Genomic DNA, 67,804 nt, shown 5'->3' on the forward strand with positions numbered 1-67,804 from the left:
GATAATTATCAATTGTTCGTATGATCCCATTATATTTTACACAAGACCCCGGTGAGCTTCTAGTCTGGCTTCGCCCCTGTTTCAAGGGATCCCCCATCAACCTTGCTACAAGTTTCTTTTCCTTGGGTCGCACCTTAGGCACAATTTCCTCCCTTTCTTCCTGAACTTCTTCACTGCCAGCACTCAATTAGGTTGATGATAAAATTGCAGGGGCTACCTATCTCGTCATCATCTTCTTTAAGATCAATAATCAATATTTGTCCTAGCTGCAAGCCTGCTGCTCACTCGCCGTGGAGGAGGAGATGCCGCTCCCCTCTTCCTCCGTCGCCGTTGCTGCCTGAGCTCTCGCTTCCCTCGCCGTCGCCACCGTTAGACATACCTCCCCATCCCCGGTGAATAAAGCTAGAGCCATGGAGGCTTTCGCCGTGCTATTCGGCCCCCTCTACTGCCCCGAGGAGCACCTCGACCTGTACCACGAGGAACCCGGCGAGGACGCAAAGGAGCAGTGTCCAGCAGTGCTCGACGACGAGCTGCTGCCGCTGTTGGAGGTGCACAGGGCCAAGGAGGGACCGGTGCTCGCGGCCGAGGGGATTTCGCTCGGGCGCGTGTGGGAAAATCGCGGCAGGAGCACGGGATCGAAGCTGCCGTTGTCTTCTCGCATCGGCTGCCTACAACACGGAGCGAGCCGTCTACATTCGCTCGGGACACAGGCCGCTGCCGCGGGGTCATCGCGGGAAAAACCAGAGTTAATGAGCCTCGATAATCGTAATTAACCAGGTAAAGACGACTCATTTATGGGCGTTGTACATGCCCTGAAAAGGTACACACTTTTATTCTGACCCGATGGAAAGGTCGTTCTCACATTTGCACCCCACTCATCATTCTCATATGCAAGATCACTTGTACCTGCCACTACAACCAATCAAACATCTTCATAAGAATTACTGCATCCGCTCATCCAATCACCCAAACACCTTCATTTTCAGTCACTATGAAACCCCATACGAGCAACCAAACACACCCTAACACAATAGTATAAGAAAAAAATAATTTCAAGGAAAGAAAATAGTAATAATATACCGAGGAAAAGCCATGGCTCTCCCTCTTTGCTTGGAGAAATCAAATTATTTGAATTTATCTCACTCAGCCAGGCCTGACGGGGCAGGCCCGACGGGGAAAGGTGTTTATCATGGAGCGGAGAGGAGAGGACTCACCTCAGGAACCTCATCCGGCCATCCCCATTCGGCCCCACTCCAGCCATCGCTTCTCCTCTCCTTGGCTGGCTCCCAAGCGAATGCTCCCTGTGGTGACGCTTCTCCAGCGCGAAGTAGGCACACGCTATGGCCTGCCTATGATATGCACGCCGTTGCTGTGGCGATCTCATCTAGTCATCTAGCTAGCCCGTGTTCGCATTTGTGGGTATGTGTAAGTATTCTCCTTCTCGCTCTCCTCCTTGAATCTTCTTCTCCACGCCAACTAACTGAACCATCCATAATGTGTTCGATGAAATGCCTAAGTGGTGCTCCCTTTTCCCTATTGTATCGCGGTATCATTTCATATCATAAGGTAGCTAGTTTAATCGTAACCACCTCTGATGCTACTGTAGGCATATCCACAGAAGGTGTTCAATGATAATTTTCTGCTATGATCATAGCAAAAACTGTAACTTCTTGCATTAATAGGTTTTACAACTTGGTTCAGGGGATTACTCCTGAGGTCTCTTATTAATTGTACATGTTGTGAGTTTGGTATGAATGGTTTGCCTGCATTCACCTGGTAATTCGTACTTTCAGTGTTTATTTGATAAGAGACACTCCCCCCCCCCCTAAGTTCATAACCTTGGTTTGAAATCCCACATGCTGCATCTGTCAAGATATAGAACCTAAAGCACGGAGCCATTATCATAACACCCTCCAACTGTGTCTAGTGGTAGCGAATCTTCACCATGCTCACTCCTGCTATAATGCTTCTTGCCTACTCCCTCCGTTTCAAATTATAAGTCATTCTAAGAATCTTGGAGAGTCAAAAATTTTCAAGTTTGACCAAATTTATATGACAAGATAATAACATTTATGATACCAATTAAGTATCATTAGATTCTTTGTTAGCTATATTTTTATATTGCACCTATTCGATATCATAAATCTTTATATTTCTCTCTATAATTTTGATCAAACTTTGAGATGGTTTGACTCTCCAAGATTTTGGGAATGACTTATAATTTGGAACGGAGGGAGTACCATCTTTCAAGATGGGGGATATGGTCATTTGTCACTGCATTAACTTGTAAGGTCGTCGTTGTATTTAACCTGGGGCTAAACCTTTTTCACTTAGTTTTCTTTATTTTGTTACCCTGTTATCAAAGCAGTTTGTGTTGCATACTTACGTTTATTACAACAAATGAACATGTACGTAAGGTTGGCCTTGATGTTTCTGAACTTGGCCAAGGTAGGGTGAAAGTCCATATTACAACTGTTGTCAGGGCCGTACCGTAGTATTTGGGTTCCCTGATCAAAATTGAAATGGGGCCCTAAACATCAATAGAAAAAAATACTTATCCATGTTCAAATATAACTAGCCTACCTGTTTATATTAAAAACACGCTCGTTCCATTGCTCAAATATAGCTAACATGTCCCGCTTAAATATAGCTAGGATGAATCACCTCATCCTAGATGGAGTGGTCTATCATTGGTTCATCCTATGAATTTCCGTGGGGATAATGCCATCCCTCATGTTTATACTAGTCGTGTGCACATGAGGCATGAGGATGAGGTGGTGCTTAATCAACACATCCCATTCTTCAAATTAAACGAAACACAAACGTGGCAGAGGGTGTCAGATCACCCCATTCTTCAATCAAACCAAAACACTCCATAATCTATTCCATCTACTGCATACCCCCATAAAAATGAAGTGGAAGTTCCCTCGCAAACCCTTTTCTAGATCTTAGTTGGCAACTCTTGCTGTCACTTTTCCAGTTTGTGCCTTGCTTGGAACAGCCGTAGCATGCTGAAGGTTTATGGCCGGTGAAACAAGGATGAGCCTCCGACCAAAGAGGTCCCCAACAGTTCCCTGCAATTACTGGCTGTACAACTGCTGATGATTTTTCAAAAAAAAAAAACTGCTGATGATGTTTGATAACTGCTAGATTTGAGGGACATCAATAGTTGGAGCATAACAAATCTGGACCGTGTTTTCCGTTCTTTCAATTTCTGATGCACGGTATTTTCAAATAACAGATTGGTGCATCATATAGTGATTTCGAAAGAGCTCTTAAATGCACCCAAAATGATCCATGAATATCTTCATATAAAATTCAAAGAGTCCAAATATTCAGCCTTCTGTAGAGTGCAGACTCTTGTTGTTCAAAGAATCTTTTCTTTCAAATTCGTTGACTTGGTTTGTTTTGGTTTATTAGTGCTCTCTGTGTAGGGATGGTCGTTCTCAGATGTCATGCTAGTGACAACGCAAATGCTATCTCTATCAAGTGGCCAAGGAATGGTGATGCTGGTCCTCTGCCTGACAAACTCGGTACTCAGTGTTTCCTCTTCCTTGTTTGGCCAGTCTCCACTCCACAACCAAATCAATTATCGCTACTGTGAGAATTTTAGCAATAACTTGCACTGCAGCAAGCAAGATGGCAATATGGCATTATGCAGCGGGGATATCTTCTAGGAGTTGTGATCTGTGAATGGAAAGAAAGCAGGATTCTTGCCAAACTGTAAGCCAATTGACACCACATTCAGGTTCAATTACTTTGCTTTTCTGTTTCTAGGGAATTTCTCTCTCAACTATATAATGCATTGCCAAGCAGATAGCAACACTCAACCGAATGTCGCTTTAGGGAAACAATGGCACATGAGTAGTATCTTGCTCCATAAATGTTTAAATAAATATGGCACTCTATTACAATGACAGCACCAAGCTATATGTTGTACAAATGAACACATGTAGTGTGGACTGTGGAGTAACTTACAGTTGCTCTTGGTATCAACCACCCACCCCAAACTGTTCGTACAAAAAAAGAATTAACTGTGTGATCAATGGCAAATAGTACTAACTTTTGGATCCTATACGGAGGTTTACTCTTATTTATCTTAACTTTGAACATTCTTGTACATCAGAGTGTTCATGTTTCATGTGTACCGGATGGTGAAGCGCCTTTGCCTAGGTGGCTGAGATCACAGCACATTTGAGCCGTATACCATCGAGGGGATCAACATAGCACCCATCCGGGTTAAGAATTCTTTCTTTTTATACTTGGATCAAGCAATTCCCTCTCACTGCTTTCCTGCCCAAAGCTTCTTCTGGCAGATTAGGATCTTGTCCTTGTCATCCTTGTTTTCAGGGTTACGCCTCTCACAGCTCCATCTCATTCCTTTGGCAATGGCTGCTACAGAATCCAGGAAGTAGGTGCTCTCCCTGATTATCGCATAACCGGTGGGGCGAAGGATGCGGTCCATCTCAAGAAGTACAAACTTCATCTCGCACCTGCAATTAGTGATGTTATCAAGTACTCCCTCCGTACCTATAAAACTTGACGTTTTGGATAAGGTTTGGGTCAAACATTGGGAATATAAATCATCAATAACTTTTAAGTTGTTGAGTTTGCAAATGTGAAAATTATATGAATAGATTTGTCTTGAAAAATACTTTCATAAAAGTATACATATACGACTTTTTCATAAATATTTTTATAATAACAAGTGGTCAAAATTGTATTTTGAAGACCGTGTCGTTGTCCTAAACGTCAAGTTTTATGGGTACGGAGGGAGTAGTAAGTTTATCTTGCATTGCACCTCTATTGATTAAGAAAAGTGGTATCTTTTTTTTGAATAATGGTAGTATCTTTTTCTTTTTGTTTTCTTTTTGAAATCTGAATTCATGTCAGACCAATAAAAGGACAACTACCATTGACAGAGTTGATTTGAGACTGCTTGCTTACCTGTGAGACTCTGCAGTGAACAGGCCATCAAGATGCAAAAGATCATAGGTGCGTGGGTATGTCGAGAATGCCTCACACCTGCAGAATATGAATTATATACAGTCTGATCAGTCAAAAAGGAAAGTTAAAAAGGAAGGAAAGGTAAAGGCTAAGTGCTTATCGTAGTTATTAATTTACCAGTCGTGGTTGACGCCGATGAGGCCTCTGTCGTAGACGACGCCGAGCGAGTTGGGCCCGTAGGAGGAGACGACGTTCATGACCCAGACGGGGTCCTTGATGATGCTGGCCGCGAATCCCCCATAGACCGTGTTCATGTCCATGACGTTCCTGATCTTGTCGGTCCCGAGCGCCGGCAGCAGCGTCTTGTAGTGCTTGGCCCTGAGCTTCCACCTGGCGTCGTCCTGCTTGAAGGTGCCGGCGCTGCTGCCGGGGACGACGTTGATGCGCTCCGGCGCGACGGCGAGCCGCTGCGGCCACTTGGGCGTGGCGTTGAGCCCCAGCTTCTTGTACCTGGCGCTGGGGGCGGTGACGCAGGGCCGCATGGGCACGTACCAGGCGGCGTCCGGGTCGACGCTGTCGTCGCACTTGGGCGGCGTGGTGATGGGCGTGAGCTTGTCGTAGCAGGCGGCGGCGTCGGGCGACTTCTGCCAGACGGCGATGTCGCCCTTGATGTTGTAGAGCTTGAAGCACATGGCGGCGAGCATCTTCTTGAGGCGGTCGAGGTCGGCCTTCTGCGCCTGCGCGGTGGTGTTCCAGCCGTGCCAGCGGTTCTCGTAGTTGATGGGCGGGCCGGAGAGCACCCAGAAGCCGCCGGGGCGGAGGAGGCGGTGGATCTCGAGGAGGTAGAGGCCGCCGAACTCGGTCCAGGGGATGAGGCAGCGCGAACAGTGCGCCATGTCGAAGGCTGCCGAGGGGAAGGGGAGGCGCTGCGTGGAGATGATGCCGAGGATGGCCGGGATGCCGCGCTCTAGAGCGAACTGCACCTGCGCCTCGTGGTTGTCCCGCGGCGCGAGGGAGACGGCGAGGATGCCGCGGGCGAGGAGGTCGCCGCCCCAGCTGGCGACGCCGCAGCCGGTGTCGAGCGCGGTGCGGACGGTGCCGTCGCGCATCCCCGGGATGAGCGCGCGCATGGCGTCGACGTAGACGCCGACGCCGTTGGGGAACATGGTGCCGCCGCCGGGGAAGCGGAAGCGGTCGCCGTCCTTGGCGAGCCAGTGCTGGTTGGACTTCTGGCTGTTGATCCAGTCGTAGGGGACGTTGCGGTACCAGCACTGGTCCTTGCTCTTGGGCCAGCGGATGGGCGGCTTGTACCCCTTGGGCGGCGGGACGAGGCACTGCTGGCGCTCCGGCGGCGGCGGGCAGTGGCGCTCCATGAAGCTGAGGCGGTAGTTGCCGTAGCGCCGCCAGCGCCGGGGGTCGGTGCAGGGGGTGTAGTCCTGGAAGTCGGCGGGGCACTCGGGGAACGACACGGCGGCAGCGGCGGTGGACGGCGCTGGCAGGGCCAGGGCTGAGGATTGCTGGGCGGCGGTGGTGCCGAGGGCGAGGAGAGTCGGCGCCGGCTGGATGGAATCCAGCAGGCTGCGGCCCGTGCTGTAGACGCCGCCGAGGTAGAAGGAGAAGGCGCAGAGCACGATGACGAGGAGCGCCACCGGCACCGCCCTGCCCCCCGCGCCGGCGCCGCCCGCCGCCCGCTCGGGCTTGTCCTCCTTGCTGTACTTCATGCTGGCGGCGCCTCCCTGGCGAGTGTCCAAGGAACCCAACCGACCTATAACAACAAGAGGAGGAGGAAGCGGAGGAGCCGCGTCAGCCGCCGGGCACCGCAACGGGGGTGGAGAAAAAAGCAGGGAACTTCCGGCGGCGCACTAGCTACGAGATCCAATCCGATCCAACAAGCAGAAGCTGCGCGCAAAGCAATCTTAAATTCCGTGAGACCAGGGATCCGGCCGTGCCGACGACCGTGGTCGCTTTGCTTACCTTGGAGCGCGCGGTCGAGTGGAGTGGGAGTGAGCTGGTAGCTGGAGGAGGGTCAGGTCCGTGGATGGGCACCGACGCGCACGCGGCAGGGAGCCGGGGGATCTGGCGGTATATATTAGCTAGCCCACTGGTAGCAGCAGCCAGCGGGTGGATGTCGGCCGGCGCCGCCGTACCCCCCAGATCTTGTCGTTCGCGCTTTGTTTCCGTTCGCCAAGGAGGAAGGGACGACGACGGGTGCCGCGCCGCGCTGGCAGCGCGCGATGCGATGGAATAAACCTGACGCAGTGGCGCCACGACGGTGCGAGCGGAGGGACAGGGCGGCGCGTCGAGGTCAGGGCAGGGCGGCGGCGGAGGGAACGGGAGAGCAGCCACAAACCTAGCGAAAACACGGGGAGGGAGGGAGGGAGGGTAACTGATGATGGCGGGATTCGGCGGGGAGCGGAGAGAGGTTTTAAAGCGGAAGATATAACACGTCGTCGACGACCGGGCGCAGTGGTGGCCACCGGCCCGACTGGACCGGACGCGTCGCTTCGCTTCGCTTCCTGATTGGCTGGCTGGCTGGTTCGGCGCGCGCGCACTCCGGACTCCTCCCCGCGAATGCGAGTGCCCCCGCCCGAAATGAATGTCGCGACGCCCACCACCCACGTTCCCTAGTTGAAAAAAAAAAGTGCGGCTCGGCCGACGCCCCGCGTCCGTCCAGATCGGGTTCAGGGCCCGGGCGCCCCCTCCCCCGGTGGAACGGGTTCATCGTACGGTGAAGATCGAGGGGCGTTGGGCGCGTTTCGGTGCCGGACCCCCTCTCCCCGGACCGAGTTACTACTCGTTGCTGTTGGCCACCAAACCTGCCTCCCTCGGCCGGCCTGATTCCTGGACCAGGTCACGGGGGCATTCACTCGCTCGCTGGGCGGCCGAGCCCATCCCCCATTCCCCCCGGTGACATCGAGCGATCGAGACGTCCTCTTCCTCTTCCTCTCGCTCGCCTCCAACGCCGCCACGCCACTACCGATTTGTTATTGTCCTGCCCCCTCCTCTTTCCGGTTTCCTTCCTCCCTTCCCCAAATGCGCTTCTGCTAGCTAGGAGTAGACCGCTACTCCGTTGCTGTCCGTGACACCTACTGCGGCTCCTACTACCAGTTGGGTGCCGGACTGCCAGCCAGTACGCGCGCCGGCGCTGGATCAGTGCGAGGTGCCTGCCGTGGGTTCGGCCGGGCCACACTACGCCGGAGACTGTGGACCGGTCACTTTCCGGCACCATCTAGCGGGGGGCCGGGGATGCGTCGAGCATCATGAATGATTGAACGGAACGGGGGCCAGCAGCCGCCAGCCAGTGCGGCAGCAACCGACCGACGACGCGGCGACTTGCTTTGACTTTTGTTTCGATTGACGGCCGGGCACGCACATGCATGAGTACTGATCACCGAGTATAGTTAAAAAGAGAGAGAGAGAGAGAGTAAAACTCGTAGGGAAACAAAATACTGCGAGACTTGCAGTTGAAGATATCCTTACTGGCCTGTACTACGTGCTAGCGCCGGCAGAGATCGAGCCGGACCCTAGCTGGCTACTAGGTTCCATTCCATGACTTGACACGACACGATTAATTAGTGGCTTGTCCAAGCGCATGCATAGTAGACGGTAGACACGCCGGTCGAGGGTCCAATCCATCGGGCTGGCGGCCTGTGTCTGTGTGTCTCACGCCGTGCTGTACGTATGCGTACGTGACACCAACCGATGTTCAACTCACCAATTGATAACGCCCTTGTTATTGCTTCGCTCGCTCGCTTGCTTGTGTGGATGCAAAGACACGGCGCATGCACGCGGATACGGAGAGAAGGCGTCTCTTGCTTGGCCCGTGGACCGTGGTTTTAATTTCCTCTTTTCATTCGTAGTATAGTATAGTATATCCGGCCGAGATCGTGACTGGGGGCGCACTCGATCGGTCCGTATGTTTCGTAACGCCTGCCGGGTGCTTTTGGATCGTCGATTCTATATATTTCTTCCTCCCCGAATCAAACGGTTGGTGGCGACCGCGCTGGCGCTAGCTATCTGTGACGCCAAGTGCGTTCCACGGGAAACGGGGGAAGAAGAAGAAAACAACAGAGGAAAGCAGAGAGCTTGTGGAGATCGACATGCATGGACGACGTGCATGCATGCGTGGGACAATGGACGCCCCGGTCGAGGTCGTGGTCACCGTCCGCGGGATGGAAGACCACGCATGCAGTACAGTTTGATCATCTCTCGGGCGTGCAAGGGGCCGGGAGTGAGGTAGCGATTGTCTGCAAAGGGGCTGGGAAGGGCGGAGGAGAGTGAGCGCGACGGGGCAGGGGGGCACCGGCCGGCAAGGCAACCATCACGCCACGCAGGCACGCACCGCCGCGCCGAGCCGAAGAACGCGTCCCCCCCCCCCCCCCCCCCCCCGACCTTCGCCTGGAGGGAGGGGATAGAATAGATCATAGCTAGATGCGGCCATCATGGCCTGGCTTGTCGGGCAATGCGGCGTGCGATCGGAGCGGAGCGCTGCTGACCTGCTCTGCTGTGTAGTGTGTGTGCGCGCGCTCCTGGATTTGGATGATGCGGAACCGATCGGGCGATCTGTCCGTGGCCCGGCCGGCCTCGAGATCTGATCGGCGCGAGCCGCGCTCATGAGATCGAGCTGGCTATAGCGTTGCTCGCTAGGTGGGCTGTCGCCCTCCCTGCTAGCTATCGCGGTCGGATCTGCCCCCTGTCCACGTAACGCCGCCGCCCTAGCCTTTCGGTGTTTGTTCACGTAGTGTATTATTGAGGCCCTAGCTCGTAGGGTACTGCGCGCGTCGCGGGTAATCACAACTGTACGCCCTAGCTAGCACGAGAGTGAATGTAGGAGTATGTGTGATCTTGGATGCCTGCCTAATAACCATGTAATCCCTCCGTCATCTCAAAAACTTAATCGCGATCGTTGATGTCTCATACCCCCCAAAAAAGTCGATGGTACCATATATGAAATAATGGAAGTGTCTAATTCGGCCAAATCCAACGAGACGTCAAATTTGTATGGTTTAATGTATAAATCATTAGATTATTTATAATGGCCAAGGATTGAAATGTTAGAATTTTGGGTTACGCAGTGCGCACGCACATTGCATTTTGAAAATAAATGGATCCAGGGTTACGCGAAGAAACTGATCCAATCATCCAACGACGGAACGATACGTATCAAAACGACCGGCACGCATGCACCCAACGTAACTGCATGCTTTGGGTGACCGGGCCTCCAAGACCAAGCCCAGCCCACATACGGCAGGCCAAGCTTGGGCCTAATAGCTAGTTTAGATTCCAAATAATCCAACAAACACAAAATTCGCAGAGATTGTGACCGTTTTTTTTTCTGGGGGGTCAGCAAAATTAGCCTGAAACCCTGTATGTTTTAAGATTATGCACAAAATTATCAGGTTACACACACGAACGAGGCACGAGGTACTTGTAAAAATATTTATGGACTGAGTTGGATTTTGACTCAGTGTTAGTCTCGTTCCATTACCACCCAAAATGCAATGTGATCATTGGGTTTCAAAATAGGAAAAAGTCCACATCCCCCCACCCCCAACTCTGCCGAAAGTCTAAAACTCAATCCTGAATTTTAAAATTGGCTAAATTTTTGTACACTTATTAAACAAGTTAGCTAGTTTTACTATGTAAGTATTTTGTTTCAAAGAAATAAAAAAAGTAACAGATTTACTCATCATCAATCGGTTGAAAACTCGCTTATCCATTAATCACTGAGAATTTGTGCTAGAAATTGATTTGGAGATGGAGATTGGGGGTTAGGGCTTTAGGGCTGAGGGATTTTAGGGGTTACTTGGTCAACTGCAGGCCTAGAGGAAGCTCCGGGCGAGCAGCGGGGGACCCGGTGGGCGGTGGAGGCAGCAGGGGGGGGGCACCTACATCCAACATGTTAATGCTGGGCAATGGAGGAGGGCGAAAGCGGAGGCGGCGAAGCTAGAGCCGGTGGGAGGTGGCTGTGGCGAGGGATTTGCATGTTAGGCGTCGCGAGGAAGACGGAGACACCGTGCGCTCGAGAAGATAGGTGGGGTTGCAGTTAAGATTGAAAGGGAAGATCTGGGCCACCGGATGATTAATCAACTGCTGGAATAGGTGGTTGATAGAAAAATTAAATATCAATTGACTTATGAGGAGACATATTTTTTTCTATATTACTCCCTCTGTTTTTATTTGTATGTCGTATTACGTTTGTCTTAAGTCAAACTTCACTAACTTTGACGAAGTCTATAGATAAATACTCCCTCCATACTCAAAATAATTGAGGTTTAAGACAACGACACGATCTCCAAAACACAACTTTGACTTCTTATTTCTCTAAAAATATTTATCAAAAAGTGATATATGTATACTTTCATAAAAGTATTTTTCAAGACAAATCTATTCATATAATTTTTGTATTTTCAAACTCAACAACTTGACAGATATTCATGATTTATATTCTCATGGTTTGACTCAAACCTTGTCCAAAATGTCAATTATTTTGGGTATGGAGGGAGTATAGCAACAACTATATTATCCAACCTATACATTATCAACACATATACTTCATGGTGGATTCAATAAAACAAATTTGGTATTGTAATTGTTATTATTTTTTTCTATAAATTTGGTCAAAGTTTGTTAAGTTCGACTTAGGACAAACCTAATACGATATGTAAATAAAAATAGAGGGAGTATGGATAAATGCACAGCTATTGCGATATAATTCAAGGGGCAATAAAAACGGTACGCACAATTATACTATAACATGTTACAAGTTACATATCTTGTGTAAATGCAACTAAATGACTAGAGATAAGGAGTGCAAAATGATAGCCATGAGCTGATGGTACATTGGTAGTCCTAGTTTTCCCTTACATTTAGAAAAGAAAATGACCTAGAAAGACTTTGAAAATTAATTTTGTTTTTGACGTTTAGCCACTCGTGCTCACATGGGCCAACCTAACACTCCCTAATGGACAGCACCTCCAACAACACACAGGCTGGTCCATATATTTTGGGTCTTTCTCTTTCCCAGCTCTCCTATCATACATACATACATACATACATACATACATACATACATACATACATACATACATACATACATACATACATACATACATACATACATACACATGGATAATCCAATCCAACAACGTCTATGCACCTTGCCATTCATTAAATAAATGGATATAAATCCCTAGCAGCATATATTTTTCATGTTGACCACCCTCTTTATTTTACCATGGTTTTCTCTATATTTTCGACAAATGCAGAACTAACGCAAAATAATTCTAGAGGAGCACTGGAGCAGTAAAGGGTGTGCACGCTTTGATGATAGCCACAAGCTGATTATGCGTTAGTCCTAATTCCCCCTTGTATACATGGAAAGAGACGAAAAAGACATGGAGGGACACCGGACTTTATATACTTTTTCACGTTTATTAGTCTTTGTTATCTTTTCTTGGGTTTTGTAGAGAAATAAAAAAAATCCTGCATTTTGAACGTGAGGCCCCTTGATGGTTTGATCTTCTTCTTCTTTTTTTAGCATCTTGATGGTTTGATCTTGTGAACGCCCGGAAGGACGGAAGAGTATAGCCGTCATGACACGTGCGGTGGCGGGGCGCGTGGAATGCGTGCTCGCCGAGCCGCAGCGAAGGCGGAGGCCGGGTCAGAGTCAAAGAACAACTGCTTCTCCACACGGCAGCCAGGGCCATGGAGGGGGACTGGGGGAGGCGACAAGGCAACGAGCCACCCACCCACCCCGCAACTACCTGCTCTCCCGGTCTCGGCCTCGGCTCTCCCGGTCTCGGCCTCGGCTCTTTTCCTCATCTGCGTGACCCCCCTCGCCTCGACCCCTCCTCTTCTCGCCCGCGCCTGTGCTCGCCACACGCGACGCAACCGCCCCCGCCCCCGCCCCCGCCCCCGCCCAGCAGCCCAAGCCGGAAAGGAGGAGAAGATCCCGCGCTCCGCAGCCTTCTCGTCTTCTCGAACCGGAGGTGACCCCTCTTTCTTCGCCTTGCTGGATTTCTCCGTCTTCTTCGCGGCCCTACGATCGGGATGTGCGCGGAGGACGGATCGCTTCCTTCCTTTCCTCTTCCGGGAGGGTTCGATTAAGGACGGATGCTTGCAATTGCCACTTGTGTAAGGTTAAGTCGATTGTTAGGACCCTTGATGAAAGGTTCGATCCGTTCCTACGAGTATTGAATTCCAATTGCAACTGCAAGACACATTTCCCACCAATTTTGTTGGCCCCCTTGTCGTCGTCGCTGACCTTAACTCCTCTCATCATCTGCATCTCAATACCAAACAATGGGCCTGGGGAGTAAATTTGGGTGCTTTTGCTCGACAGGTTAGGTCCGCATGTGACAACTGCTGTTAGGTATAGGTAGGCAGGTCAGCAATCAACGTGTGCTATATACAACTACTACTCAACTGATTCATTCACGTAATAGCACAAAACAAAAGGTTCTTGTGCTTTTAGGCTTGCCAGCTAACTTTGCCTGTGAAACAACTCGATGTTCGTGTTCTGAGTTCAGACCATCTTCGCATACCATTAATCTAGTCTTGGGTTGACTTTATGCGTGATGAGAGGACTATAGGAGACGAGTGGCAGTATGATATATTATGGTTTCAACTCATGTAGTCTCTTTGCTCAAATTGCTCTCTCAACAATTCTGCGCTTGCAGGTCTAGTTACCGGTGGTCTCCATATGGATTCAGCTTTTCGAAGAGCTCTCAATGAACCCTCGTGCTTGGAAGAAACTACCGTGCAACAAGGGATCGAAAGATGCCCGTTCTTGAGGAACATCAATGAGCCTACAAGCTTTTCCTTCTCGTCTGTCAACTTTCCTGTTCCCGTATGTTCTTTACTTTCCTCTCCTTCTTCCATTACTCTATCATCTAGTATGCCTGAAGATCACATATATCCTGGATGCAATTGCTGAAGTGTATTGTCTGCTTCTTGTGAAGGCAAGAGGAGCCAAGGGACCAATTTTTGAAGATGGACCTAACTTCGACACAGCATTTAGAGTTTTCCATGGTAGAGATGGGGTTGTCCCACTTTCAGAAGGATCATTTCCACAGATTGAGAAGCCATTGCCCAAGCCCAATCCTGAGTTCAACCCCCTGGCGGCCAAAGCAGCAACCATCAGTCTATCGGCATTTGGAGGCTTTTTCAGCTTTGGCGACTTCTCAAATAAGCGTAATAAGAAAAATTTCAACAAAAAGAACCCCAACAACCTCCCCCAGGTAATTTTGCTTTCTCTTAGATAAGATTTTTATTTACCCAATTACTATCCTTCTTAATCTTTCTTGTCTCATGCATCACAATGTTCCAGTATTGTGTAATGCAGTCCATCTCTTTCACCACCAAAGGAAGTTATTTATTGGCAGCAGTAGACACATTTTATCTGGTGTTTATGAACTGTCCTTTATAGCGCAAACACTAAAATGGGCATGAAATAAAAATGTTAACCTGATCTTCTGCAAAGGAGCATGCCATCCAAATATTCAAACTGATTTTGCTTCCCCTGGAATTTCAGAATAAAAGCCAGTCTAACAACCATGAAGCACTGAGCAACGAGTGGCTGGAAAATGGCCAATGTCCACTTGCAAAGTCATATAGGGCATTAAGTGGTGTCGTACCTCTTGTGGCAAAGATGATGACACCCCCAGCTGGTATGAAACTGAAGTGCCCGCCTGCGGTGGTTGCTGCCCGCGCAGCAATATCCCGCACAGCCTTTGCAAAGGGGCTTCGCCCTCAGCCCCTGCCAACAAAAATACTGGTGATTGCATTGCTTGGTATGGCAGCAAATGTTCCTCTCGGCATCTGGAGGGAGCACACACAGAAGTTTTCAGTGCAGTGGTTTGCTGCAGTGCATGCTGCGGTGCCTTTCATAGGGATGCTCAGGAAATCTGTGCTGATGCCAAAGAGTGCCATGACCCTTACTATTGCTGCCTCAATATTGGGTCAGACAATCGGGTCAAGAGCAGAACGTATCAGATTGAAGAGGGTGGCTGCGGCAAAATCAGCAAGAGAGGGCCATGATACTGCCAACTGCATCAAAGCACCGATGAGTCTGAAGACTGGAAACCGCAATATTGTGCAGTTCTGGGATCCGCTTGCCCTCAGAGTTGAGAGCACAGTGGGCACAGGTTCCCCAGCAGTTCTTGTCCCTGCCGTTGGTGGTTTCAATTGATGACTGATTGGGTTCATTTCGATCGGATCAGCATTGCTGATTGTTGTATTTTTTATTCTGCTTAAAACAAATTGATTGTTGTATTCATTACTGTACCTGTGAATTCAAGAAAGAGTTAGTGGTCACGTCAAATTTTTCACTCCATTGTGGAAGACACATTTCAGTGAATAATTTTGAGAACATTTTCAGAGTTGAGAACTGATTGCTCTCCTTCAAATCTTTCTAAAAATATGTATGTCCTAAGCCAACCAGGCTGAAGCATAGATACCATCATGGCATGTGATAATCAGGTATAATATGCAGTTATGTATTTTCTGTGTTTGGTTAGACTTATCTTCATAAAGGAAATGCTTGAAATAGAATGACGAAGCTTCATTTGAGTTCATTTATTGTTTGGTCAAAAATTCAAAGGGTTGGCTGGTCTCATTCAGCGCCCCATACCAAAAATGGTCAGAACTCAGAATCAGCCAGACCATTCCAATAACCCTCAATAACACCAGAAACATGCAATGCCAAAACACAACCAGCAGGACTAGCTGCGTGCTCAAAATCAACATTCAGTCAGTAACAGGCGCAAACCAGAACAACAAGCTACTGCTAGTGCTAGGATTTGTTTAACAGCTACAGGTAATCAAAAGCAACTGGTTGCTGAAGAACAAGTTCAGATTCGCGCAAAAACACAACTTTTAAACTACTAGTATATCTCATCATCTGGGACATCTGGCGTAAGAAACTTCTGCGGATCCTTATACAACTCTTCATAGTTGTACTTAGGCTTCACCCTCTCTGGGACAGGCTCAAGTGGGATGATACTGTCTCCATCGATCACACCATCGATGATTCCATAATCAACAGCCTCAAGAGGACCCATGTAATGGTCTCGGTCAATGTCTTTCTCAACCTGCTCGGGAGTGCGGCCTGTGAAGCCTGATACAAGCCGAATGACATTCCTCTTGTTAGCCAATATCTCCTTGGCTTGGACTTCTACATCTAAGGCTTGCCCACTTGCACCTCCCACAGGCTGATGGATCATAATCCTCGTGTTGGGCATGGCAAATCGCTTGCCCTTTGTGCCACCACCAAGGATTATAGAAGCTATTGATCCAGCTATGCCCAATCCAATAGTGGAGACATCTGCCCTCACAAGCTGCATTACATCATAGATGGCCATTGTTGCGCTGAAAGAATAACAAATAGTGAATCAGAAAACGATAGGATGTTATATCAACAGATCTATGATGAACAAATGTACAAAAAAATTGCATATGCTCTAGCTTATGATTCAGTTATCATGTTCCCAGTTTGACTGTGATAGAATAAACAGTCACCAGCAAGGCACGTTACAAATTCAAATAACTGTTTGATCAGACCAATCAGCACAGTGATCACAGACGCTGCAGATTTGAATTATCTGTTCCCTACAAGTTCTGTAATGATCATGGCTAGATTTTGGTAGTGTATGTGAAGTCTTAGATCGAGCCCCAGCCTCTGCACATTTGTGTGGGTAAGGCTTGGGGCTTAAAGACAACCCTTCCCCAGACCCCGCACAGTGCGGGAAGCCTACGGCACTCGGTACGCCCTTTTTTTTTATGTGAAGTCTTAGATCGATAGGCTTAGGATTTCAGTCAGTGCATTGCTGCTTCAGGAATTTTCGCAGGTTAGATGCAGCTGTGGACGAGATTTGCATCTATGCTTGGAGATATCAGCTGAAAAATAAAGTGAGCGAATAATCTTTGCAGGATGTGAAGAATTCTCCAAAACCTAACTGGTCCACAAGGAGTGAATCGACGGTCAGTGCTGCAAGGAAGCAGTGAAACATAGGCTTGGATTAATCAATTGACAACATGGATCATGAACAGTGTAGAACTGTAGCCAATATATCTTTTTACCTATCCTCGAACGCTCAAACATACCTGCTTTCATTAGCATAAATGGAAAAAACTGGGTCCTATGTGAAACCAAATACTATCTCCACCTATCAATTTAAGGCAAATTTTGGTATGTGAAAGTCTTCATGAGTATATCTTTTACCATTAACATCTCCAAGAGACTAGCAAAAATCCTAGCTAAATTTAAAGATTAAAGAGGCTAGCTAAAAAATAAAAAACTTTCTAAACTAAGGGGTAAACCAACAGACTCCCTAAAACTGGACTCTCCATATGTTACAGTACCAGTGGGCCCCACATGTCATGCTCCTTTCTTGTCTTCTTCCTTTCCCCACCTCCTATTGATCCTACCCAGCGCTCCTAGCCTGCATCTCCGGCGGCGCCATGGCCAAGCAGAACGGCCAACTCACCATCTTCTGAGCCTGATTCCAATTCAAGTTTTTTGCTTTTAGTCAGTCGCCGCCACCGTTGAATTGAACCCACCTCGCCGGGTTCAAGTTTGCCCCCAATTTTTTCTGCTAGGAGGCCGCGGCGACCATGGGCAACTGCTGCAACGTCGGCGACGCAGGAAGGCAGCAACCGTGGGAAGAAGCTGAAGGCGAACCCATACAATGTCGCGTACAACCGCGGGGTGGCGCCGCTGCCAGCGCGCCTGGTGCTGGTGGTGCCGCGGGACCCGTCGGGGCGGGACCTTGATGGGCAATACGAGCTCGGCGGCGAGCTGGGCCTCTCCACTAGCGGGGCCTCCTCTGTTGATGCCCGCCATGGCCACCCGCAGCTAGCAGCGCCCTGCCCCGCTCGGCTCTGCGGAACGAGCAACCAGCAAAGGCGTCTGATGTGTCGACGGCGGGGGTGGCGCGGCGCTCGACGGCGGGGGTGGCCTGGGACGACGGGGTCGCGACGGCAGGAGCAGCCTGGGCAGTGGGGGCGGCGCGGGGAGAGTGGGCTGCGGGACCTGCGCGGGAGGCCGGAAGAGGAGATGGCGAGCGGGACTGGCTTGTTTTTTTGCCTAGTGAGGTGGTGGTGGGGGCATACCGAGCAAGATAGCTAGGCGAGCAAAATACAAAATCTGTTGGATCCGACTTTAGATGAGGTTTCTCTTTTTTTAGCTAACTCATCAGGGATATGGAGTCTGTTGGAGTTGCTTATCAATTGCAAATCAAGATCATCTTAAATCACTTCGAATACAAATCTATTGATGTAAATATTGTGCATCAAACACAATATAATTTCAAAACCCACAAAGTTTGACATTTTCTAATCAATGTACATGTTACATTAACAACATAAGGAGTAGCTGAGATTGCTTTACATCTCTATTAGTCTATTGGTTCGATTAATAAAAGTTATCAATAGACTTTGACTAAAACCCATCCATAATATCAAAACAGACTTCAGCCCCTGCAAATGAATGTGATTCGAACTGTGACTAGCACCAAGGCGGAGGATGATTACAACCTGTCCATTTTCAGTTAAAAGAACAAAAAAGATCAGGTCCAATGGTCCATGGACTGGGATGGATAAATTTGAGTACAAGTTTGATAAATTTGAGGATTGAGTTAAATTGGCCGTCATGCATATTCTCTCATGCTCTTGTCATAGTGTTGTGAAGATGGTTGTCATGATAGTTTATGTTTAAGACTTTACTTAACATTAAGTTGATTCGAGTTTGCAATTATGAAGCAAGCATGGATGAGAGGGAATCGTGCACTTCATGTGGCTATGGGATCTCAGTCTATTGTGCAGCTAGGTCTTTTGATGGCCTTGCCAATGTTTATGGAGATTGGACTAGAAAGAGGTTTCAGAAGCGCCCCTGGGCATTTCATAATCATGAAGCTTCTGCTCTGTTAAGTGTTCTTCACTTTTTCCCTTGGGACCAAGTCACGTTATTTTGGCCGCACAATGCTCCGTGGTGATGCAAAATATAGAGCAAATGGCAGAGGTTTTGTGGTTCCCTGATGCAAGGTTTGCTGAGAAATTACAGAATGTACTCCAGAAGCCATTTAGTGAGAGGCCTCGAGGAGTTTGTATATTGCAAAAATTGTAACAAGTGTAGTCCTTGGGTGGGATTTATCAGGCATACAAATTAAGAGTAGCCGACGATGATGAGTGAACGAGTACATGAACGCAAGTGGAGGAGGGTTGAAATGGAAGCCTGGATGGGAAGGAGGCGAGGACCGTACCTGAGCGAGCCCCCAGGCGAGTTGACGAAGAGGCGGATGTCGGAGTCCGGGTCGAGGGCGTCGAGGAGGAGGAGCTGGCTGACGACGGCGTCCGCGAGGAAGTCCTCGATCTCGTTGCCGAGGAAGACGATGCGCTCCCGGAGGAGGAGGCCCATGACGTCGCCGGCGCCGGCCCCGCCGCCCGCGCCACCCGACTCCGCCCGCCACAGCGGGGCATGCGGCGCCACTGCGGCGCAGGGCCTCAGCCTGAGGAGGGACCCTTGTTGCGCCGGCTGCGAGGGGACCCAAGCGCGAGCGCCGCCGCACGGCCGCCCCACGCGCAGGGCCGCCGCCGCCGCCGCCGCGACGGAGAGCGACGCCGTGGCACTGGCACTCCCGGCCGCCATATCTAACCTAGCGGGATCGAGCTGAGCTGCTCTCGAGGCGCGGCCGGTGGCGGCGTTCCCCGCCGGAGGGAAGGGAGCACAGCAGAGAGAAGGGAAGAAATGGATAACACAGCACACTCCCATCAGGGGAGGGAGTGATGGATGAATTGGGAAGGGGAAGAAGGCCTTGCATGGGCCTCCATGGGCCTAGTCCTATATGGGCCGGGCCGTCTTTCTCTTTGGGCCCAACTGTATAATCTGGCTGGTCCACTTCGCCCACACACTCTGCCGGGCCGGAAATCCTATCCATTTTCCGGAAGATTTTTTCTTTCTCACCTTCTACTATTTGAGATTCGTGTAATCAATCATAGCTCTGGATTCACTCTAAACCCTACCATCCTCTCTCTCCCTCCCTCCCCTTCTCCTCTTCCTACAGTCGCCGCCGCCGGCAGCCGCATCGCGCCCCGCGAAGCCGCGCGTCTACTCCGCCGCGGCGCCGCCGCACGCCTGCTCCGCCGCGGTGGCCGCGCCGCGCGCTCCTGCCGTCTGCGGCGCCCCTGCTTTGCCGCACCCCTGCTTTGCCTGCTCCGCGCGCCGCACGGCTTGCTCCGTCGCCGTTGATGTTCAACATTGAAAAATACTATTTCAACATTTTCAAATTACTATTTCAACATTTTCGAAATAGTTGTTCAACATTTTTGAAAATCTGCTTCAACATTTTTTTAGTGAAATGTTGAACGGGCCATCAGCTGAGCTTTGGTGGGTTTGGTGGGCTTTAGAGATGAGTTACTCAGAACCCCTGCCGGGCGGGCAGATCTGTTAGCATTTGTCGCTGGTCCAACGAGTCAAGGAAAGCAGGGCCGAGCGCCACCGCGGCGTCGGAGGGGAGGACGACGGCGAGGAACCCCGGCGTCGGCGTCGGCGTCGGGATGGGGGACGGGCGGGCGGGCGGCGCCAACCGCCCGGCGTGGCTGCAGCAGTACGAGCTGGTGGGGAAGATCGGCGAGGGGACCTACGGCCTCGTCTTCCTCGCGCGCCTCAAGCCGGCCCACCCGGCGCCCGGCCGGCGCGGGCCCCCTATCGCCATCAAGAAGTTCAAGCAGTCCAAGGAGGGGGACGGGGTATCGCCCACCGCGATCAGGGAGATTATGGTGCGAGCTTCCTTTTGCCTTTCTTCTTCCGCTGCGCTTTCTATCCCTCTCCCCTTCCCCGGGGCTGGGGCGCCAAACCCTAGCTTAACCTACCTGGTTGCTTCCCAGCTCCTGCGCGAGATCAACCACGAGAATGTCGTCAAGCTCGTCAACGTCCACATCAACCACGCCGACATGTCCCTCTACCTCGCATTCGATTACGCGGAGCATGACCTCTATGTCTGTGACTTTGCATTCAATCCAGTTCCATTAAGCAGAGCATGACCGCTTTATCTTATTATAATTGATTAACCAAAACAACCAACCATACCGCAGGAGATTATCAGGCATCACAGGGAGAAGCTAAACGCCTCCATTAACACCTACACTGTAAAATCCTTGCTGTGGCAACTGCTCAACGGCCTCAACTATCTTCACAGGTAACCAGAGTATATGCTGCTGCTTTCTCTGGAAGGTCCTATCGAAATCTCTGTGGCTAACCTCCACAATCTCTGCCTACCCTCCTGCAGCAATTGGATTATCCATCGAGATCTCAAGCCTTCTAACATATTGGTATGGTCCCCATTGGAGATAGACAAATTTAACTGCACAATTTGCGCAGCCTTTTCCTCTTGCTGATAGCGCTTCCATATGTGCCGCAACAGGTCATGGGAGAAGGAGAAGAACATGGAGTTATAAAGATTGCTGATTTTGGGCTTGCTAGGATATATCAAGCTCCGCTGAAAGCATTGTGTGACAATGGGGTGAGTACCTTCACCTGCATGCCTATTTGCTAGCACGCGTGCTGCTTTCCTCTGTTCCTCTTTCCAGGAATACAAGTAGTGGAAAACATGCTGCCAAGGAATAAGTCTACTTTATCTCATTAATATTACTGTACTCTACCACAGAACCATAATTGTGCAGACCGCACTTGTGTTTGGGAAAGAGTGAGGGACAGTGCCATATCAAGTTTCGTGTTGTGATCTACATTAGTGAAATAGCATTAAAAATCACAACTGGGTGAAGTATATAGTTGAGGGGTTATGTAGACGAAAATTAATAGTTTGGGAGAATAAACTTGCCATTGCCATGTCATTGTCCGCATGTAATGCCACGTAGGCGAAAAACCACCAAGGGGGGTATTTAGACGTTTTTGGATAGTTCGGGGTGTAGAATATTCGGTTTTATACTTTTATAGTTAAGGAGGTTAACTAGACTTATTCCAAGGAATAATTGGCCACTTCCCAAATTGTTGCCTCTTCTGATAGATTTGAGGCTTAGAAGATGCATACACCCATAAAACATCCCAGCCCTCTGCATAATTTTTAATCTATATTTTCTTTTTTTTTTCTCTTAGCATGTGCTTTGTTATCAAGATCCACTATGTATATATATGTCTGACCAAATATTTTCAGGTCGTTGTAACTATCTGGTATCGTGCTCCTGAGCTATTACTTGGGGCTAAACACTACACAAGCGCTGTTGGTATCCTTGCCAGGAGAACAAAATCATATTTCCTTTACCTTTTATTTCTCTGCATTCGATTCAATTCAGTTGTTTCCTTAAATTATTTCTAGATATGTGGGCAGTTGGTTGCATTTTTGCTGAATTGCTGACCCTGAAACCACTGTTCCAAGGTGTCGAAGCCAAAAATACCCCAAACCCATTCCAAGTATGGGCACTCTCACTCAAGTAATTATTGTTGTTACCTTGTTTCCAGATTAGTCAGAGACCAAACTGCCACATTAACATGCCAAGTAAAATATCAGTCTTGTGTGGTGGAACCCTTCTTCTAAGAAAATCAGGCAGCATATACTTGTGTATTGTTGTCTTGTATGTTCTGCTGCATTACAGCAATTAGAAGTTTTCTTCTGTGTGTGCCATTCATATGCAACTTATTTATCTCACAGTTAATTTGCGCATGCCTTGTAGCTTGATCAACTGGACAAGATTTTTAAGGTCTTAGGTATGGATGACCCCTTCCTCTTCCATATTGTTCGTTCTGCTTTGTACTCTTGTATTTGTGATAATCCAATCCTTCTGCAGGCCACCCTACACTTGAAAAATGGCCTACCCTTGCCAATCTTCCATGGTGGCAAAATGACCAGCAACACATTCAGGGCCATAAATAGTATGTTCGACATTTTTTAGCTGCTCTAAGCTACCTAAAGTATTGTTTTACATCAATAATCAGTTGTTAAGGTAATCATTCTCACTTGCAGTGAGAACCCAGTTCTCCATAACATTGTTCACTTGCCACAGAAGAGTCCTGCATTTGATCTTCTCTCAAAAATGCTTGAGTATGTTGCTCATTGCTCTCTAGCTGTTAACAATTCAATATAACGAGTATTTTGATGCTTTCGGCCTTTCTTGTTGTTTTATTTATCACCATGATATTCTCCTGTTCTAGGTATGATCCTCGAAAGCGTATAACAGCTGCACAAGCTCTGGAGCATGAGTAAGTAACTAAGTACTTTCACATTTTCATTGCTCTTTATTTTCCTTGTGGCCTGGCTGTACATTTTGGTCAATTCCAACATGCGTATAATTAGCCTTTTATTGCCTGAATCTACCTAGCAACCTTGCAAAAGACATAGCATTTAACACACTGGAACCATATTGTGCACCGTTATAACCAGTTCTTGTCAAAATCTGAATCATGCGTTAGCCTTTTGTACCATAGACTTTAAGTAGTCACTACACAATGACTTGGCTATACTTTGTTCTGATATATTGGCTGCCATTATTTCCATTTTGGATTATGGTTTTATTACTTTGATTTCATTAATTTAGATGTTACAATAGTTTTCTTTCTCGAACACGCAGGAGAGCTGCTTATCTTTGTATTATAGAGTGAAAGAAAGAAATGTTCCCTTACCTCACCTAGGAAATATGATGAGGTTGCTGTACAAACTATGAGTTAATCGTCTAAAAACGACCGTACTTGGACTGTTTAAGCTAGCCCCTCAGCATGACCTAAACCCAACTCATCAAGTTTTTGGGCCCCAGCTAGGCACCATAAACTCATCTCCTCTTTGAAGAAATGCTGGACGTTCAGGAGGGGGGAGGGGCAGGCACTATCAAAAACACACTTGTTCCATTGATTCCACAAGCTCCAAGCCCCCAGGCTCACAAAACTGTTAAAACCCTTCCTTCGAGTCTTGTCTATCTCCTTGCGCTTAGGAACAACGCGCTCGAGGCTGGTGGGGGCTAACAGGTTCAGATGCTACAATAGTAAAAACTAAAAAGTGAACATCTATATGAAATAGATTGCAATATCTTTTTTAACCTTTTGTTTCCTTTCCAAATCTTATTTATATTCTGTCATTAGTACTGATCTGTACCTTTTGAGACACAAAGCAACCATTACTGTTAGGATCGGAGGTTACTTGGACTAGTCAATACCCTTGTACATATTTGTGCCTCCTGAATCGCATAATCAACATGAGGATAATGGTTTCTGGGTTCTAACATCTGTTTTCTCAATGTTAGAAGTTTGATGATATATGTTTAGCTTAAACAAAGATTAACGTTGTTCCTGTTGCCAAGGAGCTCATGGCGCAGTGGCAAAGGCCACTGGCCGGGAGGCTCCCGCCTAGGGTTCGAACCCTGGGTGCGGCACCTTAAACTTCAGGGGTCTCCTTTGGGTATTTCTTTCAAAAAAAATGTTGTTCCTGTTCTGAAAAGTTGACACGCCTCTCAAGTACTAATGCAGTACTAATGCTGTGGTGTTGGTGGTTTCTTTTTATTACCTTTTTTGTTCTGAATATGCTCATTTCTTTGCTTAGGTACTTTCGGATGGACCCACTACCTGGAAGAAAGTAAGTTATGTGTGACCAGAGTCTTAACTCTTAATTGCCTATGTCAAAGAAATACCTGTTAGTTGATTGGCTACCTGCAGAATATCTCTAAGATGTTTTACCATAATATTTCATCTAGAAAGCGAAAGGATATTTCCCATACTCCTGACAGAAATTGTTTTCTGGTCAGCGCGCTTTTACCATCCCAGCCAGGGGAGAAAATTGTGCAATATCCTGTTCGTCCAGTAGACACTACAACAGATTTTGAAGGAACAACAAGCCTTCAACCAACTCAGCCGGTAACACAACTCTTCCTAAGCCCTTGTTTTCCAATATCTGATTAAGGAACCCAACTTCTTGTTAGTGGCAAATATTCACCTGCAGCATAGATGTGAAATCTTGATAAGTTGTCCGCATTATATTCACATGATGCATTTCTTCATTTCAGCCTTCCGGGAATGCGGCTCAAGGTCAATCTGTACCGAGATCAATGCCGCGACAAATGCCGCAGCAACCCATGGTTGGGATGCCAAGAGTAGCAGCTGGTACAAACATGGCTGCCTTCAATGCCGCATCGCAGGCTGGCATGGCTGGCCTTAATCCTGGTAACATCCCTATGCAGAGAGGCGCAGGTGGCCAGTCTCATCCGCACCAGGTAATGCCCATTCTCTTTTTCGTTGAAGAAGACGTGATTGTGGAAGAACTTACCGTTGATGTGTGCAACAAACAGTTGAGACGGAAGGCTGACCAAGGGATGATGCAAAACCCTGGGTATCCTCAGCAGAAGAGGCGGTTCTGACGCTGACAAGGGAGGGCCATCTACTGACTGATGTGTAACACTCTGTTGTTGTGTCATGTATATCACGTCGGCTGTGTAATCTTGTTGTAATTTGTTATCAGCATTTGTATGCAAATGCTGATACTTGTAAAACATGGAATCAATCGAGATACTAGCCGTTCTAGCGACCTAAGCTGCTTCAATCTGGCTGCTTTAGTTTACAATATAAAGATCCTGTTTGGTTTGTGACCCAGCGAGCCAGTCAAATTTAGGACACGTGGAAGCAGCACCCACCAGTACTCAAGACTCCTCTTGGCCTCCACGTCAGCATGATTGTGAATGCTATGTGTAGTATATATAGTTATGGTCGCAGTGAATGTGTTCAGAGTCTAACGACATTTAAATTAGTCACGGTCGTAGTGGACACGGTTGGAGTTCAACAACATTCCCCCGCATGAGGGAAGCACCCACTACACGTGGAGTTGAACTGGATAGAAAATTAAACTCAGTCAAAAGATAAATTGCGTAAAAGTGGACTTTACTATTTTTGAAAAAAAATTGAAATGTTATCTGACTTTGTCTTTTTTTTGCGTGTATCTGACTTTGTCATTTGGCATAGAATTTGACAAGGGTTGCAAACTTAGTGTTTGTACCGGAAATGTCGAACTTCTCGTGTACTCCCTCCATCTTGAAATGTATGTCATTTTAGAATTTTTCCAATAGATTATGGAGATGGAGAAAAGACTCTCCTACTCTTAATTATTAAGCATTGGAACTTTATTTGGGTAACTAAATATGTGCTAATTAAAGTAGCATGCCCTTTTCCATGTATCTTCTCCACATGCACCTTCTCCTATATAGCTGCATGCACGTCTTTCTATTGGGAAAGACCCAGAAACAGTGTACAATTGAAACGAGATTTGATCCACTTTCAATCTTTAATGCCGAGTGCAAAATTTGAACTCTAGAATGTTTTACATTTCATCGTTGGTGCTCATATTTGTAATCTTTTTTGAATTTATTATAGGAATTAACGGTGGTCGTGATACGACACATGTTCCTACTTAGAAGGGTTTGTGCGCATGTTTGTATGGGGGTGTTATTGTTCACGTGCGTGTATTTGTATTGAGAAAGAAAAAAAAGGGTGTGAAATTTGACTCGGGTTCCCTGAACTTAACCAACCTCGGATCGGTCTCCGCCCATGGCGCGTGCGGGGTTGCAAAGGTCAGGCCGGGCTGGGCTGGATTCGTCGGGCTTGAGCTGCAACAAGACGGCCCAACGCTGCCTAAAGCATGCTGTGTATTTGTATTGAAAAAGAAAAAAAAGGTGTGGAATTTGACTCGGGTTCCCTGAACTTAACCAACCCCAGATCGGTCTCTGTCCATGGCGCGTGCGGGGTTGCAAAGGCCGGGCCGGGCTGTGCTGGATTCGTCGGGCCTAATATGATTGCATGCAGTAGGTGTTCTGATGCATTAGATTATCCTGTTTCCTTATGATACCTATATGAACACAGGGCACATCTATGGAAGTTCAGGTAATCTCTCATAAGCAGGCTCCTAATTGCTTCAAATAATGGTGAGTTAGGTACGTGTACATTTGCAGTTACAAATAATTTTCACATTTTAGAGGTTACAATTGCAGGCCTTAGTTCTTTCAGCATGCCTTCAAGTTTGTGGATCAGGTTTAGAGCATTCCTAGTGGCTACTGGGTTGAAGATGAGGTGATCTTATACATGGTAACTAATGCACAAACTTGCTTGACATAGGCTCTGATCCTGATGCTAAATGTGATTTTTTGAACTAGACTAGAAACAAGAGCATCAGGTTAGGTTTCTGCATTAGAAAGAAGCTCAATACCTACATATCAGGTAATACATTATTTTAATTATCCATTTTGAGTGTTTGTCCCGCTGAATTTGAATGCAAAATTACAATAATCTCTTCATAGACTAAATATGTTCAACTAGAATATTTTTGAAATATGATTTAGTGCAAACTTATATGGTGTCACACTTGATATGAGAGAGTGATGGCGTATCTGAATTGTTTATCACAGAAACTGTGAAGGAAAAAATTGGTATTTCTGAAATGAGCTATGCTTGGGTGTTGATATTTTTAATTTCATTGGGAAAGAAGAGGACTTTTCTGTGCATTTTCATCCAAACTCAAATATCCCATTGTAATGTAAAAAAAAAAACAGAAGGTGTGTATATATGCCCCCAAGCACTATGTAATATATGCATTAATGTTAGTTGGATTTGTGTTTGCTATATCCTATATGACAGTTGAATGAACTAGACAGATACACTGAATGGTAACTCGGTAAGTGTTTGGTTTTTGTCAAACTAAGAAAACTCATGATTGAACTAACTCAAATTTTAAATTGCTAAAAACCAGCAACCATTCAAACAAGTCAGCAACCATTCAAACTCACATGTTTGCATATTCAAACAAGTGTACACAATTGTAGTGTGATAAGGTGGATTCGGTGATCTGTTAGAGCCGGACCATGTGATTCGAATCTCTAGAGGATTGGAGCTTCTGTTAGCCATTAGTCACTGTTGTAACTTGTAAGATTTTAAGTTGTAAGTCTAATATGGAGGAAGAAGAGTACTTGTGTATCTGTGTCTCACAATCAAGTTAGTTATATTTTATTGATTGAGTGTTCACATGTTTATTTCATTGGGAAATAAGGGATCTTTAATGTACATTCTCATCCAACCACAATTGAAAGAACTCTAATTTCTGTCTTATGCAAAACACTGAATTACTTTGGAACAATATTATTTATTATGTCTTTTAGTTGACTTGAATTACTTTGAATTCTAATAAATGTTTTTTTTCCACCCGTAGCTGCACTGCAATCAACACCCGTAGCAACGCACGGGCATTCAACTAGTTGAGAAAGAAAAAAAAAGGGTGTGGAATTTGACTCGAGTTCCCTGAACTTAACCAACCCTAGATCGGTCTCCGCCCATGGCGCGCGCGGGATTGCAAAGGCCGGGCCGGGCTGGGCTGGATTCGTCGGGCTTGAGCTGCAGCAAGACAGCCGAACGCCGCCAAAAGCATGCTGTGTATTTGTATTGAGAAAGAAAAAAAAAGTGTGGAATTTGACTCGGGTTCCCTGAACTTATCCAACCCTGGATCGGTCTCCGCCCATGGCGCGTGCGGGGTTGCAAAGGCCGGGCCGGGCCGGGCTGGATTCGTCGGGCTTGAGCTGCAACAAGACGGCCCAACGCCGCCTAAAGCATGCTGCGTTCACGCCTTTATCACGGTTTGCCAGCTAACATGTTGCCTTGTTTGCCTGCTCGGTTTCGATCGGTCGCCTCCCCACGTCCTCTTTTCCTCCTCCGCTCCTCCCCGTGCGGGAAGGCAGGCAAAGCTCAGACCGGGGGCGTGGAATCCGACGCCCTCCCTCTCTCGCCGACCGGCGGCTAGCCTTCGTCCGCGTCTTCTTCTTCCTCGTCGCCGCCGCCGAGCGGCTTCGGCTCCGACCACCTTCGGCTGTCCCGCGGTTCGTTCCTCCTCTCCTCTCCTCCGCCGCCGCCTCGATCCCCTTTCATTTCGTTGCTCCTCGATTCCAATCTGCTAGTCTAGCGTTCCCAGCTCCCCAACCCTAATCCCCCCTAATCGCTTCTCATCCCGCCCCCCCTGCGGAACAGGACGGGCAGGTGGATGGGTGAGGGATTGCGTATGGCAGATCATCATCACCCACCCCGGCGTTATTTTTTTTTCTCTTTTAAGGTTCGGACGTTTGGTAACGAATCTCGTTTTCCTTCTGCCCAGGGCTTCCTCTACGATTTCACCCCGACCGATCGATTCGATTCCATGGCCGGCTGGAGCAATTCCACCGGCGGCGGCGGCGGGCGAGGAGCAGGAGGAAGAGGCTTCACGAATCGCCACTTTACTAGTTATACCAGCGACATGATCCACGGTGGTTCCAGCAGCGGTGGCGGCGGCGGCGGTGGCAGGTGGAGAGGAGACAGGTCGAGGGGGAGGCCGCCCCCGCAGCCTCACTATTGCTACCGCCCTGTAGATGCTGCTCATCGCCAAGCCCAACCCGTATCTGAACAACAGGCGGCCTCCTCCTCTTCCAGCCGCATCCAACAGCGAACATATCCGATCCCAACGGCAGACAAGTCATCTGCCTCCGGGACCGCGGCTCCACCCAGCACCAGGGAGCCTGATGACAAGGCTACACGCAGTGCTGCCAATTTTGAGTGCAATGTCTGCTTTGACATGGCTGCTGAGCCTGTCGTCACCAAGTGCGGACATCTCTTCTGCTGGGAGTGCCTCTATCAGTGGCTCCATGTGCACTCCAACCACCGTGAATGCCCTGTATGCAAGGGCCAGGTTGCCGACGACGCGATCATACCCATCTATGGGCGTGGTGGCTCTGCAGCCTCTGTGGACAACGCACTGCCAAGGCCCACCGGAGCCAGAGTCGAGAGCTCCAGGCAGCAGCAGCAGCTGCCAACTTTCCCTCCCACCGTATATGTGGATGATGATGAAGAAGACCCCTTTGATTTCCCAGGCATGATGAACTTCGGCTTTGGAGCTACAGCTACCTCACTCAGAGATGCTGTTATGAGCTTCATGCCTCCCAGCTTTCAAGACATGGCGATCGAAGAGTTTGATGACTACTCCTATGAGTATGACACCGATGACTTTGATGAGGTCTATGACTACAATTGGCTGGGCTTTCCAGTGTTTGGATCCGCTGGGGCTGAGGCTGGCAATCCCATTTCTTCACAGGCACATGCTGATATGATAAATATTAGGAACAACATTGTTGGCACTACCACTGGCATCTATCATCAGCAAGAAGTTGGCTACCCTGGTGCAAACCCTAGTAACAGAGGGAGACGTCGCCGTAACCGTGCAAGGCCATCAGCAGATAAGTCGAGCACCAACGGGATTGTGATGGGTGGAAGCGGTGGTGCTTTCTACCGTGACAATGGTGCCAGTTATAATGTTACCGCAGGTGCTTCTTCTCGGCCTAACGGCGGCTGGGTTGAGAGACGAGGAAGAAGCAGCAGGAATTCAAATTCAGCTGGTGGAAGAGGAGGGATGCAGGATAGCAGGAGACAGAGGACAAATTACAATTGATGCTAATATCCGGTGAGGCTCGATGACAGCAGGGTTGAGATAAACAAACAAAGTTGTCAATCCTTCTTTTTTGTTTTTCTCTCTTCATCCTTTTGTAGTCCGTGGCTGTGTGCAGCCTTGGTAAACATACTGGACGCATTTTCTTTCTTTTTCCCTGATGGAATGTGTGGTAGACTGGCTGAAATACTCTGCTTGCTTGCTTGCTGTTAGTACATTCGATACCTGCACTAGAATCGAGCTTTGGCACTGGACTAATTAATACATGAGTTAGCCGTCTTGTTAATTAATTTGTTAACTCTGCAGCGCAGGCAAAAAAAATTGTAGCAGTCGGTACTTTCTACGCGATTCTACGAGGAAGCATGCGCATTCAGATCTTTTTTTCATGATGACTAGAAGCAGAAACCATTTGATTTATTTTGTGTTCACTTTATATCATGGTCAGTTCAAATGTCTGGATAGCTAGGCCACTGGAATTGGATTGCAAACATTCCGTCTGTTCTGCTTGTTTGCTTTCGGCTTATCTTGGTTTATTCTCTCACATAGCACTATTGAATTAGCCGAAATCAGACTGGAACCGAGGGATTGGAAGGATAGGTTTAATTTTTCTGTTTGATTCATACTCATATTCTCTTCTGTCACACAATGACACAAATACGAATGCATAGGATCAGTTAACTGCATATGTTTCTCCAACCGATAGGGTACCTAAACCTAACAATAAGCCTAAAAACTAGACTACTAGTAAAGCTGAAACAAGAGGTGATACGAGTACAGGATAAGCTGATGATAATGGGCTAGTTGTCGTCTCCGTAGGCGAGGAAGCGGTAGCGCTCCTCGTAGGGGCCGTCGAAGTAGAGGTCGGCCTCGAACCAGCGCGGGTACCGGACGAGGTCCCCGGCGACGAAGTGCATGTAGTCGTCGCCGTGGACGGCGCCGGCGGGGATGACCTTGACCTCGCCGGACACGATGTACACGAGCTGGTCCACCTGCCAGTCCCACGGCATCCGGCACCGCCCGCCCGTGCGCCACGACGACCACGTCTCCATCACGCGCAGCGCCTCCGCGCGCGCCCGCGCCGCCGCGCCGCGCTCCACGCGCACCTTGTACACGTCCTCCAGGGGCCGGCCCAGCAGCGCGCCGCCGGCGGCGGCGGCGGTGGCGACGACGACGTCTCCTGGCGCCGCTTCTGCGGCCGCTCGGAGCTTTCCTCCTCCTCGTCCTCTAGCGGAGCTGGTTGCAAGACTAGGAAGCGGAGGCGGCCGCCTGTGGGCCGCGGGGAGTACGAGGTGGAGCCCGCCAGTGCTGCTGGCGGCGGCGGCAGACGTCATCGCGGGCTCTCTTCTCTTTTTCTCTCCGTTCCGGACTTCGGCTTGGGTTTTGGTTCCTCTGGTAGGGGCAAGGCAGACCCGCCTTATCCTCTGGGTCTCTTCTGCCTTGCTCTGTTCCTCTATACTCGGCAGAAAGTCTCCATTGAGACGACCATCATTTCGCTCAAAAAACGACTATCATTTCAGCAGAACAGACGAGACAGGCAATTTCTCTTGCATCTCAACGAATGGTGCATAGTCGTGTCGCCACTCGACAGGCATAGCGCAGGAAAGCACGTATGGGGTTCCATTTCTTCAGTTTCAAAACCACAAGAGTCAATGTCATCAGTGGTAGTATTTACAATCACCCACACACACGATGGATTATAGTGATGATCAAGTAATCTCAAGTCTTGACTAGCAGATGAGTCAGATAGCACCACCCCTACTCTTCTTCGCAAACGCAGATCACAACCACCAACACCACCAAATCGGCGACCAGTGCTACTACAACTCTGCCAACCTAACGTTGCCAGATGCTTCACTCAGTCCATACTCCAGGTATAGCCAGCAGCAATTGGGGAAACACGAAAATAAGGAAACAAAGAGTGCAAGCGCATGGCCTGAATCGCGAGATGGTCCTTCAATGGGCGTATCACGAGGATCAAATTTCTGTTCGTCCTGTTACATGTAGTTTCAGGATGACGATGATGATGTTGAGGTTATCCGTCCAGAGGCTCGCATTTCGTCCAGGGTAGTTGCTAGCCAGTCGAGCCCTTCATACAGGCCATCTCCTTTCAGAGCACACGTGCCCTGGATGTGCCAGATGCGGTTAGTCAGGTCGTACAGCCCTAGGCCCTCACACACCTCCATCGGGGTCATTGCTCCCCTCTGCATTAACAGGCGCATCGCCAGAGTGAGCAAGAGTTGGGTAAAAAAAAACGAGAATACCATTGATATAACAGAGTCCAAATAAATTGAATGCAGGACAAACAAAGGCTAATAATACTATCAAAGCATGAAGGATGTATGTTCATGTTAAACAATGTGAAACACATCCCACCTGCAAACATTATGTTAAAACAAACAGACAGGCAGCCAACATATTGACATCTTCTGTTCAAAATGAAACACAGCTGATTGCAAAAACTACAAATGGGGCAGCTATTTTCATAATATGTGGGCATCGCTGCAGACTTTGGCAAGGATGAGAATTTGCAGGTACATATGGATGAAACATATTCATTAACATTACATGCACACAGAAAGGAACCAAGCTCAAACAGGAAAAACATGATTCAGGACAGAAAAATTCAAGGAGTTCAGAAACCACACACATTTCCATCAGAAAAAATCACAATATAAAACAAAGGTTTGAGAGAAAACATTGCTGAACATACCATATCTTGCTTGTTAGCAAACACCAAAAGTACACTGTTAAGCATAAAAGGGTCATTGATTATAGCCTGAAAGAGATAAGATCCCAACAGGTTAGAACAGATATCGCAAAGAATCTCATTGTACAGAGATACCCTGTAGTAAAAGATATAAACCTGGAACTCTGCTCTGGCTCTCCCGATTCTCTCTCTATCCAGTGAATCAACCACATAAATCTGCAAATTAAGCAAATAATGAGGAAGGTCTTTATTTCAAGAAAGCAGACAAGCAGTGTCTACTACAAATAAATGCCAAGTAATAAACCAAGGTTTTTAGCATAATACATGAAGATCTTGACAGCTACGAACCATAAGCGTACCTACTGCAATATTACTCCTGGTTTCGTTAAGTAAGAGTAGACCATCAAGACCAATAAAATATGCCAAAGTAAAATAGGCTCAGAGGGCAAAATAGGCTCAAGTTAAGAATCCACAACAATGAAGCCAGTTGACCTACTCTTGCGAGTGGTACTGGCCTTGCACTCTGAACTACAAATATTAAATCAGAAGCAGGAGAACAAAGTGGAACAAACAATATGGAATATGGAGCCAGCAGCTCCATGTTAAATTGTTACTGTGAATAGATTTTAATTTTATGCTGCTAGAGAAACAGAAATGAGAATAAATGACCAGAGCATCGGTATTGGTGAAGTAGTGCCTCCACAAGGGCCTCAGTTTCTCCTGGCCGCCGACATCCCACACAGTGAACACTACATTCTTGTACTGAACCTTCTCAACATTGAAACCTACAACATGATAAAGGGCATGGTGTCACTAAACATGCGAACAAATGAAGCGATTAATGTGATAGGTGCTAAGTTGGAAAAAAAATATAGTCGGCTAAGGTTAGACCCCAAAGGAACGAAACACAAGCAGACAGGTAATAGATTTGTACCGATGGTAGGGACGGTGGAGAGAACTTCGCCAATGTGCAGCTTATAGAGTATGGTGGTTTTTCCAGCTGCATCCAACCCAAGCATCACCACCTGAAAGCAACCGAGCGGGTGTCCTATCAAATGCGTGGTCAGTTAAACAAGGGCGGTGGTACCAATCTCAAAGTATAAAGAAGAGGAAACTAAAACATTTAAGCATAATCAATCAATGTTAGGAAGATAAAGACATGGTTGAAACACTTGGGCCCACTTGAAATGGCGTGGCACTATAAACGCAATTAAAACACCTACTCGGCTTAGTCCAGCTAATAAGTGAAGTAAGAATCCATCAATATCATTGGACATAAGTATGATCTGATACGGTCTACGAAAGATCCCAGCGCGCCCTGGCTCGTCACTCATCGTTTCCCTCTCCTAGTCTCCTTGGATGGTAACGATCCGCTACTAATTCAGTACAAGAATCAAATCTATGACAGTCACAGACAGGTAAGATTAGCACAGGACACCATGGCCGGGCAGCATCATGACTCGTCGTTTCCGCGCCCTTTGGATGCTAGTGAATGGTTGCCAACCAAAACAGAGCTGGCAGATTGTTGGCGGAAGACATGATTCACTACCAATTCAGTACTAAGTGAAATCAATGCTACGATAAGACCGCGACATGCCCGCAACCGCCCGCACATGTAAGCGGATCGGCTCACCGAGGAACCCCCCCCCCCCCCCCCCCCCCCGATTCTTCGCCGTGTCATGTATCGGGAAGCGGAAAGGGGAAGCGCGAAAGAGGTGGCAGCGTACCCGCATCTCCTTGTTGCCGAAGAAGGCATCGAAGAGCTTCCGGAACGCCTGCCCCATCTCCTGGCCTCGGGCTGGGCGAGGTGTGCCCCCGACCGGAGCCTCCTGCGCCCTCGATCCAACCGGATCTGCGAGGCCGCCGCGCGGGAGGGTGCGGGGGCGACGAGAGGGCGGGGTCCGTGGCGGGAGGCGCGGCGCCCCGGATGGAAGGTTCTAGAAGGCCCCGACGGCGGGCGGGCGGGCTAGGTTTTGGGGAAGGATCGGCGGCAAGGGCGAAGGGCGAAGGGCGAAGGGCGAGGGGCTCGTGCTGCGTGGCAGTGTGGGAGAATCCAGGAGGAGACGAGAGGGCAGGAGGCGGCGCACCGGCCGCACCTGGCCTCGCCAGAGCGGTCTGGTCCACTGGATGCGAATGCGATGCCGGATCGAACGATCTGGACCGTCCGTCCGCTTGCCGGCCGCCAGCCTAACTTCAACTAACGAACCAGCTTTTTGCTGAGGTTAGTTGGATGATGATAGTAGCTCAAGAAATAGCGTAGCAATTAGCAATTGATTGCCGCATTGCAGTTGCCCCGTACCTCTGTTAGTTAAGTACACTTCTCATCTATGGCGTCGATCAGGTTAGGTTAGAGGAAACATCACACGGACTAATTTTTTTTCCGGCATATTAAAGTCCATTATTACTATAGGACTCATGTTCATTTATGAAAATATCAAAATTTGGTTGGTCAGATCCCAGGACTTACCGTAACACATATTCTCACGCTTATAATATATAAATAGAGCATCAATACAATTGATACAATCAATTTTGGTAAGAACATAAGGATCAAGCCACCACATTCGCCCAGAGGGGCTAGAAAACTACCACGTTAATCTAAAAAAGAGAAGAATACACACCATTGATTTTTATAATGATCCGATGGCTTAGATTAATTCAAAGAGACCATACAAAATACTATTATAAATAGCTAAAATTTAAAAAGAAATACACTGTGAACCCATAGTATCGTATTAGACAACTACAACTCTACTTACCCTGACCAATATGGCAATAAAAACAACTTCTATTCTCGCTATGGACCAAAGGAAATCTATGCAAGGAAATACAAAAACTATTATAATAGATCAGCAGCTCAGCCGTGGAATTAGGAACTATATGAAAAATCCGTTTTTGAGAAGCCCAGTGTTGCAATATGAGAACAACGAATAATCAGGTATGAGCTTCGTGGGTCGCTCTTTGATGATGTCGTGATAAAACATGACAATCAATTTGTCAGAAGGGACAATCCGAGACAATATTAGTGTGGTGTTGAGATCGCCATCACCCCGGCCTAGATATTCAAACGCCATGGATGAGGAAATCGCTGTCAGAATTGACGCCCTCACAATAGGGATCGAGCTCCCGACCACGTGCAAAACGGATGCTATGTATGATATGTACATGAACCCAGCGGCAGCAGGTGTTTGTATAGATGGCCAAATGGGCGGCACGGCACGACCCGGCCCAGGCACGCCTAGGCACGGCACGACTAGGCACGACACGCCTGGGCACGAAAAGACTTTCGTGCCGTGCCGTGCCGCCCAGCTGTGCTCGTGCCGCCCAAGTGCCCAGGCACGAGGCTAAGCACTAAAATCCCAACATGGCTCATTCAACAGATCGATTCATCTTGAGTAACAAAAAATGACAGAAAACAACAAAATATCAAGTCTTAGGATCACAACAAAGACACACATACACAATCCAAACACATAGCAAGAGATAAGCAACAGATTATTAAAGGATGAGCTATTTTGTGCAATGACTGCCTCATTAAAAACCTATCTAGGTAAAAACTCACACCTCGTGAGAAAACCCTAGATAGGAAAAAGAGTACAGCCCAGCTCATTAAGTTCAAGTTCCAGTCTTAAGTTCACCTCATAGTCATGCAGTGCAAATAAACTATCCTATTACACAGCAGCTTGTGCTGGAGTTTCATCAATGTACTGATCTTCATAAGCTGCCTCCAGGTCTCCATCCTCCACCATGTGCTGAGCTCTTTCATCTGCAGCCTCCCAGTCTTTGATGCATGTGAGCATTTCTACCATCTCTGGCTTCAACTGACGCCTCCTCTCCTCTATGATCCTGCCAGTTAGACTGAAGGTAGCTTCTGAAGAGATGGTAGAAACAGGCACAGTTAAAACATCCTTAGTTAAAACAGGCACATACTTATTAATTATATGGCATGTACATCTCTGATGCAAGTATTCATCACCAATATAACCTCTAATTAAAGGTGTCAGTGCTTCCATAGCAGAGGCATTAGCAGAAGCATTATCTAGAGTGATAGAGAACATCTTATTAGTCAAGCCAAAGTCTGAAATCACAGTGTGCACACGCTCAGCAATGTTGTCACCACTGTGACTGACATCAATAAGTCTGAGACCCAACACTCTCTTCTCTAGTTGCCAATCAGAATTAACATAATGACAAACCACACTAAGGTAATCTTCCTTAGCATTACCAGACCATATATCAGAGGTAAGACCAATAGAGCTAACATAATTAGAGCTTAAGTACTTCACAAGATCATCACAGCGTTCACTAAAGTACTTGGCAATATCTCTAGTAGTGGTCTACCTACTAACATGAGTAAATCTAGGGTTATGAGCAATCTGAATGTACTCTTTAAACTCATTCGTTTCACCAAACCCTAGAGGCAGATCAAGCTTTGCAATCAAACAGCACAATTGAGTACGAGCCACATCAGGACTGTACTCCCAGAAAACTACACTACCGTCAGCATCAAAACTAAGGATTGACTGAGCACCAGACTTCTTTTTCTTACTACGGCAAGTTAGAAGATGCCGACTAAGATGGCCAGTGCCGCTGCTGGAAAAGCCAGAAAGGACGGATTTGCAGTGAAGGCACTTGGCTCCATACCTAACGGTCTTACCATTGATCTGCTTGAAGAGCTTCTCGTACTCGTCCCATACTTTGGAGGTGCAGGGCCGTCCCCGCTTCTCGCCGGCGTGGCTGATAGAGTCCGGCGCGGCACCGTCAGCTGCACCACCAGCGCCAGTATCAGCACCGGCACCAGCACCGGCACCGGCACCGGCACCTACACCAGCATCAGCACCCGCACCGGCACCACCAACGGGAGGGGGAGGGGGCATGATTACTTCCACATTACCACGCCGACCAAAAAGCTCCTCCCGTTCCTCCTCCATACCGTCCTCGTCGTCCCCCTCCAGGCCCATCATCCACAACTCATCATTGATGGTGTGGCCCTCGTCGTCTTCCATGGCCTGGAGGGCAGGGCAGGCCTTCGGCGCGTCACGGCTTCGCGTCGGCCAGCAAAACCGAGGGAACCGAGCTGCTAGTTAGGGTTCAAAGACCCCAGATCCAGCCCCCTCAGGTACCCCAACGGCTTTGCATCGGCCGAGCAACTGCGCAGAGAAGTCAAAAAGATCAGAACAGGAGAAAGTGTCGGTGCCCTGACCCGGGGGTCCGGATCCCAACTAGTAAATGCTGCATGTTTTCTCGTCCCAGATGTTGATGCAAGAGGCAACACAGTAACGTACGAGTTTATCCTGGTTCCGGCCGCGGGGCCGTACGTCCAGCAAGAGGGTGTGCGAGGGCACTGTATTATCTTGCACCCGGAGTGCTTGTAGTAGGGGGTACAAGCGAGGCGAGAGAGGGAGGGAGGCTCCCAAGTCTCTGCTAGAAGAGGAGTTGAGCGTGGCGAATAGCGATGTTGGGGATAGAAGCGAGTGTGTGCTCCGTGAGTGGTGTGATGCCTAGAGAGCCTACTGACCCCCTTAAGGGATGCCCGCCTCCTCCTTTTATAGACACAAGGAGGGACGGGTACATGTACAGGGGATCGCGGAGGTCGTCGTTTCTCCCCGAGTTGCAGGGATACAATAGTCGAGTACTGTGGGAAGTACACTGTGGGGTATGGCGTCGGGTGTGGTGGTCGTCTTGGGCATCGTCCTTGACCTCGCGGAGATCGCGCCGGCGTCCTGCCAACCCCAGCAGGCGGCGTGGTCGTCGCTGTAGGATATTCAGCCCTCCAGATGTGGCATTCCGTGGGCCCTGCAGGTCAGGGTCCTGCGTGCTCCAGCGGTGGCGGGGCACGCGACGGTCCCGGATCCCCCTGGATAAAGTGCCGATGTGTGCACTAAGGAGATCCAAGGGTTGCGTGGAGGTCCCGGACCCCTTGAGGGGGGAGGTCCGGGACTCCGGCTGCGTGTGCTTAGCGTCCCTCCTGGAGGGGCACGTGGCGTCGTCGAACCCTCTTCCCAAGCAGGAGGCTGTCCGGGGCCATACGTGTGATGAGGTGGAGTCTGGACGGCCAGAGTTGGCAGAATAGTAATGGGAGCAGTGCCGAGCGCGTATCGTCCCACGTCGCAGGTCTCATAGTGTTGCCACAGCACCCGGGATGGCGGAGCAGTGACTGGAGTTGGCGGACGGGACTCCGGTCACAGCCTCTATGGGGAATGGCGGCCTGACGCCGTGTGTCCTGAGCGCTGTGGAGGAGTGGTTGGCTTTTAATGCCTTCGTACGACTGGTGGGTGAGCGGCAGGACCGTTTATCCCTTACGCCGAGGGGTGGCCTCGAGTGAGGCGGAGATGATTTGCCCACTCGAGGGTAGGTTCGCTAGCCTCGAGCAAGGCGGAGATGCGGGGCGCAGTCGAGGGTCTCGATGGGAGCCCTCGAGCGAGGCGGAGATTTCCTCGCGGGTTCGAGGGGGATGCGAATGGGCCGCATGCTGGGCTTCTTTGAGTCCTTTACTTTCTTCCGGATTGGAAGGAGGCCGTGGGCCTTCGCGGGCCCAGTTGCCTAACATGTGTTCGCGTTTTTCAGGGTGATCTTAGTACCCTGATTAGGGCGCCCCTAATCATGGTATCCGACAATAGCCCCCGAGGATTTGGTCGAGTCAAGGGATTTGGCCAAAGGGTATTTCGGCGATTTCCCCCTTGACGTGATTGGTTGGTGCTGTACACCCGCCAGGCGCACCTGGGTGCCGGCCCAGCGGATGTGACAACTCGCCGGTCGGGGTAGTGCGCCTGCGGGGAGAGTACTTCGAGGCGTGCGCCTTTTTTTTGTTTTGTTCCGGGGATGAGATGTATCCGCGTGCTGAGTGGGACAGGGCGATGATGGCGCCTGCTGCTCGGCAGCTGGCGCTTTCGTCGCGTTGTCCCGCGCTCAGGGCCTTAGCACCGCTTTCCCTGGTTGCCTTGCGGCGCGCTGTTCGAGGGTGGTCGGCCTGGGCCGATGCTGTGCCGCTTAGCGTCCAGAGGCTCAGCTTCGCTTTATTCGGTCGCGCCTCAGCGTGATGACCGAGGGCATCTTTTCGCTCGTGGAGTACCGCGCCGTCATGGGCTGCCCAAACCGTTGCCCTTCGACAAGCTTGAAGCTTGGCGCCCGACGCAGCTATAAATAGGGGTCGTGGGGTTCCCTTTCCTTTCCAACTTCCCTGCTCTTTCTTCCAGCACCACCTAAGTCTTGTAATGTTTTCCTTTGCCTTTCGTGACCGGCCCCCAGATGGGGTGGCCTGGCTTTTTTAGGCTTTGGCGCTAGAAGAATGCTTGCGAGCTGCGGGGGCAAGCCGGAGAGGGCGTGCACACCATCCCTCAGCTTCAGTGGGATCAGCAGAAGAGCATTGGGCCCGTGGGGTCCTGCTCCTGTGATGTCCCCTAGCCTGAAGGGGGATGGAGATGACTGACCATGGCATTAGTGCCAGGTTTGGTGGCTGTTCTTCGCATCGTCCCCCCCGGCAACAAGGTTGCTCTCGGGGAGACGGTGTGGAGGGTGCTGTCCGCCAGCTCGACCCCCCCGCATAGTCTTTGGTGGAGGAGATGCTAGAAGAAAGCTTGCGAGGAGAGCATCCCGCTGGACCTGTGCGGTCTGGGGGGCTGTTCTTCGCATCCCGAGTAGCCTGGCCGCCATGTCAGCCAAGAACTCGGTGCTCTTTACCAGCGCTCGCTCCTCCCCAAGACAGGTAAAATTGCCACGCAGGTGGCAACGTGTTTGTATTTTTCGATGGCTTCGCGCTGGTAACCCTTTGTAATCTTTATTTGCATCGAGCAATAAAGTCCCTTTCTCCTTTACGGGGAGGATGACCGAGGGTATAGGGATGTACAGAGGGTTATAGTCCTCGAATATGTGTGAGGTTTCCTCCGTGGGGGCGCGTCAGCGCACCCACGGGTGTAGCCCCCGAGGCCTTGGAGGAGAGTTTGTACTCGTCCAAGGGCTATAAACGTCGCCCCGCTGGGTTGCTTCACTGGGGTGGCCGTCCAGCATCTTTTTCAGCCGGCATCGGCACTCTTTCAGCCGCCCTCGGCATTCTCAGTGCTGGTACAGCGACCCGGCGTTCAGCTTAACCATCAGGCGGGCGCGCATTAATAGTGGGGGATTTGGTTAGACACGCGGAGCTTCACAATCGATGGTCGTCGTCTTATTCGAGGGCGCGGCCCGAGCCGCAGTGTGCGAGGAGCCCCCGAGCCCAGGCCTGCGTGAGGGCGTTCAGGGGAACCCTCAAATTTGATTACGACCCTCGTCGCCCTTCCGCAGGGAGGAGGGGTGAAGCGCACCATGCTACCCATGCCCGGGCCGCGAGCTATAGCTGCTTCAGTGAGCTATTAGCGGGTAGTTCAAGCGGACGTCCGTGCCCCGTTCGATAAGGGTCGGCTCGTGGTCCATGGACACGTCACATAAAGCGCTTGCGAAGGTTCGCTAGGTGGGGCTCGGACCCGTTCGATAGGGTCCGAGGGCTCGATGCTCTCCCTCGATGGGATCCCCCTACTAGGCACCCTCGACTGGCCTTGAACACTGCGTAGGATGTCTCGAACTCTGCGTTCGAGGGTAGCTTGTACGGCACATCCATGCAGTCCCTGACTCTGGCGATCTGGGGCGCCTGTCGAACCCTCGACGGGCCAGGCTTCGAACCCCTGATCAGTAAGGCCTCGGAATGTGATTCCTTTGAGGGTAAAAGGCCCCCGGGAGGAATATTCCGTCACGATTCGAGAACGGCACGGAGTCACGAGTCACGCGCGCGGGTCTTTCGCTGGTTGTGGGCGATGTGGCCCGATTCGTGCGGTGCGGTGTGAGCGTGCCTTTTCAGGCGGCAGCCTTGGGCAGACGAAGCGGCGTGGGCGGTGGCTGACGGATGGAACAGTGCAACAGTCGCGCCATGCCCACCGGTTACCATGCCGCAGTTATTGTTGCGTGCTTGCATGGGAGACTCTGTGGTCGTGGGGCCTAGCTGTCAGCGACAGCGAAATCTACCGCATTCAATGCGGTAGATTTGGGCTGTGGCGGCGGACCCGCCCGTCGCGGTGAATAAAAACGAAGAGAAAGGGGTTGTTTTGGGCTCACCTGGCCATTTGTCTTCATCTCGCTTTGCCTTCTCTGCCTCCCCTGCATCATGAGCCCGCAGCCAAGAGCGAAAGGAGGAGGAGGAAGGAGGGTGAGAGCGCACCCTAACCGTCCCGGAGCTTATATTCCCACCTCCCCCCGTGACTCGAAGAGATGTCGGATGTCCAGGAGCCATTTCCGTGGGGGAAGTCCTCCGCCACCGTGGCGGTTCTGGAGCAGTTGGTCACCGAGCGGCTGTTGCCGCTGAACCCCGATTCGGGGGCGCCGGCGTGGATCTCCCCGCGGCCAGAGGAGACCGAGCCGAAGCCCCCCCCAGGGCTACGTTGTGAGTTTCGTGCGTCTTCATGAGCGGGGCTTCGGCGTCCCCGTCTGCAGGTTCATGCGGGCGTTGTGCGAGTACTATGGAGCGGAGCTGCATAACTTCATCCCCAACTCCATCTCGCAGGCGGCGGTCTTCGTCGCCGTCTACGAGGGGTACCTCGGGATCGAAGCTCATATGGATCTATGGATCCACCTGTTCCGCGGCGAGCTCTTCGTCGAGAACGCGCGGGGCCAACCGAAGCGGTTCGCGCGCGCCGGTGGCCTAACGCTCCACATGCACCCGTACCGGAAGAACTTGTATATCCCCTGTAAGATGACGACGAACAACGCCGGGTGGAGTCGAGGGTGGTTCTATCTACGGAACTACAGAGGCGTGCTCCCGGCGTTCACCAACAGGGTACTCCAGGAGCGACCACCAAAGTGGGACTAGGGGTATCGCCCCCAGCACACCAAGCCAGGCTCGGAGTCCTCACCGACGCGCTGGCGCACCTGGTGAAGAAGGGGTTGATGGCGGCGGCCGTCATCGCAAACTTTCACCGGCAGAGGGTGATCCCTCTCATGGAGAGGGCCCTACCGATCTTCTAGCTCACCCCCGGGACCCAGGCTTCGGGCTCGAGGAAGGTGGTCGAACTGCTCCCCCACAACACCGCCGCCCTGAGGGCGAGGTACGCGGTGGCGGAGTTCCCCAACGACCCCGAGGATCTTTGGAGGATCAAGATGCGCCCCGAGCCGGGGGTACATTTCTCTGGTGAGTCTCGATTCCGAATTCATTGTGTGTCTTGTGCGGCCCCTTTCCCCGCCCCTGACTTTGACTCGGTTGTGTTTCGCAGGGGTTGAAGTGCCACCCCTCAAGGCCTCCTGTCCCGGAAGAACGCCAAATCAACCGCCTGCACGCAGAGGCAGTGAAGAGGCGGAAGGATGCGGCGGAGGCGAAGGCCGAGAGGAAAAGGAAGAGGAAGGAGAAACACGACAAGGCGTGCAAGATTGCACGCTCGGAGGGGAAGCCGAGGCCCGCCACCCCCGAGTCTACGGATGAGGAGGAGGACACCTCGGATGCCGAGGGCCACCTTCTGGGGGACGACGGGGCGGCGGGGGGTGCGAGTTCCCTACCGACCTATCAGTGTGATGTCGACGAGGGGGCGCCGGCAGCGCCGGGAGAAACAAGGACCGCGGCGGAGTCGTTGGCGGATCCGTCCCTCGAGGGGGCGGAGTGGGAGTCGCCCCCGCCGGCGGTGGGTGAATAGATGCCCGTGCCCCGAGTGCTGATTTGCGGCGACGAGTCTGCGGCGGGCGCGGAGATGCCCGTGCTGATAGCCCCGAGGCTCCAGGCCAACCCGAGGGCGGCACCCTCGGGACAGTCTTCGAGGGGCGGCGCGGTGCCGCGGGCCCGAAGAAGCGGGACGGGCAAGCGGAGTATGAGCGCTTCTGACGATACCCTTTGAGGTCCCAGGAGTTCCCAGGTCGCACGTATGTGCCCTGGAAGTTGCCCACGAAGATCTGGACCAAGTCGGCCCAGTTGTGGATCTGATCCGCGGGCAAGTGCTCGAGCCACGTTCATGTGGCATCAGCAAGATGAAGGGGAAGGTTGCGGATGATAACCGCGTCTTCCGTCGCACCACCCAGCTGGCACGCTAGGCGGTAGTCGTTGAGCCAGACTGCGGGGTCGGTCTCGCCCGAGTACTTGACGAGGGTAGTGGGCTGTCGAAAGCGCGGGGGAAAAGAAGCGGTACGAATCTCCAGGCTGAACACCCGGGTGCCCGGAGGCTCCGGTGACTCGCCCCTGTCATGCTCGGGGTCGAAACGTCCACCCCGTCGAGGGGTGTATTTCCTGCCGCCGCCGTTGTAGCGGGCGTCGCCGTCGTTGACGTGCCCGCGCGTGTCATGGAGTCGATCCTTTACAGGAGTCTTTCCGATGCAGTCGTGCACCGAGGGTGCCTTCGCACCAGGCTCTACGGCTGCATTGCCCTTCCCTGCTAGTGGTGTGTGCACAGAAGCCTCGTGGTCCTGGTGCGTAGTTCCTCCGGCAGGCTTCGGTACGGTCGAGCGCATGCGAGACGCAGAGCTCTCGGCCTGCTGCACAGCGGCTTGCTCGATGAGCACCTGTGCCTCGCGGCGCAAGTTGCGGCCCGAAGGAGTCGATGGCTCGGGCATGGCTTGGAGTAGGTAGGCCGCGGCGACGAGTTTTTCGCCGGCCGTCTTCAGTTCCGGAGGTTTGTCGACGTTGTCGTCGGCCAGGATGCGCTCCCGGGCAACGCGTGCCGCCGCCTGGGCGTGTGTACCACGCGCAGTGCGCTGCTGCTCGAATGCGGTGCGCAGCTCTTGTGTCTGTCGGCGTTGCTCGTCGAGCTTGGCTTGAAGCTCTTTGAGCTGTGCCAGCTGGGCTTGCCGCGCCACCGAGCTTGACGAAGAAGAAGGGGCCGCAGGCGGCACCACCGGTTGGTTCGCCTGTGCGTCCGGCCCGCCGTCCGCAAGGTCAGCCATGAAGCACTCTCGAGTGGGATTGTACTCCCCCTCATTGGAGTCCTCAGAGTAGGTGAGGCAATAAGCCGTCGCGAGCTGGAACGAGCGTAATGCGTCAGGGGCGCGGACCCCAGAGTAATCCTCGGCCTCCTCGGCCGTGAAATTGTTCATGAAGAAGTTGATGTCGTCGGCGATTGAGCTCGCCATTTCGGGGTAGGATTCGTCGGGAGACGATGCGATGAGGTTGCAAATCGACAGAAGATGATGACTCGGCAGATCCTCATACTCGGTGAAGTTAGTGCTGATTGAAGAAGCATAGGTGGCAGCGTTGTGCATCCCGAAGGGAAAGGGCGTCGGCGAGGTCGAGCTCCCCCTGGGGGGCACTGATGCTTCACCAGATGATGGTGCCGGCGCAGACGACGCCGAGGCACGTGATGACGAAGCGATGGCCCCGTTGGCCGCGATGCTGAGTTGCGACATGCCAGCCTCAACCCATGTGGGGGAGCTGCGGCGTGCCGTACGGCGCCGCTCAGCGCGTGCTTGTCGCGAACGGTGGCCCGAGCGCCTGTTGCGCTGGGCTGGTGAAGTCGGAGTGACGGGGTTGCGTCTGGGCGGGAGGAGCTCCATGAGGTAACCGTTGCCGGTTGCTCTAAACTCGAGACTCCCGAACCAGATCACGTACCCTGCTGTGAGCGGATCCGAGACGCCCATGGGGTATGGGTTGGATCTGGCCGCCATCCCTGAAGATCAAATGCGAACAAGAGAGAAAATGTCACGCAGCGTGCCCCTACCTGGTGCGCCAACTGTCGGTGCCCTGACCCGGGGGTCCGGATCCCAACTAGTAAATGCTGTGTGTTTCCTCGTCCCAGATGTTGATGCAAGAGGCAACACAGTAACACACGGGTTTATCCTGGTTCCGGCCGCGGGGCCGTACGTCCAGCAAGAGGGTGTGCGAGGGCACTGTATTATCTTGCACCCGGAGTGCTTGTAGTAGGGGGTACAAGCGAGGCGAGAGAGGGAGGGAGGCTCCCAAGTCTCTGCTAGAAGAGGAGTTGAGCGTGGCGAATAGCGATGTTGGGGATAGAAGCGAGTGTGTGCTCCGTGAGTGGTGTGATGCCTAGAGAGCCTACCAACCCCCTTAAGGGATGCACGCCTCCTCCTTTTGTAGACACAAGGAGGGGCAGGTACATGTAAAGGGGATCACGGAGGTCGTCGTTTCTCCCCGAGTTGCGGGGATACAATAGTCGAGTACTGTGGGAAGTACACTGTGGGGTATGGCGTCGGGCGTGGTGGTCGTCCTGGGCATCGTCCTTGACCTCGCGGAGATCGCGCCGGCGTCCTGCCAACCCCAGCAGGCGGCATGGTCGTCGCTGTAGGATGTTCAGTCCTCCAGATGTGGCATTCTGTGGGCCCTGTAGGTCAAGGTCCTGCGTGCTCCAGCGGTGGCAGGGCACGCGGCGGTCCCGGACCCCCCTGGATAAAGTGCCGGTGTGCGCACTAAGGAGGTCCGAGGGTTGCGTGGAGGTCCCGGACCCCTCGAGGGGGGAGGTCCAGGATTCCGGCTGCGTGTGCTTAGCGTCCCTCCTGGAGGGGCACGTGGCGTCGTCGGACCCCCTTCCCAAGCAGGAGGCGGGTCCAGGGCCATACGTGTGATGAGGTGGAGTCCGGACGGCCGAAGTTGGCAGAATAGTAACAGGAGCAGTGCCGAGCGCGTCTCGTCCCGCGTCGCAGGTCTCATAGTGTTGCCACAACACCCGGGATGGCGGAGCAGTGACTGGAGTTGGCGGACGGGACTCCAGTCACAGCCATTGTGGGGAATGGCGGCCTGACGCCGTCTGTCCTGGGTACTGTGGAGGAGTGGTTGGCTTTTAATGCCTCCGTACGACGGGCGGGTGAGCGGCAGGCCCGTTTGTCCCTTACGCTGAGGGGTGGCCTCGAGCGAGGCGGAGATGCGGGGTGCAGTCGAGGGTCTCGATGGGAGCCCTCGAGCGAGACGGAGATTGCCCCGCGGGTTCGAGGGGGATGCGAATGGGCCGCATGCTGGGCTTCTTTGAGTCCTTTACTTTCTTCCGGATTGGAAGGAGGCCGTGGGCCTTCGCGGGCCCAGTTGCCTAACATGTGTTCGTGTTTTTCTGGGTGATCTTAGTACCCCGATTAGGGCGCCCCTAATCATGGTATCCGACAGAAAGAAATAAAAAAAACTAAAAAAACACATTAGGGTTTAGGGACTTACCAGATCCGGAGCACCAAGGACGCCGGCGAGATCGAGGACGGCCGGATCTACGAGATTTATAGAGGGAAGACCGGGTTTGGGGATGGATTTGAGTTGAGGAAGCGAGTCGACCGGTGAAGATGCAAAAGTAGGGAGGAAAACAAAGAGAAGAGGGTAGAGTGGACGGCCAACGGCGGCGAGCCGGCGACTGGAGTTGGAGAAGATGGTTAGATCGAGACGGAGACGGGAGGGGAGCAGAGCTGTAGAGGGGTCGAGGCTCGATCTAGGGTTAGGGTTAGGCGAGGGGTCGGGGGCGGGGCGAGCGAATGGAGGCCGGGGGGTGGCCGGGGGCAGTGGCCGGCGCCCCTTATATACCCGTTCCGCTGGGCTGGGCCGGCAGCAGGCCTCCAACGGCTCTTTTGCTGGCCTGGCCTGGGAGCGGGCCGTGGGCCGTGCCTAGGCCGCCGTGCTACCCATCGGGCGGGCTTTTTCGGGCCGTGCTTGGATGTGTCCATGGGCCGGGATTGAGGCCCAGGCACGGCCCGTCTATCGTGCCCGTGCCGCCCCGAGCCCAATAATATTCGGGCCCGTGCCGTGCTCATGTCAGGCTAACATGGGCCGGGCTTCGGGCCCCCATGGGTATCGGGCCAAATGGCCATCTATAGGTGTTTGGATCCTTCCCTATCTTTATGTTCCAATTAGGAGAACTAAATATAAGCTAATATAAAACTAATTGCATAAGTTGTGCCTAATTCGCCAGATGAATCCACTAAATCTAATTAAGCCATCATCAACACATTTTACTGTAGCAAAATATGAGCAAATTAGTCTCCATTTATAATTAGTATATATTTATAGTTGGTTTTATAATTAGTATATATTTAATATTCCTAATTGGTATTCAAACATCCGATGTGACAGCATTGAGACTTCCATGTGCTCAACGGTAATGGTGGACAGTTTCATACAAGAGCTCGACGATGGCTACAATAGAACCCATGTTTGATTAGGTTCCGACCAAGATGTACTAGATAATGGAAATCAAGAAGGAAAAAAGATATCTCGGATGATTATTAGAGCTTCGTTTTGAGCCTCTGATCCAAATGGTCATCAATATATGATATGATGTGGTTGAGGTTCTGATTCACTTAGACCAATGAATCATGCAGGGTGCAAATGATGGGGCATATAATTCTAACTAGAATGGTCTCAGTGACAGAAGTCAACGAGAAAAAAAAGAAGACATCCTAGATGATGAGGGCTCCATTTGAAGCCTCTCTTTGCTCTCCTTGATGACACCGTTATTACTGTCGAGGATCCCAGACTTGATGCATGTTAGCCATGTTGCACACAATGCCGACGAGTCAAAAGAACTAAGGAAGAGAGACTTTAGAGGCTGATAGTGATAGGGCCCTCAGATTGTACTGCTCTAGGAACACATCTAGCCTCGCGTCATTGGTCGTCCATCATAGTGATCACCATGGTGTCCGCAAGCAGGGCGTTGGAATAGCTAGCGGTGCATGAACCAGTAGATCTATGCTAATATGGTGCCAAGAGCACCTGACGCAAGGGATCACACAAAGACCATTTGATGACACACTGACTATCATTCTACCAACATGTTCATCATCTTCCTTGCCGTAGTATGTTTACATTGATCGAATAAATGACAATCTTGCCATAAGTTTAGCATGGCAGTGTTGACATCATAATGAGAGCATGTTCAATACAATCAAGCTACTAGCATGTAACTCCAATGGTGGATGAAAAAAGTGGTGAAGTAAAGAAGATCTATATGTGCTTGATCTTAAAATTAAAATATTTTAAAAATTATATTATTATACATGAATTAGGGGGAAAATAAAAACATCAATATAAATAATGAATAAAAAATAACTAAATTAGAAGAAAAAAATAAAAAATGGTATTTAAGTTTTTATTGATATTTGAAAGTAAATTACTTAGCTAAACAATAGTGTTACCTTAATTTTTCATTCTATTGTCATTATTGGTATGGTTTTTGTTGCTTTTATAACCAGTTCACTGTTACCTTGATTGTGCTTGTGTACGGCTAACTTGAGCAGTTGCCTGGCACTAAGGAGTATAACAACTACGTCGTCACGACAATTTCCCCATCTAACTTTCAATTTTACTAGAATTTTAGTTTGGAAAATGCTATAAAGATGAATACTACTTCTACTTCCAATCGTGCTATAAATAAATATCAAATATTATATATCAATCGTTATGGATCAGTAGCTAAGTAGTGGCTTGACCATGACATTTATCGAGTCTTAACATGCCCTTCATCATATGTTCAACATCTCAAACACCAGTGCCGTTGACAATACCTCAAGTGATCCTAATAATTATTAGAGTGTGTTTGCTAGGGCTCCTCCAATAACTTATCTAACATATTTTGGAGAAGTCTTACCAAATTGGTAAAAATAAATAGACGTCACCCAACTAGCCCGCATGAAACCCCAGAATGACTTATAATAGTGAGGATGAAATCAAAGAAGCCTCAACTTCAAAAGTGTCCTTAGTACCACTACCATTTCTTTAAGAAAATATAACTTCGCTCCACAAAAGTGGGTTCGCTATGAAAGCCAATGGTAAAGCCTTTTTTTTTTTGGACGGAGAGCCTTATATTATCAAACAGATCAATAGTGTGCAATTTAGGTATCAGTACCATACATGGAACAACTATGAACAAAAGAAATGAGAGAGAAAGTTAATACGAGCTAGGTAAGGTTTTAAGAGGATAATGATGACCATAGAGGGTGGCATGTATAAAGGAGAAGATTGTACGTACCTTGAGAGCTGGAACTGAAATAGTAAATTTATAAAACCTATGCACGGCATGTGATGGGAAAAAGGTGCACGTTCGTAAGAAAATATGGGTGCATGTATGCATGGAACTTTAGGAATTGAGTATTGGAGAATAAAGAAAAAAAGAAGATTATTTACTTCTACTGATATACACTGAACACTCATCTAGATCTTCTTTCAAAAAAACTATGTATAATTTTTCACGCACATTGACAAATAAAAAGATGCATTGCAAGTCGAAAACTAAAATAATATTCGTGCCAAAAATATTTTAACATAATATAAGCACGAGGTGTCATGAAAATATAAAAGATATATTTATATAAGATATTCCATCTATCTATTATATATATATATATATATATATATTTGAGTGTTAGAAGAAGCCACCACATTTACCGAGAGGGCCAAGAAATTCCCACATTAATCTAAAAAAGATAAGGATTTGGACCGTTGGATTTATGAAGATCTAACAGTCTGTAATAGCCTAAAGAATCCATGTCCATTACGACTAACCAGTAGACTACAACAAAGAGTTCATGTCCGATATAACAAATAGGAATATAGAAATTCGTATGTATCCATTATAGTCGTTACAAATAGACAAATTTTGCTCCGGCCACAAGCCCACTCAACTATGTTCTGGCCCGACCGGGTGTGGTTGATCGATCAGGAGTGTCGTGCAGCATTAGTTGTGCGGCTGCAACTAACAAGCAGGATTTTACGAATGCAAATTGAGTAGCATGGTCATTAGGCGGCAAGTCTCCACATGCAAACAATTGAGCCTAAGTGATTTCTACGAGCAACACTAGAATGTGCGTTAAGCCTCATATTTGTTTGAATTTTGCTTCAAAATAGCATGCTGTGCCCATGTCAAGTGACGTCGCTGTGGACATAACGAATAAATAATATCATGTTTACTATTCCCAATTATTTTTGCCAAGACATCACTTTGAGATTCTTGCTTCTAACATCTACGAATCCAAAGGAAAATAAAAACAGATTGAAAATGCATAATGACTATACACAAATTGTGCAATTTTGAAATGTATAGCCCAATGAACACAACAATTGAAAGGGGGAGGCTGCATTTGTTGCAAGCTCCATTGAACAATGAACAGCATAAAACTTGCTAACCCACCTATATCTTTTGATATAATCTTTTATCACGATGATGAACGTGATACCTTGGTGCGATTAAGAAAATACAATGACAATAAAAACATACAAAAAAAATTTGAATGGAGTTATTTTTAAGTAAAAAGATATCATAGCATAAAAAACTAGGTACCCACGCTATTAGCGTGGGCCACCTTGCTAGTTTTCTCATAAATGCATGTTCCGAAAAAACTTTTGTTGTAAAAGATATCGATGATCTCTCACTTTGGATTGCCTGGAAAAGAATTACAATAACACCATCCGAAAAATATAAATATTAGTAAAAAAACTAGCTACCCGTGCTATTTGCGTGGGCTACCTTGCTAGTATATAGAGCATGAAGGATAAGTAATGTGCTGAAGATGCTTCAGCAATATGCGGGGTCAGCTGTTCCTATTTATTATTGGCACTTTAATAAGTGGTATGGATGCAAAATGCAATTGCCAGGTGTCTGATCATAAGAGAGACCATCGTTACCAACCTCAAACCCATCACATGCTTGCTGCTGCTTTTCGTGCGGTGGGATCGCTCTGTTACAGCCGCTGCTGATCACGATGGCAGCAGCGCAGCTGGCCTACGCTGGTAGCATGACAGGACACTAGTGTGTTTGCTGCTTTATGATGGATCTTTCGTGTCTTGCCGTACTTACACGCACAAATCACTACACTAAACTGTCTGAATCACTTGTACAAATGATGATGGTGCTAGCTGCTAACAGTGCTCGAAAACTCACAATTAGACCTCACAGAACGGTTAACTGGGGACATGAACATCAATAATGTTACTACTGTACTGTAGACTGTGGTTTTGTGTGGTGGTGTATCCTACTCAGAACAATCACTCGCTGCCTATGCTTTCCATCTGACTCTGACTGTCTCGGTTGTCTGTATTAGCAAGCACCCGGATCGAGCTGCTGCTTCCCTGCTGGACTCGCCGTGCTGGGTCGATGTGCCCAACCCAATTAATCACTCGTCGCCGGTGCTGCCGGTGGTGGTGGGGCGAGGCGCCGTCTCGACGGCGACCTGCTTGGGCGTGTAGCGGGCGGCGAGCAGCATGTAGAGCAGCAGGTTGGCGACGCTGATGACGGCCCAGAGCCAGAAGTAGTAGTCGAGGTGGCCGGCGTTGAGGTCCGGCGCCAGCCAGCCGGGGCGCCCCGTCGCGGCGGCCACCAGCGTCACCACCAGCGAGTTGACGTAGAAGCCCAGCGACAGCGCCAGGAACGAGAAGGCGGAGCAGATGCTGCGCATCGCCGGCGGCGCCTCCCCGTAGAAGAACTCCAGCTGCGCGATGCCGCAGAACACGTCGGAGCCCGCCACCAGCACGAACTGCGGCACCTGCCACGCGATGCTCATCGCCGCCGCCCCGCCGCCGCCGGCGGCCACGCCGCGGAGCCGCCGCCGCTCGACCAGCGCGGCGGTGCCCAGGGCCAGCGCCACCAGGAGCCGCCCCACGCCCATGCGCTGCAGCTGCGTCAGACCGCCGGGGCGGCCCGTCGCCCGCCGCGCCAGCGGGATCACGGCGGCGTCGTGCAGCGCCACCCACAGCAGCATGAACACCACCTCCACGGACACCAGCGACGCCGCGGGCACCTTGAACCGGCCCCCGAGCCGCGCGTCCATGGCCATCCCCTGCTGGATGAAGGTGGTGGTCATCTGCCCCAGCGACGCCGCGTACAGCACGCACGTCGCCCAGATGGGCAGCATCCGGACCAGGATCTTCACGCCCTCCACCTCGCTCACCGTGCACAGCGACCACGCGCCCTCCGCCGCCGCGTCCTCCCCCTTGGCGGCGAGCACGGCGGCCTTGTCCAGCCACCGCAGGCCCTTGGTGCGCGCCAGCCGCTGCTCGTCGTCCTTGGCGTCTTCGTGCAGCGCCGCCGGGGCGCCGTCCTCCCGTTCCAGCCTCGCCCCGCGCTTCCTGAAGGCGGCGACGAGCACCCGGATGATGTCCCTGAGCGGGCTCCCCGCGGGCATCTGCACCCGGTACCAGGGCGTGCCGGCCACGAAGGCGAGCGCGGCGACGAGCAGGCAGGCCGTCCCGATCCCGAACCCGAGCGCCCACGCCACGTTCTGCTCCAGCCAGGAGATGAGCGTGCCGGCGATGAAGATGCCGAGGTTGATGGCGGCGAAGAACCAGCTGAAGAAGGCCTGCTTCCGCTCCGGCCGCTCGGCGTCGTCGTCGTACTGCTCGGCGCCGAAGGGGAGCAGCGCCGCCTTGACCCCGCCCGTGCCGATGGAGGTCAGGTAGAGCGCCGCGAAGAAGACGGAGAACTGTGTCTTGGTCGCCGGCGCGCACGCCGTCCCCATCTGGCACGCCGCCCCGGGCCGCAGCGACGGCACCGCCGCGGACACGGTGAGCAGCACCAGGCCCTGCCGCCCGTCGATCGATTAATTAATTAATTAATAATTCGTCGCCGCATTCACCGCCGAGGTCGGGTGGGGATCAGAATCGGATCACTCACCACGAGGTAGAAGGCGATGGCGGCGAGGATGGTCCGGTACTTGCCCCAGTAGCTGTCGGCGAGGAAGGCGCCGATGACGGGGACGATGAAGGTGGTGCCGTTCCAGGTGTCGACGTGGGCGGCGTTGAAGGCGGTGCTCCCGTGCAGCACCGTGGCCAGGTACACCACCAGGTTCAGCGCCACGCCGGAGAAGGCGATGCTCTCCAGCAGCTCGAACACTGCGGACGCCAGCGCCGGCAGGAGGAGGGAGTCAGCAGCAGCTCATCATCATTTCGGATTCCGGAATCGAAGGCGTACGAATCTGAATCGCAGAATCGAAAGAGCGGCAGCTCAGGGTCCTGGATTACCTAGGACGATCGCCGGTGCCTTCCAGTTGAAGCTCCTCCTCGCCGCTGCCGGCGCGTCGCCGCCGGACTCCATGGAGGAAACCTGTTGCCGGCGCTGGTGGTGGTGACCATTGGAGCCGCCGCCGGGAGTGGGCGCCATGCCGCTCTGCAGGGGGAGAACAGGGATGGCAAGATCTAAGATGTGTGTTTAGCGAGCTCCTCCTCCAGCGCGGCGACGACGCAAACGACACGCACGCGGTGAAACACCGTAGGAGAGAGTGACCTCACTCGGGTCCCCTTCCCAGAACGACCTCGAGACGCAGGCTGGCTAGCAGGAGGAGGAGAGGGACGACCACCCCGACTCTTTTCTTCCCCATTTAAATACTCTTGTGAAAACCAAACGAGTCAAAGAAAAGGAGCAGAGAGAGAGAGAGAGGACAAGCGACGCGTGCGTCATCGCCATCGCCGCCGCCTCCCCTGAAACATTGCACGCGGAAGCGGAGAAGAGGATTCGGAATTTCGGATCGAAGACAAGGGACGGCGGGCGAGGCGGCCACCAGTAAGGCAGGCAGTAACTGATGATGAAGCTGGATAGATAGAGATAGAGGTGTCGTTGGTCAGCGGTGGCCGCGCCATGCATGCCGCGCCAGCGTCTCCGATCTCTCCGATCTCTATCACCTCGCGCTCTCTATCTGCCAACCACCTCCCAGCTAGGCAGGCATGCAATGCAATGCAGGCTGCAGCCCGGCATCAGGAACCGCGGCGCTGATGGATGGATCGAGCTGTCAGTGTCACTCAATGATGCAATCGCAAATTCGCAGATGGACGGGCAAGCAATCATGGCGAGAAAAGAAACTGACCACCCAAGAACAGAACTACTAGTAATAACTGGATGCCCATGAAATCGCTTCCCTTTTTTTTGGTAGGAGAGAGAGAATTGCAGGAGAGGAGAGGAATGGCGCTACCGAAACTATGAGGATTGCGTCGGCCGTTTACCTGCATCTCCGGAACCAGGGGGCCGACTCCCCTCTCGTCCCCCCGGCTCCCCGCGCCGCCGCCGCCGCCGCCCATGGAACGGACCCGCCGGTGGACTGGTGGTCTGAGACGAGCCGAGGCCCGAGGGGGAAGCTGCCAGCGGAGCAAGATGGGCGCGTCGCGTGAAGCCGTCAACGTCGGGTTCCCTCTCCGCTGCTCCGCTCTCGGCTCCCTTGCAAGTGACTCGACGTGCGAGAAAAAAACCCAGCACCAGAAAAAGCAAGCACAAAAGAAAGCAAGCGAAGTGACGATCCATCTGCCGATCTCCTCCGCTGGTGCGAGCAGAGAGCGAGAGCTAGGTACAGCGCAACCACCTGCGGTTGGAGCTCAAGTCACGTCCCTCTGACCCTGGATATCTGAAAATCAAAACAAAAAAAAGAAGTGTGCATGCAAGAAGTAAACGGCATTCTGCAGACATTTCTAACTGCTCCAGTGCAGATAGTACGCCTTGAGATGGATGTGGATTGGCCGTGGCATCTTTGTGGGGAGAGAAAAAAAAAGAAAGGAATTTCCATCCGCAGAGAACGAACGCATCACATTGAAAACTTATAAAAGACTGCATCTTTGGTCAAAATCTGACGAAGATAATCAGGCTGGGGTGCAGGCAGGCCGGCACCGAACCTCACGCTGCGTCACATGTCCAGTTGCTGTTGCTTGGCGCTGCGACTTCTCTTTCATACTATACTATGGGTGTGTTTAGTTCATTTTGCAAAAACTTGTAAAGATGTAAATAAGACATTTGAAGTATTAAATGAAGTCTATTTGCAAAACTTTTTACATAGATGTGTTGTAAATCGCGAGATGAATCTAATGATGCTAAGTAATTAATGTTTAATCAATAATTAGCGGATGGTTACTGTAGCATCACTGTTGCAAATCATGGATTAAGTAGGCTCATTAGAATCGTCTCGCGATTTACAGCCCATCCATGCAAAAAGTTTTATAAATAAACTTTATTTAGTACTTCAAATTAGCAAGATACCGTTTCACTTTAATGCGTTTACGGCTTTTTTGTATTTACACGTAAAGAACTAAACAGGGCCTATAGCTATAGCACAGGCTGGGTTTGGTAGCACTAGCTTAGCAATTACTATAGCAACAACTGGTGGCTGGCCTACAACAGACATCTGAGGCTTGAGCTGCTTAAACAAATCCGTGGGGTGTTAGGTTTATCAATGCCTGCAAATGCCGGTGACAGCCGGGCCAGGCCCACGGGCGCGCCATCACAGTGTGACCTCGCTGGAGTCACGAGCGCCATTAGTTTATCTGGCAACATCATTAGACCTAGTAAGCCCATCCATCCAATGGGCATGCTCGTTGGCCACCAAGTCAACTGGGGGCGCGATGTATCTTGCTGTCCGGAACCAGTAGAGTGGACTCACCAAAGGGATAAAGAGAGCATCAAGCACCAGGCTACAGATTTTTTTTCCTCTTATTCTTTCCGGAAAATCAATACAAATCGCCGTACAAGATACAAATCGCCATACAAGATACTAGTACAGATGACACGGTGCTCAAATTGACAGGCTACAATGAATTCTGACGGTCTTTACAATCGGCAACAGTCTTGGTCCCGGAGTAGAGTAGGAGTAGTGTACACTGTACACCGTACACCGTATAGTACAGCAGGATACTAGCTCGTGCAGTGGCCGATGGAGCTACTGACGGACCACCTTCTTGAGCGTGTAGCGCCTGGCGAACGCCGTGTACACGGCGTAGTTCACCGCGCTGATGCCCGTCCACAGCCAGAAGTAGTAGTCGAGGTGGCCGTCGTTCAGGTGCACGGGGAGCCACCCGGGCCGCCCGCCCGCCGTCGTCGCCGCTGCCACCACTGACACCACCAGCGTGTTCACGTAGTACGCCAGCGACATGGCCAGGAACTGGAACGCCGAGCACAGGCTGCGCATCGACGTCGGCGCCTCCGCGTAGAAGAACTCCAGCTGCGCGATGCCGCAGAACACGTCGGAGCAGGCCAGGATCACGAACTGGGGGAGCTGCCACCCGATGCTCAGGTTCCCGCCGGCCCGCACGCGGCGCAGCCGCCACGTCTCCACCAGCGCCGCCGCTGCCATGGCCGGGACTGCCAGGAGCCGCCCCACGCCCATCCGCTGCAGCAGCGTCAGGCCCGTGGGGTTGCCCGTGTACCGCCTCGCGACCGGGATGACCACGCTGTCCTGGAACACCACCCAGACCATCATGAAGATGACCTCCGCGGAGTTCAGGGAGGCGGCCGGCACCGAGAAGGACCCGATCTTGGTGTTCATCGCATTCCCCTGCTGGACGAACGTTGTGGCGGTCTGGCACATCGCGGCCGAGTAGAAGACGCAGGTGAACCATATCGGGAGCATCCGGATCAGGATCTTCACTTCCTCCACCTGAGTTACTGTGCATAGCATCCATGGACGGCGGCTGCCCTTAATCTCTTGATCCTCTAAAACCACAGCAGCCTTGTCTAAGCACCTGAATGAATGAGTTCAGATACACAAGGTGATCAACATAATTGTAACAGAAAAAAAAAAGAACTTCAATTTGCAAAACACGGTATGTGCCATGGTGCTGAAGCTGAACAAAACATTAAAGCAGAAATGCATTTAACTGGTCACGAAATGCCAATAGACTTTATCTAACAGAACTTGACAAAGAAATGCCCATCACAGTTACAAGATAGAATTTAACTCAATCGGATAGGCAAAAGGGGGCTGCATCAGTACCAGTACTTCTATTGAGTTGTGTACTTATGTGGGTATTTCCCCCCTTGAAGCCCCAGGTATTTTGTACTTAAGAATATCTAACATTTTCATAAGCTGCCTTTTATTCACGGGATCTCAAAGCTATTTCCATTAAACGAGTAACAAAGTTTAGGGTCTAGAACAGTATTTTTAGTCTCAAACCACGTAATTCAAAGGTGTATTTAAGAGTTGATTTTCTTTTCTCTTTTTCTTTTGCCAAGAAGTCACTTTTCTTTCATTATGGTCAGTTTCAAGCATGCAGAATTGCAGAGTCCGGTAAGCAGATAGGTCTGACATTTACTATCTTTGTTGCTGCAGGTCATGAAGCAATCAATCTAAATGTAAGCAAAATATTTTCCTGCCATGTTATCAGGAATTCCAGTTCCATATTTACACAAAGTGGTAGACATACCTGAATTCATTGGTGTGTTCTAATTTGTTTGGTACCATGTTGCTCGATTCAGCATCATCCCCTTCAAACAACAGCGTGCTATCAGCAGGAACTGCCACTCTTCTCTTCTTAAAGGAGGCAACAAATACCATTACAATGCTCTTCAGCGGGCTCCCAGTTGGAAGCTGAACCCTGTAGGCTGGTGTTCCAATGAAAAAGGCGACTGTTGCAATGAGAAGGCAGATCAAGGAGATGCCAAATCCAAGGGACCAAGCGACATTTTGCTGTATCCAGACAAGGACAGTGCCCGAGATAAACACTCCGAGGTTGACAGCAATGAAAAACCAACTGAAGAACAATTGCTTGTTTTTACTCTCTTCAAGGTTGGAATCATCATATTGGTCTGCTCCAAAGGGAAGTAGAGCTGACTTGACGCCCCCCGTACCGATCGAGATGAGGTACAATGAGGCAAAGAGCACAAAATACTGAAACCCCGTTGCAGGTGGGCAAGAACCTCCTTCACAAGAGGCAGGCCGTAGGGATGGAATGACAGCAGAGGCGGTGATTACAAGCAACCCCTAATTGAGGACAACGATGATACATGCCAAAATGTTATAAGGATAAGAAGTGGCACATACTGCAAGAGGATTAGTAAATCAAGATGGCGCCTGCACTTACACCAACGTAGAATATTATAGAGATTGCTACGGTCTTGTACTTTCCCCAATATGTATCAGCAAGAAAGGCTCCAAGGACCGGTGTAAGGAACGTGGCGCCATTCCACGCATCTACGTTTGCTGCACTGGAGGCAGTGGTTCCATGGAGGACGGTTCCAAGATAGACGACCAAGTTGAGCGCTATGCCAGAGTAAGCAATGCTCTCCAAGAATTCGAAGGCTGCGGTTGCAAAGAAGCACCAGTGGTTAGACAAGAACTTTGGTAGCAAACAAGATTGTGAACTGAACATAATCAAGAATTTCACAGTCATATGTGAGAGAGTACTGCTCAACAAATACTAGTTCGTTTTGAGACGAGGGGCATACCCAAAACAATGGCAGGAGCCTTCCAGCTGAAGGGCTTGTTATAGTGCTGATTCGCTGGGGAAACCTGCAGGGAGAAAAGAAGGCATATGCATATCAGACTGATCGCCATCTTTTGGGACTGAAACGAGGAAAGGGAAGCATGGATTGGTGACAGGATAGCAAGTGCAGTTAGATCACGCGAGTAAATATCACCAAGCATTCGTTTCATTGGGAGGCTACGAATTAAGAAGCTCCAGTGGAGCAGCAGCAGCAGCGTCCGGGTGCAGTATAAGGAATTGAGGAGGAACTACAGGATGGATGGTGTCGGGAGATGCGGAGTAAACGGAAGGGACGAGGAGGGTGGGTGGGGGGATTCAGTTCAGTTACCTGCGTCTGGTTCGGAGGCTGGGGCTGCAGCAGCAGGGGAGACTGGGCATCTCCTCTCTCGGCGTCCATGGCGGCGGCGCCTCAGAGCTCCTCCTCTCCTCCGCCGCCGCAAGAAGTGGAGGTTGCTACTCCAGCTCCGGCTGGGTCTGGGTCCAAGCAAGAAGCCGAGAAGAAGGGAAGGGGAGACCAGGCGCACGTTTTGAGCCCCAGCTAATTATTAATTGCCCTCGCCAAGCATGAGCATGACCCCAACCACTCTTGGCCTTGTTTAGTTTCTTCAAAATTTTCTCATCACATCGAATCTTCTAATCCATGTATGTAATATTAAATATAATTAAATAAAATAATTAATTACACTATTTGTTTATAATTTACGAGACGAATTTTTTGAACTTAATTAACTCATGACGGAATAATAATTATCAAATACAAATAAAAATGCTATAGTGTTTTACACCTAAAATTTTAGACATCTAAACAAAACCTTTGTTTAGTGCCCAGTTGGATTGCCCGCCGACGGCGCCGGTGGATCGGAACAAGAAACAGCTTCCCCATGTGGAAGAAGGAGAGCACGGGCTGGAGGAGGATACCGAGACTAACAAGATGGGCCCCACGACCCCGCCGGCTGGCCCCGTTCCTCGTCGTCTTCGGCCCGTCGGCGTCCGCCCGTCCAATTGTTTCTCTGCCCTCTCGACGCAACGTCTTCCCTACCCCGTCATTGCTGACGCGACCTCTGGTCGCTGGTCGCGACTCGCGAGAACCCATGAGAGGAGGGAGGTCCACCTCCACGAACCACGATTCCATGAACAATCACTTGCTTACCAACGAACGTGCCAACGGGCTCGGGGACCCCATCTTCCCGTCGATCTCGTTTCATAATTTCGATCTCGACGCTGGACGCCACTACTGCCCAGCTAACCCCCTTCCAATGGCGGAGGGTGAATCATAATAGGGGCCAATTTTAGAAGGTGTTACTGTAGCTATGACAGTGGCAGTGGCAGGCATGCACGGCTTCCATTGCCAGTCTTTTTCTATTTCTCTACGGTCAGTCAAGTTGTAGTATGCAGCTAGTATGTACTAGTACTGCTGTGCCAGTCTTATTTTCTCTGCTTTCCATTACAAATACGAGGCTTAACACTCTGCTTTTGTCAGAGGCAATGGGGGCCAACGCTTTCGCCTCTACGAGGCTCCGCCACCGCCCCCTTCCATCACCGCCACTAGCCAAGAAGAGTCCCTCGTGCCATTATCTGGATCTGTCGATCTGAAAATATCCCCGCGAGGTCTCACGTGGAACAGCTCTTCGTCGCTCGTCGTTGTCCTCTCCTGCAACGGTTACCAACGACGATCTTGGACTAGTTCAACTGCGACGAATACACACGAAACACGGGAATACGACTTTATAGTTAAAAAAACTGGAACAGTTCATCAGTACGCTGTGGAATCAATATATATAGCTACAGCAAAAGCCAACAAATCATTACTTCAACTCTGCCTTCTTTGTCAACAACAATACTAGATTTTTTTTCTGAACGTGCCTTAGCACGCTTTTTATTAAAAAGAAAATAGTTTACTGATATAATTTGATGCCGACCAAACAAAAGTTGACCTACACAAGCCCACAAAAAACTAAAAAATAGATAAATCTAAAGAAAACGCCAAACAATTTATGACGAGGGAGGCCGGCCAGCAGCAGCCACAACTAGCAGGGAGCACTTGCCCCCGGTGGCCGCGAGCCCCGGCGGCGATGGTGAGCCGGCCAACGTGGCCACGAGCCCGGCTGAAAGTGCTTTTGCCCCATCCCTAAGTGGGTTTTAGTGTTGATGGCACACATAATTAAAGAGCTAACAAGTGTATTGAGTAACGGGCAGGTTCCAAAATCATTGAAATGAAATAGAGCAACAAAAGACGACACATTTGCTAAAGAGACGACGCTTGAGCTTCATTGAAGATTTTTTTTATAAATTTCTACTTTGAATTGAGTATAGAAAATACCGTACTATTAAGAGGGATGCGAAAAAATTGTTTGAAGATGCCAAAATGCAAACTTGAATTGCTAACAGCCCTTGAGAGACACAAAGCACCCATTTGGGCACTTGGTCATGCAAACTCTGCAACGGCCGGACTTCCGACCCCATCGGAAGTGCCTCGGTTCTTCCGATAAGAGGTTCTTGACCAATAGAATTTATAAGGGGTCGGAAGTGCGCCATTGTCATACAAACACATTTGTAGGTATGTTTCGTGTATGAAACATCTGCTTGTTTTGTTGTATATACTATTATTGATATACAGAGTTGGAATTATCTACGAAAATCTGACTTACAAATATTTCCTGCAGACATAGCTGGCATTGTGGTACATCGGTCAACTTGCTGAGCACACACTCTATATAGAGAGATCATACTCATGGATGCCCGGCACCTTTCAAATATTACTCTAATTTATCATAATTAAATGTATATAATATTTCTAATTTTAATGTAAATATATTATATTTGTTGGTGCAACCTGGTCGTTATTGGCTTATAGTGTAAAATTTTGGCACGACATGCTACATTGGTACCAGTTTGAAATCTGCTGCTACGCAAAATGACATCATTCTTGGAACTATGCTAAGAAACAACTACAAACACAGTAACATCTTTCTCACTTTTGTCTATTTAATAATTTTATTGAACAAAATAAATATATTATTGCACTACCAGTATATAGTGTGTGTATTAGTCTGTATGGATTTGTCATGTTTGAACAAGGTGTCAGGAGACTTCAGACCACACTATTCTTGGATTCAATCCTGCACAACATCATTTAACAAATGATATGCGGGGTGAGAACCAACACCATGCATAAAAAATTTTATTTTTCAAATAAACTAACTTTGACACATTTGAAACTTTTGCAGGCTTGCAACAGTAAGTGATTAATAAATCCATGGATCTCAGCTTTATCAATAGATTCCTCGAGAAATGTTGGGCATACATGTCAACCGTGGTGATGAAGAAAAATATTTTATCGACTTTTTAGTAGCCTATACGTCATGTCTTATGTGTGAGATGAAAATTGCCGTATTCTCCTGATCACCCATCATTGTCTTAATTTGTTTTTTATTTTACTGATCACAACAAATAATGGATCCTTACTTTCAATATTTTAGCTCAATTTAAGTTTATCAAGTATCAACTAGATTTGCCTGAACATCTAAAACAAGCATGGTTGATCACATTAATCTTTACAGAGTACCACAAACATATCTCATCATACTTCTCTTCTCATTTTCACTTCTTAACTACGATGTGACACAGTGACCAAGGTTCTCTTAACCGAGAGAGACGGCGAATCGATCCGATTTAACCTTGCAAGGTGGGCCTAACTCACACGACACGTGCAGCCACGCCGGACCACATATGTCAACCGTTCCCATCATTACTGAAAGCATCTAGGCCCCTAATTCGAGTTTTGGTAATTAATGACAATGGTTTGTGGATTAACAATTTCATTTGAGATAATGAGTATAGGTTGATCCACGGATGAAAGAGATTTGGTTGTGAACGTATGGAGTTTTGGAAATGATGAGCAAAGCTCGGGCTCAAGGCAAAGGTATAAAATAGGGCTTTTGCATTTTACCGGTCACAAGGCGTTTAGTGGATGAAAAGTGACCGGATTTGTTGGATAGATAGCCGTACTATCAAGAGGGGTTGTGTACTCATGCTTGACAGGTCTTTAGTGCCATTTTGCTCAAAATGTCTAGTTGCATGCATGAGGGCTAACGGCGTTTTGAAAAGAGTTGAAAAAGACTAAGTTTGAGAGCTGACTGAGTAACGGCGGACAGTCCGCACCCGAGGGGCAGACAGTCCGCGACCGTTCCAGAGAGCTTGCAAAGTCTCTGGTGGGCTCGCAGACGGTCCGGCCCAGGTGGGCGGACGGTCCGCCACTTTATTTCAAGAGTTGTACCAGAAAGGGTGTCTCACTGGTGGGCTTCAAAGTTGAACGGCGGACAGTTCGCCCCTGGGGCGCGGACGGTCCGCCGGCTAATCTTATATTTGTACCAGAGAGGTTGTTTCTCTGGTTTGGGCTGAAAAGTGAACTGCGGACGGTCCGCCCTTGGGGCACGGACGGTCCGCAGGCTAATTCGTTTTTGGACCAGAGAGCTTGTTTGTCTCTGGTGAAGTCAGTTCTCTTAACTGCGGACGGTCCGCCCTTTGGGCGCGGACGGTCCACCGGGGTTTAACGGCTAGTTCTAACACGCATTAAATGCACTCTGACTCACTGGTTTATAATGGCGGACAGTCCGGTTTTTGAACCGCGGACGGTCCGCGATTTCGCAGAAAAGAGTGTAACGGCTAGTTTTTGGAGGGATGTCTATATATACCCATTGCCCGGCCTTTGGAGGGTGCTCTTGGCCATTTGGACTGCATACTTGGCATCTTAGAGCTAAGGCATCCCTCCCTCACACACACTTGCTTAGAGATTGCATTCTTGAGGGTGTGAGAGCTTCCTAGTGCATTGCATCAAGAGTTTGAGCTTTGTGGCATTAGGGAAACTTCAAGCAAGCGTCATCAACTTGTCACTCTTGGGAGTTGCCGCTCCCTAAATGGCTTGGAGAAGAGGATTTCGTGGAGCTCCTCCAAGGAGATTGTTGAGGAGCCCCGATTTCGGTTGTGAGAGGTCTTGTGCTCACCTCGCCGGAGTGGTGAAGAGCAACTCTAGTGGAATCGAGGTGTGGAGCGGTTCCTTGATTCAAGCCGGCTCAAGATCAAGAGGTTCTTGATAGAGGAGCGGTTGATTCTTGGAATCCACCTCAACGTGGATTAGGGGTGACCGGCAAGTCATCGACACCAAGGGATAATTTCTTGTGTCAAGCTTGGTTACTTCTCTTGCTCACTTTAATTCTTGCTTTTACTTTGAGCCTTTTACTTTACTAGAGCTTGTTTTGTATCTTGTCACCCTAGGTTGAAACCCATCTAGAGATAGTAATAGCTTGACATAGGGCTTTCCTTTGTTACTAATTAAATTTCTCTAGTGTTGTTGGCTTTAGATTTTAAACCGCCTATTCACCCCCCCTCTAGTCGGTGTTCTTGATCCTACAATTACCCCGACGTCTGAATCACGCCTGCCAAAACCCGGGTGAAGGGTCCCTCACAGCGAACTCCTAGAGAACTAGGAGGCGACATACACTCCAACACCCGCCATCATCCCACTCCCAGAGTAGCAGGTCGCGATTCAATGTATCGTTGCAAATCAGGTATTTAGCTTACCGGTTTCGACTACCTCCTACTTCCGGCATGTGGTTAGTACTATTCAAACTCGGTCAGCAATGCCAATAATGGTACGGTCCTCAATCGACATAGGCGGAGGCTTACTTTCCATCCATTTCATATCCAGAACCAATTCATCTCCGCCCGGTCTTCATTTCTCTTTCCTCATTGAATCATTCTCAAACCATATTGCCACAAGTAACAAGATCTTAAATCTCGCGAGTTACAGAAATCACTCGACTTCTACCGAGATCCTACTTAGCAGAGCATTTCTAACGACATCTGCATACTATTATTGACCCTCAGGTACCTAGGGAGAACATGCATACTAGAGTTCCATACAACTCCTAGAACGTAAATGCACGAAATATTTAAATAAACATTGAATACTTAAAATTAGGGTTATGCTCCGGGGCTTGCCTGGGATAACACTGAGTCAGTGTTAGTACTAACAAGGCCTTGGGCCCTTCTGACTTTGAGCCTGGTCTTCGGTTGCTCTAGCGGGTTCTTTTCTCTTCAGGATGCATCCACCCAACACCATCTTGTGGTTCGATTCCGTCAGGATGTGCTCCACGTCCACACGTGGTACATCTAGCGTACCTAAATGAGATGCTATAAGGATCGATGGACCAAGAGGGGGGTGAATTGGGCCTTTTTCAAATTTCTAAAACAAGGTAAAGCAACCTTAACCTATGCAATACTAGTAAGGCTCAATTCACAAACCGGCTAGCTAAGCAAACTACACAAGCTTACAAAGATACAACTAGATATGAAACTAAGCAAGATAGAGCTAAGCTATGATCTCTAAGGTCAAGCACATGATTAATTGCATGAAAGTAAGTGCTTGAAAGTAAAGAGTGGGCAAGAGACAACCGGATTTTTTCCCGTGGTGTCGATGTGTTGGCACACACCCCTAATCCACATTGTGACACTCACTAAGAGTCTTGTCACCTCCCAAGTCACCGAGACGAGGGCGCTCGCTAAGAGTCTCCGTTCACCATCCCGGCGTGGTGGAGCTCAAGCCACGTACAAACTTCTTCGGGCTCCCACAATCGTTGGCAAGCTCCGGAAGAAACACCTTCAATCACCATGATCGCCTAGGTGCTGCCAATCACCAAGAGTAACAAGCTAGGGCCTTCACTTGAGCAAGAACCGATCACCAAGAACGGATGCACACAAGCTTCTCTCTACCCAAGTCCTTAGTCTTGCTTCTTGATTGATTGAATGAACAAATATGTGGAAGATGAAGCTCAAGATGGCTCTCAGCAATGTATGAGTGTAGAAATGTTGCCTGGTGTTAAGAGTGTGCAAAATGACCCATTGGAGGGGTATATATAGGCAGCTCACACGAATAGAGCCGTTGGAGAAAAGCTGCCAGAAAACTGCGTAGCGCCGGTTAATCCGACGTACCTCCAATAGTCAGCGTCGGTTTAACCGATGAATGTAAACTGCCCCTTCTGAAAACTAGCCGTTACAACTTGGGCAGATTAACCGACGTATCATCGGTTTAACCGGTGAGTGTAGTTGTCCACTGATCAACTGAAAAACCAAGTCTCTGGAAAACTGCACCGATGTTAACTCAAACCTATCGTCGGTTTAACCGGTGAGTACAACTTCTGAAATCCTTGGAAAAACCATCTCACTGGTCAATTTCACCGACGTCTTAATTCAAACAGCGTCGGTTTAACCGGTGTATAGAACCTTGAAACACCCTGGAAAAATCAACTCTGGATTAATGCACCGATGTTAAATTCAAATACGTCGGTTTAACCGGTGTATTGACTTGTCCAGACTCTGCCGACTTCGTTTAACCGACGTATAGAAAAATGAAAGCGTCGGTTAAACCGGTGTATAGACTTTTTCCTGATTTTGCCTTTTCTGATTTGAGTCTTGAATGAAATCCAAATATTCTTGAGATATAAGTTGAAAACCACTTATTTGAACTTCTTGAAACCTGAGTGACCATAGTGTGCATCCATTTTTGATTGGCCATGTCAATGCTCAAGTTACTTGGCCTTAACCCCTCTTAATAGTGCGATCACTACAAAACTATAAAACCTATACTAACCTAAGTGTCCTTCTCAACCTTACGACACTTAGGACTAGAAAGATCATTAGTCTTGTTATAATCTTGAGTTGAATACCGAGATCGCCTTTTTGAATAATGAAATTGAGGGGCCACTTTTGACATATGATCAAATGAACGATAATGATCTATTAAGCTGCATAAACTCATTAGTCACAATAATGGTTGTCATTAATCACCGAAACATACCTTGAGGGCCTAGAGAGAGCGAGAAAGATAAAACAGTATAAACACAAGCAAACTCGAAAAAGGACCAAAGAGCTCAACGGCTCAAACGAAATCCATAAATATGTCTCAAACCACAGCAAACTCAAGCGACAAATGTACATATCCATGAATTAACATCAAATGATATAAAACATCAAGGTCCTGATAACTACGAGCTCTCTCTAACTCTACCCTCCCCGTGACTCCAACTCCCCCTGACTCTCTCCCCCTTTGGCATCAAAGCACCAAAAAGGCGAGCTACTGGTCCGGCTGTCGCGGTACGGCGAGGAAACGGTCCGGGTCATCGTCGTCGTCGTCGTCGTCGTCGGACGGTGAACCCTCGGTGATGGATGGGAGCTGCTCGTCGGAGCTGACTGGGGGTGTAGCCATCGTGGAGGCTCTCGTGCTGGCACTGCCTGGAAGAGGGTCCGTAGAAGTGGTAACCGGCTCAGCAGAAGATGTGTCAACATCTGAAGTAGTAAGTGCTGAAGCTGCCGGCTGTATCGACTGCTGAAGTAAAGAACCCTCTCCTCCTCCCCCTGAAGGTAGTGTCTGTAGTGCGACGGGGAGGGCGAATGACTGGACTGCCGAAGGAGACTCCTGGAAGAGTGAAGTAGCTGGCAGTGGTTAGAAGAGTGGACGACCGGCAGACCCAAGTAGTGCGGACATCAAGAACATGGTATCCGGTGTCGCTGAGGTAGCTGGAGCTGCAGTAGGGGCTAGAGCTGGAGTGACTGCAAGCTGAGGTGCTC

The 67,804-nt window shown here is 49.8% G+C and overlaps 8 protein-coding genes across 14 annotated transcripts; 3 read left to right on the plus strand and 5 right to left on the minus strand.

Moving 5' to 3' along the window:
* Positions 1–3,854: 3,854 nt before the first annotated feature.
* Positions 3,855–7,346, minus strand: LOC120651502 (probable methyltransferase PMT21). Of its 3 annotated transcripts, none has more exons than XM_039928992.1 (4): positions 6,922–7,346; positions 5,125–6,712; positions 4,948–5,025; positions 3,855–4,493 (listed from the first exon to the last, which is right to left on the minus strand). In XM_039928992.1, the coding sequence occupies exons 2-4, from the start codon at positions 6,666–6,668 to the stop codon at positions 4,283–4,285; spliced, it is 1,833 nt and encodes a 610-aa protein (XP_039784926.1). In that variant the 5' UTR covers positions 6,669–6,712; positions 6,922–7,346; the 3' UTR covers positions 3,855–4,282. The 3 variants fall into 3 exon arrangements, with proteins under 3 accessions (XP_039784926.1, XP_039784924.1, XP_039784925.1); XM_039928990.1 differs by having other exon boundaries at positions 3,855–4,538; XM_039928991.1 differs by having other exon boundaries at positions 3,855–4,538; positions 5,125–6,727; positions 6,814–7,326.
* A 5,321-nt stretch (positions 7,347–12,667) lies between these two features.
* On the plus strand, positions 12,668–15,339 carry LOC120651503. Of its 3 annotated transcripts, none has more exons than XM_039928994.1 (4): positions 12,668–12,938; positions 13,629–13,798; positions 13,911–14,189; positions 14,483–15,339. In XM_039928994.1, the coding sequence occupies exons 2-4, from the start codon at positions 13,652–13,654 to the stop codon at positions 15,137–15,139; spliced, it is 1,083 nt and encodes a 360-aa protein (XP_039784928.1). In that variant the 5' UTR covers positions 12,668–12,938; positions 13,629–13,651; the 3' UTR covers positions 15,140–15,339. The 3 variants fall into 3 exon arrangements, with proteins under 3 accessions (XP_039784928.1, XP_039784927.1, XP_039784929.1); XM_039928993.1 differs by lacking the exon at positions 12,668–12,938 and adding an exon at positions 12,973–13,120; XM_039928995.1 differs by lacking the exon at positions 12,668–12,938 and adding an exon at positions 13,178–13,554.
* Positions 15,340–15,620: 281 nt separating this feature from the next.
* LOC120651504 (ATP-dependent Clp protease proteolytic subunit 4, chloroplastic-like) lies at positions 15,621–19,730 on the minus strand. Its single transcript, XM_039928996.1, has 2 exons — positions 19,209–19,730; positions 15,621–16,317 (listed from the first exon to the last, which is right to left on the minus strand). The coding sequence occupies exons 1-2, from the start codon at positions 19,715–19,717 to the stop codon at positions 15,834–15,836; spliced, it is 993 nt and encodes a 330-aa protein (XP_039784930.1). The 5' UTR covers positions 19,718–19,730; the 3' UTR covers positions 15,621–15,833.
* Positions 19,731–19,956: 226 nt separating this feature from the next.
* Positions 19,957–25,534, plus strand: LOC120651505 (cyclin-dependent kinase E-1-like). 3 transcript variants are annotated; one of them, XM_039928999.1, is made up of 15 exons: positions 19,957–20,724; positions 20,833–20,943; positions 21,040–21,143; positions 21,234–21,276; positions 21,369–21,467; positions 22,119–22,188; positions 22,281–22,375; positions 22,636–22,669; positions 22,750–22,834; positions 22,926–23,003; positions 23,114–23,161; positions 24,492–24,524; positions 24,694–24,802; positions 24,952–25,158; positions 25,234–25,534. In XM_039928999.1, the coding sequence occupies exons 1-15, from the start codon at positions 20,503–20,505 to the stop codon at positions 25,300–25,302; spliced, it is 1,407 nt and encodes a 468-aa protein (XP_039784933.1). In that variant the 5' UTR covers positions 19,957–20,502; the 3' UTR covers positions 25,303–25,534. The 3 variants fall into 3 exon arrangements, with proteins under 3 accessions (XP_039784933.1, XP_039784931.1, XP_039784932.1); XM_039928997.1 differs by having other exon boundaries at positions 20,087–20,724; positions 24,643–24,802; XM_039928998.1 differs by having other exon boundaries at positions 20,088–20,724; positions 24,676–24,802.
* A 3,031-nt stretch (positions 25,535–28,565) lies between these two features.
* LOC120651507 lies at positions 28,566–30,672 on the plus strand. Its single transcript, XM_039929000.1, has 2 exons — positions 28,566–28,794; positions 29,067–30,672. Exon 2 carries the CDS (start codon positions 29,109–29,111, stop codon positions 30,387–30,389), a length of 1,281 nt encoding a protein of 426 aa, XP_039784934.1. The 5' UTR covers positions 28,566–28,794; positions 29,067–29,108; the 3' UTR covers positions 30,390–30,672.
* Positions 30,673–30,971: 299 nt separating this feature from the next.
* On the minus strand, positions 30,972–31,855 carry LOC120651509. The gene has a single exon (XM_039929002.1). It carries the CDS (start codon positions 31,715–31,717, stop codon positions 31,184–31,186), a length of 534 nt encoding a protein of 177 aa, XP_039784936.1. The 5' UTR covers positions 31,718–31,855; the 3' UTR covers positions 30,972–31,183.
* A 122-nt stretch (positions 31,856–31,977) lies between these two features.
* LOC120651508 (ADP-ribosylation factor-like) lies at positions 31,978–35,143 on the minus strand. Its single transcript, XM_039929001.1, has 6 exons — positions 34,821–35,143; positions 34,028–34,118; positions 33,763–33,878; positions 33,250–33,309; positions 33,097–33,162; positions 31,978–32,587 (listed from the first exon to the last, which is right to left on the minus strand). The coding sequence occupies exons 1-6, from the start codon at positions 34,875–34,877 to the stop codon at positions 32,393–32,395; spliced, it is 585 nt and encodes a 194-aa protein (XP_039784935.1). The 5' UTR covers positions 34,878–35,143; the 3' UTR covers positions 31,978–32,392.
* Positions 35,144–51,750: 16,607 nt separating this feature from the next.
* On the minus strand, positions 51,751–59,733 carry LOC120648016. Its single transcript, XM_039924799.1, has 9 exons — positions 59,508–59,733; positions 59,142–59,205; positions 58,778–58,995; positions 58,121–58,677; positions 56,639–57,439; positions 54,200–54,347; positions 53,966–54,110; positions 53,619–53,836; positions 51,751–53,526 (listed from the first exon to the last, which is right to left on the minus strand). The coding sequence occupies exons 1-9, from the start codon at positions 59,574–59,576 to the stop codon at positions 52,123–52,125; spliced, it is 3,624 nt and encodes a 1,207-aa protein (XP_039780733.1). The 5' UTR covers positions 59,577–59,733; the 3' UTR covers positions 51,751–52,122.
* Between the last annotated feature and the right edge of the window lie 8,071 nt (positions 59,734–67,804).

The sequence above is a fragment of the Panicum virgatum genome, chromosome 9K (assembly GCF_016808335.1).
Source record: "Panicum virgatum strain AP13 chromosome 9K, P.virgatum_v5, whole genome shotgun sequence".
Lineage (NCBI taxonomy): Eukaryota > Viridiplantae > Streptophyta > Magnoliopsida > Poales > Poaceae > Panicum > Panicum virgatum.

Coding starts and splice junctions, on each gene's coding strand:
- LOC120651502 (XM_039928990.1), bottom strand. CDS start 6,668: ATGAAGTACAGCAAGGAGGACAAGCCCGAGCGGGCGGCGGGCGGCGCC. Junction 5,026..5,124: donor ATCGGCGTCAACCACGACTG/GTAAATTAATAA, acceptor CATATTCTGCAG/GTGTGAGGCATTCTCGACAT. Junction 4,539..4,947: donor TTCACTGCAGAGTCTCACAG/GTAAGCAAGCAG, acceptor CAAAACGTCAAG/TTTTATAGGTACGGAGGGAG.
- LOC120651503 (XM_039928993.1), top strand. CDS start 13,063: ATGCTTGCAATTGCCACTTGTGTAAGGTTAAGTCGATTGTTAGGACCC. Junction 13,121..13,628: donor GTTAGGACCCTTGATGAAAG/GTTCGATCCGTT, acceptor CTGCGCTTGCAG/GTCTAGTTACCGGTGGTCTC. Junction 14,190..14,482: donor ACCCCAACAACCTCCCCCAG/GTAATTTTGCTT, acceptor CTGGAATTTCAG/AATAAAAGCCAGTCTAACAA.
- LOC120651504 (XM_039928996.1), bottom strand. CDS start 19,717: ATGGGAGTGTGCTGTGTTATCCATTTCTTCCCTTCTCTCTGCTGTGCT. Junction 16,318..19,208: donor TCGCCTGGGGGCTCGCTCAG/GTACGGTCCTCG, acceptor TTATTCTTTCAG/CGCAACAATGGCCATCTATG.
- LOC120651505 (XM_039928997.1), top strand. CDS start 20,503: ATGGGGGACGGGCGGGCGGGCGGCGCCAACCGCCCGGCGTGGCTGCAG. Junction 22,189..22,280: donor ACACTACACAAGCGCTGTTG/GTATCCTTGCCA, acceptor AATTATTTCTAG/ATATGTGGGCAGTTGGTTGC. Junction 22,670..22,749: donor CAAGATTTTTAAGGTCTTAG/GTATGGATGACC, acceptor ATCCTTCTGCAG/GCCACCCTACACTTGAAAAA.
- LOC120651507 (XM_039929000.1), top strand. CDS start 29,109: ATGGCCGGCTGGAGCAATTCCACCGGCGGCGGCGGCGGGCGAGGAGCA.
- LOC120651509 (XM_039929002.1), bottom strand. CDS start 31,717: ATGACGTCTGCCGCCGCCGCCAGCAGCACTGGCGGGCTCCACCTCGTA.
- LOC120651508 (XM_039929001.1), bottom strand. CDS start 34,877: ATGGGGCAGGCGTTCCGGAAGCTCTTCGATGCCTTCTTCGGCAACAAG. Junction 33,310..33,762: donor TCACCAATACCGATGCTCTG/GTCATTTATTCT, acceptor CTTAATTTGCAG/ATTTATGTGGTTGATTCACT. Junction 33,163..33,249: donor GAGCCAGAGCAGAGTTCCAG/GTTTATATCTTT, acceptor TATCTCTTTCAG/GCTATAATCAATGACCCTTT.
- LOC120648016 (XM_039924799.1), bottom strand. CDS start 59,576: ATGGACGCCGAGAGAGGAGATGCCCAGTCTCCCCTGCTGCTGCAGCCC. Junction 59,206..59,507: donor AGCCTCCGAACCAGACGCAG/GTAACTGAACTG, acceptor TTCTCCCTGCAG/GTTTCCCCAGCGAATCAGCA. Junction 58,678..58,777: donor CTATAATATTCTACGTTGGT/GTAAGTGCAGGC, acceptor GTCCTCAATTAG/GGGTTGCTTGTAATCACCGC.